Source organism: Pituophis catenifer, unplaced genomic scaffold (assembly GCF_029215685.1).
Source record: "Pituophis catenifer annectens isolate HBS135680 unplaced genomic scaffold, rPitCat1.0.hap2 SCAF_1, whole genome shotgun sequence".
Classification (NCBI taxonomy): domain Eukaryota; kingdom Metazoa; phylum Chordata; class Lepidosauria; order Squamata; family Colubridae; genus Pituophis; species Pituophis catenifer.
Window position 1 is genome coordinate 323,312,113 of NW_027256881.1, and position 66,172 is coordinate 323,378,284.

At 37.7% G+C, this 66,172-nt stretch overlaps 2 protein-coding genes across 3 annotated transcripts; one reads left to right on the forward strand and one right to left on the reverse strand.

Annotated features, from left to right (window-relative positions):
* Positions 1–3,167: 3,167 nt before the first annotated feature.
* Positions 3,168–17,153, reverse strand: SOCS4 (suppressor of cytokine signaling 4). Of its 2 annotated transcripts, XM_070931662.1 has the most exons (3): positions 17,101–17,153; positions 7,272–8,628; positions 3,168–3,243 (listed from the first exon to the last, which is right to left on the reverse strand). In XM_070931662.1, exons 2-3 carry the CDS (start codon positions 8,535–8,537, stop codon positions 3,208–3,210), a joined length of 1,302 nt encoding a protein of 433 aa, XP_070787763.1. In that variant the 5' UTR covers positions 8,538–8,628; positions 17,101–17,153; the 3' UTR covers positions 3,168–3,207. The 2 variants fall into 2 exon arrangements, with proteins under 2 accessions (XP_070787763.1, XP_070787761.1); XM_070931660.1 differs by lacking the exon at positions 3,168–3,243 and having other exon boundaries at positions 6,809–8,628.
* Positions 17,154–18,829: 1,676 nt separating this feature from the next.
* WDHD1 (WD repeat and HMG-box DNA binding protein 1) lies at positions 18,830–48,092 on the forward strand. Its single transcript, XM_070931663.1, has 25 exons — positions 18,830–18,903; positions 20,412–20,523; positions 22,806–22,957; positions 24,976–25,087; positions 26,057–26,107; positions 26,745–26,840; positions 28,696–28,788; positions 30,835–30,941; positions 31,274–31,415; positions 31,584–31,782; positions 32,059–32,243; positions 33,494–33,678; positions 34,020–34,261; positions 35,546–35,683; positions 36,417–36,573; positions 37,786–37,900; positions 39,130–39,261; positions 40,909–41,147; positions 42,217–42,338; positions 42,933–42,974; positions 44,632–44,675; positions 44,773–44,931; positions 46,110–46,240; positions 46,365–46,500; positions 47,889–48,092. The coding sequence occupies exons 1-25, from the start codon at positions 18,830–18,832 to the stop codon at positions 48,090–48,092; spliced, it is 3,369 nt and encodes a 1,122-aa protein (XP_070787764.1).
* Positions 48,093–66,172: the final 18,080 nt, after the last annotated feature.

Sequence of the window (66,172 nt, forward strand, 5' to 3'; positions counted from 1 at the left end):
TGTTGTTCTAGTAACAAACTGTTTAGTGCTCTCTGCAGTTTGGCATTTGGGCATCACCTTTGTCTCACAGAGGTCTTCCTTTTTGGAGAATCCTTCCTCCTTATTCAACAGAGGCATTACAATGGACGGGGTAGAAGGGGCAGTCACTATTGTTACCAACACAATTGCCAGCTGGATGAACTGTTTGTCTGCTGAGATAGTAAAGTATGACATGAGAAATGGTTGGCCTCACCTGCTGTTGTGTAAACAGATATTACAGTAAAATGTCCTGCATAAAAGGAAAAGCAAACCAAACAAAAATATTATAGCAAGTTGGAAGATTATCTCTTTACCTTTCACTATTAACCAAACAATCTGATTTTAATCTGATGACAGAACACTATTGCCATTTTCTTGATAAGTGGCTATTCTTCAATCTTATATTCATCCTGATGAACCAAGCAATGCTGCTGTCTAAGCACTGCATTCCAGCTGCATTATTCTTGAATCTGTCTAATATCTAATATTGAATCTGTCATCTGCACCTCTAGAACTGTCTGGTTTGGTTCTGCAACCCAACAAGATAGACACAGACTTCAGAGGATAATTAGAACTGCAGAAAAAAACAATTGCTACCAACCTGCCTTCCATTGAGGATCTGTATACTACACGAGTCAAAAAGAGGACTGTGAAAATATTTACAGACCCCTCACATCCTGGACATAAACTGTTTCAACTCCTACCCTCAAAACGACGCTATAGAGCACTGCACACAGAACAACTAGACACAAGAACAGTTTTTTCCCAAATGCCATCACTCTGCTAAACAAATAATTCCCTCAACACTGTCAAACTATTTATAGGTTTGCACTTCTATTAATCTTATCATTCCCACCACCCATCTCCTTCCTCTTATGACTGTATGACTGTAACTTTGTTGCTTGTATCCTTACAATTTATAGATATTGTTTCCTGATAGCTTATTTGTACCTTATGACTATCATTAAATTTGTACCTTATGATTCTTGACGAATGTATCTTTTTTTTTTTATGTATACTGAGAGCATATGCACCAAGATTCCTTATGTGTCCAATCACACTTGACAAATTAAAAAAAAAAAACTATTCATCTTCTTAAAGCTTTCCAAGCTGGTATCCATTATTATATTCCATGACAGTGAATTCCATACCTTGCTCACACATTCAGTATTTTTAATTTGCTACTATTTAGATTGATCTTTATAATTGGTAGCTGCAGCCCAAGACCTAGACATATTAATTTATTTTTAGATACCATATTTAGAAACCACCCATCTTCCTCATAGAGCCACTCTGGGAGGTGCATATGAGTCTGAACCTGTTGGGCCTTAGGAAGCAGACAGAGCCATTATGACTATGAGCTCAACCACCTGCTTACTAGATTCATGTCTTTCCTGGCTGCCAAAGGCCTCCTGGGTGATATGTGGCTGGATTATAGCAGTGATAAACTGCTCCTTATGGATTGTTTTTCTGTTTTTTATAGAGGTGTTGATTCACACACACACATTCCTCAAGAGCAGTTAGACCCAACCATACTGGATAATTTTCATTGAAAAGGTGGTATGCAACAGCTTCAGCAGGTCCTGGATGAAGCAATTATCAGAACCCCTTTCAATCATGTTTCAGTCCTGGCTATTTGATGGAAACTGCATTGGTTACCTGTTGTATGATATATAGCAAGAGCACAATGGGGGGGTGGGTAGTACATCCATCCTTGCTCTACTTATCGGTTGCTTTTGATACCATCAACCATAATATCCTTATGGACAAGCTGTACGGGTTGAGGTGGCCTGAACTGTATTTATTGTGCTGGTTTTCTTCCTTCCAGTCAGTGTTCAGAAGTCCCACCCTTGGTCCCTAAATTGAAAGTCTAGTAAATTTTCATAAGGATGTGTTTTATCACCTGTCCATATCAATGTCTCCCATTCAAACCTTTTGACCTTTAAATTATGTCTTCACCATGAATATACTGCATGCATTTCATAGTCTATGTAGCTATATGTATATTGCCTCAACTGATACATCATTCAAGGAAAAAAAATATAGATCTGAGTAACATCAGTAAATACATATTTCAAAATATTCATGTTACATTTTTATTTTTCTGTAGCCGCTTTATAACACAGGATAAATCCTGGTAGAGTTTTTATATAACATCCCTTTGATTTTGTTATTTGTAATTCATGTGTACCTGAACAGAAAGGTGATACTGGTATTAATAACGTTTTCAAGCATTAGTTCTATTTATAGGGCTTTGCAAATTCTTCCAAAGAATTGCTTTGCAACACTGTCTGAAGAATCGCTGTTCAAATAATTAAGGAAGTACAAGACCTAAGAGCAATATGGGGCCCAAACAAAAAAGAAGTAGAATCTGGTTAAGAAATCAAGAATAATTTCAGTTTCTAAATGAAATGAGATTATTGCTAAAATAGAACCCGATATTTGTAGCCTTGAGCTTGTGGAAAAACCATTACTTTTAATCCCAAGGGGACAAAGTGCTGTCCTTGAGAATACGGATAAATTGTATATCTAGTTCAATTTGTACTTTCCCCCCCAAAGAGATTGAGGTCTGAAAGGGGAGGGTAATATAGTTCTAATCTTTATTTTAAGGACACTCTTCTCTCTATTCTTGGTGATTGTGATCATCTGCAATAACAACACTCTCCTGCATGACAGGAGTAACCAAAATATGTGCTTGATAAACACTGGAGTGGCATCATAAGAAAGGAATGGCAACAATTTGAAAAGTAGATAAGTTGTGTGTGCCTGAGTGTGCATAGGAGAGCTGCTTTATTTAGGGATAAGGTAAGGAAAGGAAACAAGCAGACTGCTGCAAGGTATTAAAAAGACGGTGGCCCAGACACATGGACACAAATCTGTATTCAGTAGGTAGCAATTTACATATGGGTATACCAAGTTTAAAAGACAAAGGGTATTCTTTCACCTGCAGTCAATGTTCATTCTTGAACACTATATCAAAAGGGGTTTGGGGAACTATTACCTAAACCACAACTGCAAAAAAGGAAGGTGGATGGTCTCAGTTACAATGGCAACAGATGCTCTGTTGGAAGACCTGGAAGACCTGAAAGACCAGGCTTGGGAGAGATCATCGTAGAAGAATGAGAGAAAATCTATGTGGTTGTTAGGTGTGAACAATATTTTTATGGCACTCCATCCATTGATCCAGGCTCAGCTTCCTGGGTTTATTGTACATCTTCCAAGCATCTTAAAAAAAAAAAAAAAAAAGCTCATGAACTGGTTTTAAAGATGCACAGATTCCAAGGGCAGCTTTTTGGGTATGAGACAGATTTAGAAGAATAATTTTGCCACTTCTTGTTTTCAGAAATTTGGGGAGCAGTTTCAGAAGCATAACAATGTAAGGACACTCATGAGATTCACTCCGAACAACATCTATGTCATGGAAGTGTTATTCTTTTAAAAAAAGTACATTACCTTGGGAAAATCTTTCTAGTCTCACAGTATCTCACTTGATATTGAACTATAAATCTGCTTTTTTCTTTTCGTACAATTTTTGTAACTATAACTGCCATTAAAATAAAGCTCATACTGCACCATCCTCTCCTCCACATCTGCATATATATGTCTATAGAAATTCTCAGTATAGGTAAGGGGGTGAGACAAGGATGTCCTCTCTCTCCTATACTATATATATTAGCATTGGAACCACTGTTGAACGAAATTAGGAATGACAATGAAATAAAAGGATTAAGAACAAAAAACCAGGAGTATAAACTACAAGCATTCGCGGACGATGTAGTATTTATTTTAGAAAGACCAAAACAATCAGGATTGAATTTACTAAGGAAGATAGAACAATATGGTGAAGTGGCAGGATTGAAAATTAATAGACAAAAAACAAAACTACTAACTAAAAATTTGACAAAAACCCAGGAGAAAGAATTGGAGGAGACGCTAGGAATACAAACAGCAACAAAAATAAAATACCTAGGAATTTGGCTTACCAATAAGGTATCATCTCTTAAAGAAGACAATTATAATAAATTGGCCAAACAAATCCAAAAGGACTTAGAGGCATGGAGTAAATTGAGACTATCGCTACTAGGCAAAATTGCTTCAATCAAAATGACAATTTTACCGAAATTATTATACCTATTTAGAACAATACCGATAAATCCAGGGAAATCATATTTCAAAGATCTTGATAAAATGACTTTAAAGTATATATGGCAAGGGAAAAGAGCCAGGATTAAACTGAAGCACCTACAGGACACTAGAGAAAAGGGTGGCCTGGGACTCCCAGATTGGCAAACTTACTACACTGCAACAGCTTTAACTTGGATCAAAGATTGGATGACACTCGAAGATAAATGAACGTTAGCATTAGAAGGATTTGACCTGTCGAAAGGCTGGCACGCATTCTTATGGGAGGAAAAACCCAGGCAACATGAGCACTTCAGGAGACACTATATCAGAGGAGCATTGGCAAAAATTTGGACCGAAATAAGGAGAAAACACTACGATAAAATCCCAAGATGGTTATCAACTACGGAGGCCCAAATTTATCCGAACACAATGGATATAGACAAGATGAAAACCTATGACGAATTGTTGAACACAGAGGGAGAAATGAAAACAAGAGACGAACTGAGACAACAGGGCACGGACATTGACTGGTGGCCGTATTTACAGATAAAATCAAGATATAAAATCGACATAAAAAAATTTGGAATCCAAAAAGAAAGAAATGAATTAGATAAAATCATAATGCAATCAGACAATAAATTAATAACTAAAATATATAATTATCTATTAAAATACAAATTGGAAGAAGAAGTGGTGAAGGAAAATATGATGATTTGGGCTAAAAATTTTGGATATAATATTAACCTAGAAAATTGGGAGAAAATGTGGAAGGTAAATACTAAGCTGACAATGTCCGTGCCCTACAAAGAAAATATATACAAGATGTTTTATAGGTGGCATCTCCCCCCCGCACGCCTGGCAAGGATGTTCCCTAATGCGAATCAGAACTGTTGGAAGTGCAAAACACAGAAGGGGACCTACTACCATATGTGGTGGTCATGCCCAAAGGCCAAAAAATTTTGGAAAACAATTCAAAATCAGCTGGAAGAAATCACCACCCAAAAAGTGCCCCTCAGACCCGAAACATATCTACTAGGAATACTGACAAAGGACTATAAAAAAGAGACACAATACTTGATAATACATATCCTGACCGCAGCCAGAATCACTTTCGCACAAATGTGGAAATTAGAGGACACGCCATCAGAGGAAAAAATAATACAAAAAACAATGGAATGTGCGGAAATGGACAAACTTACCAAAGAGATACAGGGAAAAGAAGCTTCAGAGTATTATTTAATCTGGCAGAAATGGTACAACTGGTTAGATAAAAAGAACACGAAATAAGGGAATACCACCCAATGATACAAAAATAAGGAAATAAAATGAAATATCGTTGTATAAACATTGATACATGATGAAAGATAAATATACATAGATATATAGATATATAATTACCGAAGTAGCTCTATTTTTAAAGTTCAAGCTGTAAGACTTGACTTCTCTGTATAGTTAGTTTATGTATAGTTTGTTTTAATGTCTACGTCTGTATATGTATGTTTGTTTATAAAAAATAAAAAAAATAAAAAGAAATTCTCAGTATAGGTATATATTCTTATATATACTTATACTGAGTATGTAAGTACAGAAGGTGGTTTATAAGAAAAGACTAGAGAGTCATTTGTCCAAAATGGTATAGGGTCTCCTGCTTGAGCAGCGGGTTGGACTAGAACAGGGATCGGCAACCTTAAACACTCAAAGAGCCACAAAGATCCTAATCAGAAGACCCCATTTAATTCTGGAGCCAAGAGGAAGTCCGGTTCCCCCACCACAGAGTCTCCTCTAGTACGGAATCCTTTTTCCTCTGCTGACCGGAAGTCCGGTTCCCCCACACTAGAGTCTCCTCCTAGTGCATCCTTTTTCCTTTACCTGTCCTAACCGAAAGCCCTATCAATTGTGGAGCTGACCAACAACAGGGAGCCGCAGCAGAGGGATGAAAGAGCCACATGTGGCTCCAGAGCCACGGGTTGCCAACCCCTGGACTAGAAGACCTCCAAGGTCCCTTCCAGCTCTATTCTGATTGATTGGTTAGTTGATTGGCTGGTTGCATAGATTCTCTATACTTCTACTGGCCTCTGTGAAATCTTTTTCTTCACTTTAAATGCTGCATGGAGAATTGGATATTCCAAGGTAATATGTTTTAAGTAAAAAGGATCATGGATAGTTAACCATTTCTTCCCTAGCTATAGTTGCCCGTAGAAATTGTCCATGTAATAGTTAAATCCCCAAACAAACAAACCAATAGCACCAAAGGACAGTCAGCAGACTGAGAAAAAGATCCAATGCACCCCGACAGAGAGTGTAGGATAGGGGAGTATGATCTGAGGTAGGTAGATAAACACCTATCAGACTGTTTTCATACATTTCGCTTAACATTTATGGCTATTAGTTTGTGTAACCAGCATCTACTTGTGCTTCAACACACAGTTCTTTTTAAAACATATACTAACTTCGTATCAAAATCTTTTAAGAAGCTCTGCAACAGTTTTAGGATTCTTAATAGATGCCCAGAAAATTAGACATATATATTCAACATTTATTAAAAATGATAAAAACTCCAAAAACTCTTGACAAACAGCATATGGTTGTGACATTTAATCTCAAAATTTAAGCAACCTATATGAAATTTAAAACAACAAGTACCCAGAATGGTAGGAGCATCACAATCTTATTAATTTTACTGTTATAACAAGGACAGAATAATTTTTAAAAAACCCTACAAATTGGCAATTCTGGGAGAACTACTATATTCAGTTTTTCAAGCATGCCTGTAGTGCATCTAAATTAGTTTATAAAAGGCAAGTCAAATTTAACCTTGACTTAGCTTCGTATCTAAAAAGTTAAGCTTGAATGAAAACTTTAAAATAGCTTCCTTGAAATTCCACAAAGCTTTATAGAATATTAGTACCAATTTTGTGTTTTTACAGAAACCTGTTCATTGGGGCAGGAAGTAAAAATCTATTTGAACATAAGACTCAGGCAAAGTTAAATGTGATCTGTAGACATTTTTGCATGAAAATTTTGTTAATAAGAGAGAGAAATAAAAACATCCCAGAATAATTATAAAGAATATCCAGAATGTATTTCTAGGCATGTAGATCTGGTACATCAATCCTGAGGACTCTTACTTTTGATTTATAATGATATTCTTTCAAATACAGCTTTACAGATGGAGGAACAGGAAGGGCATTTATGCCATCGTAAGTTGTAGAGTTACAAATAACTGTCCTGCATAGATGTTGAAGGGAAAAAGGGAAAGTTCTGTGTAAGGGAGTCGAGAGAAGTGGCTCAAAGAACATACAAGAGCTTGGATCTTTATAATGTTCTAAAAGTCCAGTAATGTCACGAGAATGGAAGACGCATGGATCATGAGCATCAAAGCTGAAGTTGTGATTCCATTGTTCAATCCTAGCATGAAGAGAACGACTATAACGCCTGAAACTAACGGAAAATAAGTAATCCTCCTGGGCAGAATCACGTAATAAAAAAGTCCCCTCTGGCTTTCCATCTAAAAGTGCTTCTGCAGCGTATTTATCCATCACTCCCCAGTAACATGGGTTATTATTGATCTGAAGGAGGTCAGGAACCAGACAATGAACATAATCAATCTGGGTGTGATATCTGAGTGGCATCTGCAGCTGCAGCAGGTCATCCTCTATTTCCCACCGTGGTTTGTTTCTCTTCCTGGAGCTAGTGCAGAGTGTCACTACTTCATCATCAGAGTCCATGTCACTTTCCTCTCTGCTGCTCTTTAGCTGCTTACTACCCATGGCGGATTCCTCTTGAGGATCACACGGATAGGAGTCAATAACATTACTTTCCTGCAATACATCGGAGTCTGGTTCATCTGCCCTCTCAATCTCTCTCAGTTCTTCATCTTTCCTTTCACCTTTTGATGCACTCATACTTAGCCAGCTTTCAGATTTTTGTCTTACAGGGGCAGTGTGCTGCTTGATTAAGTGCCACCGAAATGCTAGTTCAGATCGTGGTGGAAAAGGGCATTTGTCCAGCATAAGCTCACTGATATGTATTTTTCTCTTTGGTGAAAGCCCTGAAGAATGCCGAATGCTACAACTCTTTATGGGGAAACATTGTCCCATCGCATCTTGCAATTTCTGTTTAAAAGAACGGCTTAGGAATCTGTGACCACATACATGTTCCAACTCCATCTCAGCTGAGGAACAGCTCTGTTTTCTCTCCTGGTTCCTTAGACTTAACGTAGATATTCCTGAGGCGTTTGCCATTTCGGCATTAGAACTGTTCTCATTCTTTTTTGTCCAGGAAAGCTTCTTTCCACTCCATACATATCCGTCCTTTCTGTCTGCACTCCTACTCCGGCTGGTTTTGGGTCTCACATCTGCATTTTTAGGTTTTCTTTCTTTATTTTCTGCCATGCTTTAATGTTAAATGCTTCATAAAGATTCCGGAACTAATGATGCCCGAATTCTTCACAGAAAGCACTCTTCATATGTTCTGAGGCTATACCTATGGAAATGGGGGAAAAAAAGTATTCAATATATTTATTTCTCACATTTCTATGCAAGTAGAATTTGAAGACTGTTTATAAGAATAAAAATGACATAACAAAGATTAAAAATGCAGTGTGAACTTTTAACTGCTCAGAATAATCTGATCACCTTCTGGAATGAAGTCAGAATTGTCACTGAGCTAATGTTTAGGGAACAGCTATTTCAAAGGGGAAGGGCATCATCAAAAAACCTTATCACCAGGCCACTGGTGAATTTATTTCGTGTGGAATGGGGACCCACAATATTGTGACATGGAATGAGTATATGTCATGGATCAATTTTACCTAGAAGATGGTGTTCTAGGAGCCAACCTATTTAGAGCTTTAAGGGTTAAACCCAACACTCTGAATTACACCCAGAGGCTTACTGGCAACTAGAACAAAGCCTGAAATATTGGTGTAACTTAGCAGTAACAGCTCTCGCTATCAGAATGCAGAATACAGTGCAGAGATTATGAGAAGGCTATGAGAAAAACCAAGTGATGGACCTGCCCTTGTAAGGCAAGTGCTAGCCTACCTAGAGTAACCAATGAAGTAGATAAGAAAACAGATGATCTCTGGACAAACAGTAAGTCCTTCTTGTTTGGATACAGCCTCAATTTCTTTCAGCCTCTCAAAGCCTCCAGCCACTAACAAAGACCTCAACAGCACTTCTGGCTCAGTGATATACATTGGGTATCATAAGCATACTGATAGTACCTCACCACAGACTGATGGATAACTTCTCCACGCACCACATGCCTCACAGAGATGCTAAGTAACAGGAATGAGAGAATCAAAAACCCACAGAACCAACTTTTCTCCTCCACTATCACTGATTGTAATTACTCATTTAGAAGGAGGAAAATCATTGTGAAATAGTGGCACCAATCCTCAAACCACCCAGGCTTGTCAATGACACCAAAGGTTACTGAAAGGATCAAATGCATTCCTGTCACCCAGGTTGTGACAAAGCTTTTCTACTAGAGTGATTAATGTTGTCTCAGTCCAATACCTAGCCTGGCATGTACTTAACCAATTAAAATGGATACCAATAAGCTTCTTCTTCTCAAGCAGTCTACAATTGGAGCCATAACTTCTTTTTCTAGACAATCATCACCCAGTTTTTGGGGTCCAGGGGAGCCCCCTTCAGAAGAGGGCACATAAATGTTTTGTTACAGGCAACTGGGATAACCTCATCCACCAAAGGAGATTCAAACAGGAGTTATGAATCTCCTGTACTGGCTATCTGAAAAAGCCAGGAAGGGCATGGATCTACAGTGGCCGAGCTCATGCTGCAAGCCTTTTATTTGTTTCATCAAGTCTATAAATTAGAATAAATTCCAAGTAATATAAGATGTTGTCCAGTCACCATTTTAAACCTCACTGATGTGGAATCAAGATTCTGGTGAATTTGAGCAACTTTATCAGCAAAACATTGTACAACTTCCTTAAAACAGCCGGACAGTAAATGCTCCTTATTCTAATATTCCTGGGATATTAGTAAGTTTAAATCAGATATCTGGACAACAGTCTGATGATAGAATAAGGGTGGAGAAGTGAGAATGGTTCACCACCCTTATCATCATGGTACAGGATTGAAGATGAACTCAGTTACCTACGCTCAATTAAGTTCATCATTAATCACTTATCAAAATATATATGAGACTGAGCAGGCGGTCCTGCTTCCTACACAGTGATAGGACATTACAAGTATACACATTGCAGCCAGGTTGTAGCTCTTTCCAAGGAATATTCTAGCCCAACATAAGGAAAATCTGGTAGCCTACCCTACCCTAAGCTTCAGTTTACTTCAAAGAAAAGGAAATTTTGGGAGAGATTTTGAAGGACAGCTTCAAAGTGAACAATTACTGTCGCTGCAATGTTGTGTGTGAATCTAGCAGCGTGTGAGTGATTCTGTAGAAAAGGAAAAACTATAGAGTAAAAGTTTAATACAGGTAGTCCTTGATTTATGATCACAGTTGAGCCCAAATTTTCCGTTGCCAAACTGTCATGTCACTTTTTTCAGTGTTGTAACTTTGAACTGTCATTCAACGAATGGTTGTAAGTCGAGAAGTACCAGTAGGACAAATAAGATTGAACTTGGTCAATTAAATTCAAATGTGTACTAAAGATAATTTTCCTTCACCATTATTTGCTTATTCTCCAATTTCATTGATCTCTTACAGTGATAACAGTACTGAAGACAATATATGTGCCAGAGAAAGCAGGCAGCAGTTCAACACTACACAATTTAGACCACCATTTTAATATTGTTTTCCCCAAAGTTATGCCTTTGATTTCAGGATTTTTTTCCTCCAAATTATATTAGCGTTCAGATTAAGATAAAATATTTTAATTTCCCTCAATAATCTATGAATTGAGACTTGCAGTATAGTACTATGCATTTCACATTCAATAATGATTACTCTAGGAAATATGTATACTGTATATGCACAAAGTCTTCGAATGTCAGACTTACTGAACATTCAGCTGTAACATCAGTATTCATCTTTGTTTTGAAGGATTTAAGAACTAGAAACAGGAAGCTCCATTTTTAAATAGATGGGGGAATATACATGCAGAAAAGCTGTCCAAACGGAAATAAAATTTTGCTTATATGGACAGCATACTAATGGTAGATCTTATCTCTATAGAATGGTAAAAATCAGACTTTAAGATTTCTCGTTTGAAGCATTCATATCCACTATTTTAATTCCTTAATAAAACATCAGTAGATCCTTGGAGTCACTCCTCATCTTTTAGGGCTTTCAGATAAATGGATCTGTGAGTGATGATGTTTTGAATCACATCTAATAGAATTCCAATCTAATTAGTATTCCAGAGCTTCCTCCATTATCATGTTAAGACAAACAAACTATAGATTAATTTAACTTCCATTCCTGGGAAAAGACCGTTTCCCCACATTCTTTGCTTGCCTTTGGACAAATGCCACATTCAAGCTCGAAAACCATTCAACAGCAAAAACAAAAACCCAAACAAAAACTCAAATGAGAGATAAAGTAGGTCAACAAATAAAACATAGTCAAAACTTCATGTAACGCTTCTTACAATACTAGTTCACACAAGCAGGATGTTAAAGAGATGCTATTCTGTGCTGACACTTTCAGGTCATTTTAAAAACAGAAACTAATTAAAATGTGTCACCGACCGGGTATTGCTTTTTAAAATGGGTTTTTAGAAGGGTATCCCCAAGGCATTTGAAGCACCTAGGCTTGATGTCCTGAAAAGGATTATAAAAATAACTTGTTTTACTAAAAGCAATTTTATAAAACCCTGACATATGGAAATGCTTTTAAGGAACCACAGAGGGAAGAAATGACATTACATAAAATAAGACGCCCTCAAGGTCTAATTCATGCATAGTGCATGGTTTTCTTTGCGTTATTTTTTTGTGTATTTGTTTTCAGAAGAGAATTTAGGGACACAATATTTTTGAAGTGCATCATAATAGCATCTGGATCAGCTAGGCCACTTTATGAAGAGTGTAGTTTTGAAAAGCATCTTTAAATGTAAGTTTATTATGACATTACTATGACATTACTAAATGCACAGGAAGAAAGCCACAACAGAAGAAGCTACACTCTTGCCTGAAAATCAGAATATTCCTCAGAGTTTGCAAGATATGGAAACTCTATAGATCAGAGGTTCCCAACTGGGGGTGCGAGATGATATTCCAGGGGGTATGTAAACTTGGGTTTAGAAGTTTCAAAATTATAGTGTATATGCATAATTATATGCATATAATCATTTATTTTTGTAAGGGGTGTGAGAATATATCAGAAGTGCTCTAGGGTTGCGGGGTATAGAAAAGGCTGGGAACCCCTGCTATAGATGGAATATATGTAAAGAAAAAGTGTATAAAAACCCAAAGTCAAGTAAACTAGACATGTATCCTTGTCCTGAGTTCTTTTCAAATCCATTTGAGGGTCATCCCAACCCCTTGAAGCACATTTGAAGCTGCAGGGGCACCAAGTAGAATACATATGAACCAAGGAATTTGAATGGGTTCTGCATGTTGATCAGTAGTGTAATTTAGCATAGGAGCAGTTTCATTTGTGCCCGATGTCTTCTTACAAATCTTTGATGAAAATATAATGCATTTGTGATAACAACAACATAGATGTAGCCGTTAAGGCACCAGGATAAAATCTGGGAGACCGGAAGTTCTATTTCCACCTTAGGCATGAAGCCATGAAGGTGGCGTTAGGCCAGTCACTCTCTCTCAGCTCTAAGAAGGCAATTGCAAACCATTTTCAAAATCTTGCCAAGAAAATTGCAAGAATTAATCTAAGCATTAATTTGGGTTTGGCTTCTCCTAGAAATATATGTAAGTTTCAGGCATTTCTGCTCATGAGGTATATTGTAGTAAAGCTATAGATTTTTTTTTTGAAAAAAGTTTTTTATTTTTATTTTTCATCAACATGTTTAAATGTACAGTCTTTTATCCATCATTATATATTGTTCGTTCATCTTCTTAACTCCCATTAGGTATTTAATTAATTAATTATTCGGGTCCGCTCTTTTACCATTTCCTTCTTTTGTTTTACTACCACCTTTCCTTTTTCCCTTCCCTTTCCTTCTTTCCCCTCCTTTCTTTCTTCTTTCCTCATTCCTCCTCTCCTTTCCTTTCCTACTTCCTTTCCTTTTTCCACTCTCCTCTCTTCTTCCTCCCCTTCTTACCCTCTCTCCTGCTCTTCTTTCCCCTTCCTTCTTCCTCTCCTTTTCCCATTCTCTAGTAAAGCTATAGATCTTGGAGTGTCTGTAAAATGTATGTTAGTGACGTACAAGTTTGATAAATTTTAAAAGCTGTAAGATTATGTCATGGTTTTATTTAATATATTAACATTTAATTATTAAGAGTAACTGGTATGTTTATTTCTCATCTGGCCCTAACCACAATGAAATCATTAGCTTTATTTGGGGGGGGGGAATCACACAAATTCATTCATTATTTAAAGGAGCTGCAGTATTTCAGAGTTTGAGAATACCTCTTTTGGTTTTTAGAAGGATTTTAAAAATTCTTTACATAATTGAAATCACAGATTTTTTTTTTTTTCCTAGAGTAAGAAATAAACTTATCGATGTTTTAGAAAAAGAGTGTCTTTTGAACCCACTGTTTTTCTAAAATATTGACAAGCTTATTTTCTTACTCTGGGAAGAAAAAAATTGGTGATTCCAATTATACAGAGAATTTTCCTTTCTACATTCCACTCTCTCTCAGCCCTAGTAATCTTCTTTTAATAAACTAATTGAGATGATAAAAGAACAAAGCTCTTACTCCTACCCTCTGTTTAATTAATCTATTCTCATCATTTTATGTCTTTACCAATCATAATATTGCCACCCAGAGATATTCCTCTTCCCTGATTTATCCCTTTAGGGTTTATACATTATCACTCTGTCAGTGATTGAGCAAGACAAAAGGACTTTTGATTAAATGTTATATTAACAAGCACCATGCTAAATTTAATGATAGATTTAAAGCAATACCTAAGTCTACAATACAGTTTTAAAAATCTTATGCAAATACAAAATACTATTAACACAAATTGGGTCTATAACTTTATCAACATAAAGGCCAATTACAAAAAACAAACACAAATCCAATTCAAAAGAAGCATTCACATAAATTGTATTCATATAGATTTACTGAAGTCCATATTTTATTCTTGTTCTCCTTCTCATCAGTGTCACCCTCTCCGCTTCATAACATATAGACATTTAAACTAAATACACATCGCTTCATATCAGCTAATTTATTTATTATTTATTTTATAAAAATGTCAAAAAAACAAATTAAAGTAAATGGCAGTCTAGTTATTAAGTATATTTTCAGCCGGAGGGCAGTATTAATGGAGTGAGCCATTTGGTAAGTCAAGTTACGGCATCTGCTTTATTTTAACAGAAAATTAGCAGAGGTGATACAGACAGGTCATCTCAGTAAAAAGAAGGTTTGTGTCTTCCATTTGTAACTGCACTTGAAAAACATTTAAATGTGAAGCTAGCTCTCACAGAAACAATAGAGCAAAGAATTCCTTTGAGTCATATGATTTTGGGCTACAACAAAAGTCATCATAGCATGAAAATCCCTGAAGAGTTTTAGCCATTGTTTCTTGACACATGATTGCCCCTCTGACTATAATGTCATATCTTATCTGAAAGAGAGCATGGAAATTGATGCATTCACTTCACTTAAAGCTTGATATAGATTTTATCTTGAAGAGAGAACACACAAGATATTTGACTGATCTTTTCCTACATCAAATCAGGAAGACAGAATATTGCTAGAAGCCATGTCCTAATTCTTTTCAAGTGCACATCATCTCTTTTATGATACCAAATTTTGACTAGAACAGAAGTTGCATAATGGCTTTTCGCATAATGGCTTTTTGCATATTATCCGGACCACATAAGGCATTTGTGCATCATTTTACAAATATATTGACTGAAAATGAAAGGATATTATTATTCACTTGGAAAATATTACTGTTAGCCTTTCTGCAGTGAACTTTACATAAGAAAAGGAGGATATTATATCACTTCAGAGTTTACTCCCCCTCATAATTTATTAACACATATTATATTACCAAATGTTTTTTCAGTAAAATAAAAGCTGCCCAACTGATCTTTCTTGAACATTTGTGTATGTTAGGTATAAGGAATAATATATTGAACTGGACTTGCCAAATACATTTTTCAGAGAAGAAAAATCCAAAGCAGCTTGTTGATATGGAACACAATTAATTCCTTCTGAATGTCTCATATCTCAACTTTTCCTAAATGAATGAGAGCTGGGTAAGATCATTTACAGTATGTAGCAGAAGTTTTTATGAGGAGAACTTCCCAATAACGTTGGGATCAGTTTAGCTCCAGTGGGGGCTAAAATCAATAAATTATCTTGAAGTTTGGTCCTGAAAATCCACAATGCAACTGAGACGAGAGAAGAGACAGTTGTGTCAAGCTAAAGGAGTTGCAAAATCAAACAACAGAACAGTGTCCAAAAAAGAAAAGAAAAAAAAAAACTCCAATAAGAGTGGAATGCATAAAGGCTGACAGGAAATTGTCTACTTTAACTCCTCTCAGGCCTCCTAGATGGTTCCACTTACAAAAATATTCTGTTTCATTCAAAAAGAATTAAGATCCTCAAAAGTCATTTCTCACAATTCTTTTAAAATCCCAGATATTCTAAATATACACTAAATGGCAGTGAAAATGCAAAGTGCATTAAGAATATTTTCTAAAATAAAGCAAGAGTTAATTATGTTCAGATATTTTGGTATAATGTCATGTTTTAATGCATGTAGGACATGACATTGTACCAAAATATTTGATTAGATATTTTATTATTAAATGATTAGAACAATATTCTAATTAAAACCAGTTAAAATATAGTATAATAGTTTTTCTAGAAAGAAAATAGGCCCTTTTAAAAAAATAAATTTCTCTATGTATCCCCAAAACGATCTGTCTGATTAACAAAGCACAACATGAGACCAAAAATATTTCCCTATGTAGTGTAAACATGGCCAAATAAGCCATCCAAAACTATTTATATATTTTGTCAGCTAAGAGTCAGTAACAGCCAAACTCACTTCATAATATAAGTGGGCTGGAACAAGAATTCACATGCCATATGATTTCTCCAACTTTTAGTTTTTATTCTAAAAGAAGCAGCCTGAGGATGAAAACATGAACAAATGGCTTTTGGAATATTGACAACAAATGTCCCACAGACGTCTATTTCAATTAGTCTAAGTGACATTTCCATGTAACTTTAAAAACATATTGAGAAAGAACTGTCAGATGATGAAGAGAAATAAATTTCTAACTTTTTAGAACTACAAGTAGGCAATTCAACGCTCTTTAAAACAAAACAGGTGCTTGTTCTAAAGATGATATCTTCTAACCTTAAGACCTACCATTCCTTGGTTAAACTTAGAAGGTGGATGCGATCATCATGATGCAAATGCCGAACTAAACACAGTAAAATATTTTCCATGAAATCTTGCATTTCAAACTATCAGCAATGTAGCTATTTGCCACAGTTTATGAACATTTTATAATATGCACCTCCAGAATTTTAAAAGAAACTTTTAAAACAATAACTTTATTCTAGCATAAAATCTCATTTTTTAAAGGAAAAAAAAACCTGTTTCCTTTAACTGTTTTTTAAAAGTTATGTTGCTGAAATGATGGCTGTGGCTATGAAATTAACACTGAAACTAATTTTCTGTTTGCTCCTTTTCCTCCAACCACGGCTATCTATCTCAAAAGTCAGTTTTTCTCCCCAGGATTTAAAGAAACATTTCACCAACATCGTTGGTCGCTAATAAAAGTTGAGTATCTTTACTGGAGAGGGATAACTTTGTCAGAATGAACAGATGCCAGTTCTTTCCATCTCCCCCACTCTCCTTCCCCATGCTCACCTGCTGCTCACCCGAAGAAACATTTTGAAGGGATGCCAAAAAGCAGGGAAGGAAGAGAAACCTCGTCCAAATACCGTGGCACTGACAGGCACCAGTGCTCCCCATCAGACACAAAGGATGACGGAGCAACTGCACAGCTGGAGGAGGAGGAAGGATCCGGGCTGAGGGGGGTCCGAGGATGAGAAAGGAGGAGAGAAAGGAAGATGTCGGAACTGAAGGGGAGGATCTTTAAACCTTCTCTGTGTTGTGTGTGTGCCAAAGAGAGAAAGAGAGAGAAAGAGAAAGAGAGAGGGAAGGGAGGGAGGGAAAGAAAGGAGATTGGAGGATGAGGATTGACAAAATAAAGAAATGGGGGGAAATCGAAAGGCAAAGTATGCTAGGAAAAAGTGGCTGAAGGTGGATGGAAGTTAAGAAGGAGAAGCAATAGCTGCAATTCGAAAACCATTCCTTTAGGAGGAAATCCCTTTGCGATACATGGGAAGGTTATTTCTGGTTACATATGGTTGCAATTAAGCTGCAAAGGAGAGAAGGCTGGGGTGGGGGGAGAAGATCTGGAAAAGCTCCAAAAGTCTCGATATATGGAGAGAGGGAGGGTTTGGGGGGACAGTAAAAAGGAAAAGGGACGTTTTTTCTTCCCCCCCCCACCTCCTAAAATCTGTGTCCCAAAAGAAGCGTTAAATAGTGGGGAAGAAGAGTTGCAGGACGGGGAAGGAGAAAGAAGGGCGGCAAAGGGAACGGAGCAATCCCTACGATTTAGAGGGGAGGGGGGAGAAGGGGGGGCTAAGAAGGACGCGGAGGCAAAGAAGCCCAGCGGCTTGACCGCCCTCCTTCTACCCCACCCTTCCCGCCCTCAGTCCGTCCCTCAGCCGCGCTGCCCACAAGCGCCGCTTTTCCCTCTCCGCCTTCCAGGCGGTTATGAAGGCGCAGGCGCAGCACAGCCCGCCCCCGCGGGTCTCCCAGACAGGATTCAGCCGGCTTTCCGGGGTGGGGGTGGAGGCGGGACCGAGCGTGGGACGGAAAGCGCAACGGCCCAATGAGAGGGCCAAGAAAAGCACGGCCCGGCCTCTGGCGCTGATGATGTCACTCGGAAGCGAAGCGCGGGAAAGCTCGAAGGACGGCGGGTGAGTTAGTGAGGGCGGCGGGACGGCGTAGTTTTGCCGGTGAGGGGCTGTGAGTCGCTCTTTGGGGAACCAGCATCCCACCCACCCCACCCCCGGTAGCTATTCCCACGCACGTCCTCAGGACCCGGAGGGGGAAGGTCCTGCCGCCGTTTCTCGGGCGACCTCAACGGGGAAGGGAATAAGGCGTGTTATATTACCTGAGCCATTGGCAGCCTTTCCCTCTCTTGGTGTATTGGACGACATGTCCCATCATCCTAATCCAGCGTGGCTTGAGGGAGGTCATGCAGCGCACTTGGAAGGGCACCTGGTTGAGAAAATTTGAAATAAAATATAACCTTTAGGGTTGCTGTCCCTGTCCCTGATCCTGATATTGCAGCCCTAATGATCGTATAATTGATAAAATTCTGGATTGCGTGATCAGCATCAGTTAAAAAAAAGGGATCCTATGTATGTTTCTTCACAAGGAGAGGCCGTATTTTGCAGTTGTTGTATTTCAACATTTGCATTCTATTTCTGCTAGACTCAAGGTTTTTCATTGAAGGATGTAAAAATGCTGCTTTTGTCATGGATTAAGGCTGAAGCCTTTTATAATTAAATAGGCAAAGAAAATGTCCTCACAAAAACCAATGAGATATGGACATACAGAAGGCCAGACAGATGTCTGTTTCAGTGATACTGGAAGGTGAGTGATTGAAGCTTATCTTTGCTTATCTAGTGATTTACTTCAGAAATATATAAATATTTTTGGGGTGCTTAGTTGCATGAAATTAGGCAACCAAAACATAGAAATCTATTATTGGTGGGCAGATGTCCCCAAATGCTTGTCCAAAATGAAATATTTGCATCTCTTTTTACACAAATGATTTTATGCTTTGTGGAATAGCCAAGATAAAGCTCAAATGTTGCTCTGTGTCTAACTACTGTTGAATTATGAGGCACTCCTTCATAATTATGAAATACTGAATGTTTTTGTAAAAGCTTCCTTTACCTAATCACAATGTTCTTTAAATTAGTTGTTGAGGTCTTCCGTACCTTTTATAATCTCATTGATTATTTCCATTATATTATTATCTGCTTATTTTGTATGCAATTTTCTGCTTTATAGAAAATCTTTATGTTATATTATCTGTAGTCACACTGTGCAGAAAGACAGAGTATAGGTAGTAAAATATTTGCACATTTCAATTGCAGTTCAGCACAGATATATATATATATATAAACATATATCTGGTCCTTGTGAGTGGAAAGTATGTTTCATCGTCATCTGTGCCTGACCGAATAATAAGCAGCAAAGGAATTAAGAGAAACTAGTGTTGGATTCATGACAGCACATTAAAAAGTTTATCAGTCTCTTTTCAAAGTGACTAGGTTTGAACACCCCTTCCACCGCACCATGTAAGCCATGCCAAAGTTATTTCCCAATATAATTAAAATAAATAACCAAAATAATTCAATGTATATAGCTTGTTAGCAATGGCACTTGGGATCCTAATTGCTATCACTAAGCAATATGGTCATAAAGTGTGGCATCATGTGATTACGCTGCTTAGTGATGCGATTCCAGTACTCCCAGTTGTCATTCTTAAGTGAATCATTGTGGGTTTGCATATATATAATTAGCTGGGTTTGTACATTGTAGTAAGTCATAAACTGGTTTAGAAATCAGACTGATCAGATTCACTTAAGATAGGAAGGCAAAAGTAAAGAAAACACACTAGGAGTTTAATATGTATATGTATATCTGAGATTAATTAACCTGGGGAACTACTTTATATTGACTGTTTCCCTTTGACTATCATTAAGTGTTGTACCTTATGATTCTTGATGAATGAATCTTTTCTGTTATGTACACCGAGAGTATATGCACCAAGACAAATTCCTTGTGTGTCCACACTTGGCCAATAAAGAAATTCTATTCTATTCTATTCTATTCTATTCTATTCTATTCTATTCTATTCTATTCTATTCTATTCTATTTAGGAAACATCAGTCCTATAAATGCCATTCCTTGAGACCAGCATCTTTGCTTGTATCATTATTTATTATTCTTTAAAGGTTATTTAAAGAAAAAAATACAGTTGGATAATGTATCTTTTGTTACAATATATTTTAATGAGATCTGAATGTGTGTGTATGAAATAGTTATGCATATTGTTACTATATCCCTGTATTTTGATTTTGTTTCTTTAGTTGTATTGTAACTTGTGGCAGTGATGGAGATGTAAGAATTTGGGAAAGCCTGGATGATGATGATCCAAAGTCCATTAATGTAGGCGAAAAAGCCTACTCGTTTGCTCTCAAGGTACTCCTGAAACTGATATAAATGATAGTGTGTTTTCTTTCACTATTTGCATAATTGTTATTTGTGATAGAACATCAACTAGATTCCTTTATTATGCTTAGTTTGCTAAAACATGATTAGCGAACTGTACTACAATTGGCTGGATTCATACATCATTCTAAATTACATAAACCACAGTGTACAAACTGCAGTACTTGGAATCACATAACATTACAAAACAAAATCCAAACAAAACACATAAGTTTATATTAAGTGTGAACCAAGCCATTGAATAGACTTGTATATAATGGTGAACTAATCCTATTTTTCATGTAAAAAGTTGCTTTATTTTAGAGGGATTTTGCATTCCGAATATAGCATTTCTAATTCAGTAGGGTTATTTTGAAACCGAAATACTTCCAAAATGATCAAAACAGTAAATATCACCTGTCTCAGATTCAAAACCATTGCATCCAAAACTTGGTAGGTAAATATTTAGTGTTAATTTTCAATTTCTCATATGTATGTGATTATGGCCTTGAGTTCATAAAAACATGTTATTAAATTGGGTTTGAAAACAAGTCAAGCTGTTCATCTAAGAAGGACAGAATTATGATCACATTCACAAATTTTTGTAAACTCTTGTAAAATGAAATAAATTATCCTTTTTCATCCATCCCTTTCTATTTTTCTGATCACCTGTACCTCAAATGATTAATTTTGGGGATTGGGGTAGCAAAATGTGATAACTTTTTCTGCAAATTACAACACTTCAGTTCCATAGAATAGATATATTTATTTATTCATTGAATGGAATTTAATTTCTTTATTTGTGTTACCACCTACATTTTATTGTGAAGTGATAATAGAAATGTGCATTTTAAAAAAATTATTAAGCTTCTTGCTCAGATGCAAAAAGTCAAATGTATACAAATTACAGTTTTTCCCTGAATTACTATGTATTTCTAAACTTTTAAGTTTGGCTTTTTGTTGGTGCCTAGATCAAAATTCCTAAGAGAATTTCATTACATTATTCAGTATTGGATGAAGTCTGCCCCCTGGTGAATATGGCATGTCAAAGCAAATCTAGTGCTTTCTTTAAGACATCCAAGTTTTATATCACAAGTGGAAACTGCACTTCCTTTTTTATCCTGTTGATCTGGATTGAATGTTTTGACCATCTGTTAGATTTAGGAAAATTTAACAGATGTTGCATCAGCTTTAAGCCTCTGCAAAACCTAAACCTTCTATTTCCCCCCTTAAAATAGACCCCCAAATTAAAATGTATTAACCCCACATCCCTTGGAAGACTCAGTCCCAAAGAGGAGACTGGAAGGCCAAATTTAAAGTCTGGTTATTTTTGTATGTTTATGTATGATTAATGTGCTATGTATTTATCTAATTGCTTTTAATATTATGAATGCAATCAGTCTTCTATTTTTTCCTTCACCAGAGTTTTGCAGTTTTTTCCTAAAGCTTTGTTCACTATTGATCTTGTTCAGTAGTTAGTTTCCTAGTCTTTCAAATATGAGTATGTAGTCAGTTCTTTCTTGCCCTTCATCTATATATTTTCAGAATACCCTATTTTCATGTTTCTTCCTTAACTTTATATTTGCATACACATACATGAATCATTATAATTTGTAAAGTAAACCATCAATCTAGGTCATCATGTTTTTTTTAAAAAAAGATCAATTAAAAGAGGATATTTAAAAACAAGAAATTGAATTAAACAACCAAAATTTCTGAAATATTCTAAAATAGGCAAAATATCTGACTTTTGACACTTTTTTGATTGGGCAAATCATACATATCTGCAATGCAAAGTGGTGGCTGACTCTTGTTTTAAAGCATAATCTTAAGTAAATATATCAGCCTTAATAACATCTACTGATTCTGCACCTTGAATATTGTCTTATAGTTTTCAGCTTTGGAGCTGTGAATAGAAAATAATTGTCTAAACTTAAGAATAGCATCATTTGTAGGTAAAAATAATAGATTAAGGCAGTAGTTAAATGCAAGGTTTAGCTTGGCAGTAATCTCTCCAGTCTCTGCATGAATAGTCTGAGACAGAAATGAGGTTGGATTTCTGATTTTTATCTCAATACATGTACAATAAGTCCACCTACAGTTGCTTGGTGTAATCAGTATCTTTAATAATTGAAAAAGCAGTTGGAGAGAAATCACTGGTTGTTTTTTTTCAGAATTTACCTTTTGTATCTGTCAAATTACATGAAATATTATTCTGTTCAAGGCAATGAAGGATGGACTAGTCTATAATCCTAATACTGCTTTATTTGTAGAATGGGAGATTGATTACTGCAGTATCTAACAACACTGTCCAAATCCATACATTCCCAGAAGGTCTTCCAGATGGTATCTTGACCCGTTTTACCACAAATGCAAACCATGTTGTTTTCAGTGCTGATGGGAGCAAAGTAGCTGTTGGATCTAGGTAAATATATTTGGGAGTTGAAAAGAAAAGTACCCAAACTGTTTCAGCTATGGATTATTTTTCCTGAATTTGCTGGGAAAGAAGTATTCTTTTAACTAAGACATAAGCATTCTGTGCAAACAACTTTGTATGTTCTGCTCATTGATCTGAGACAAGAATTTAACTCATCCTTCTTCTATCTGCTGTCCTCCAGATGGGTGTTTTTACATTTTCCACTTTATAAGTCAAGAAGCCAGTGAGTGGCAGACCAGAATAATGGAATTTGCAGCCCAACAATATCTGGAAGCTTTAGGATAGAGAGGTTGCATCAGACTGTTAACATTTTATAGAGACATAGCAGCAGTTTACAATAGTCATCCATTTTGTGGGATATGGAAAGCTGTCTTCCTCATAAGTAATTATTTCTGCACTCTTACTGTGATTTGTAGTTATCTAAATACGTAAAACGGAATTTTGATGTTGAGTGTTTCACATAAGCAAGACAATAGTATTTGCTATGGGAGATTAATAAGTTTCAGAAAGTTGGTTTTAAACTGCCACAGCCATTCCCTTTAGTTCTTGCTGTTATAAATAGGTTGTATGGTTTTATTTATGGAAATTGTTTTAGGATTAGTTCAGATTTTTTAATTGATTTGTTATTAATAAAGTGTGCTTGTGGTAGAATTTTCTTCAAATAACTGTTTATTTTAATCAATAATTAACATGATTTGATTTTAAAATTAGAACCAGGTTGATGTAATGGTTAAGGCTAGAAACCGGGAGACTGAATTTTGGTTCCACTTTAGGCATGAAGCCACCTTGGTGATCCTTAGGCTCATCACTTTCTCTCAGCCCTGGAAAACAGACAATGGCAAACCACATCTGAAAAACTGTCAGAGTTTCTTGCAAAAATCAGATCCAGAAGCACACAGAGATAACTGATTCAGCTGGATTCATTAACTTCTTTATATACATAATAACAGATGAAGTATTTATAATACCAATATAGATTCTTCTTCAATGTAGTAGCAGTTACAACACAAGGCAGGAGAGAACAGTTAGTTTCCTTTCAGCAGAGCAGATAAGTTCACACTCGCTGGTTTCAGTTTCTCTGCACAGATTCAGAAGCTGCAGACTAAGACATGCCCTGGCTCCAATCTGTCTCAGCTCTCAATTGGCTGACTTAGTTGCTATGCCTATTCATTGTCTGATCTATTCCAGTTTATGAATATTCATACTTTGACAAAAACTTTGCCAAGAAATCTGCAGGATCTAGTCAGCCAGTTACCAGAAGTTAAAAATGACTCAAAGACAGACACCAAAAAGTTTAGAATAAATAATGTGAATTAATCTATTACTTGGAGAGATTTTACTTCTACAATTTTCTTTCTTCTTTTACTTCTACAATTTGAAAAATGTACCGTATTTTTCAGAGTATAAGATGCGCCTTTTTCCCCAAAAAAAGAGGGTGAAAATCTGGGTGCGTCTTATACTCTGAATGTAGCTTTGCCCAGCTTCTCAAACGGAGGTTTCAGAGGCTGAAAAAAGCATCAGAAAAGAAGCCCCCAAACAGAGCTTCAGAAAAGAAGCCCCCAAGCAGAGCTTCAGAGGCTTTTTTTCTGAAGTTGTTTCGGAGGCTTTCAGAGGCAGAAAAGAAAGTTTTTTCTGAAACAGAGTTTCAGAAGTTTCAGAGGCAGGAAAAAAAAAAAAAAGCAAGGCACAGAGCTCACAATCAAGGAACCTGTTGCTAAAATTCACCTCTGGGAACAGCTGATTGGGGGTATTCCGGGAGGCCGATCCACCTGCCAATCAGTTTTTTTCTTATTTTCCTTCCCCAAAATTAAGGTGCGTCTTATACTCCGGTGCGTTTTATACTCCGGTGCGTCTTATACTCCGAAAAATACAGTATATGTACGTGTGTGTCCATAGGTGTGCCCAAGAATGACTCCAAAAAGGTAGTTAAAATACTGTTCAGAATGGTGGTTCAGTGCCTGTTTATTCAATTTAAAAATACTCTTGTTTTTTTTAAATCTCTCTAGTGATTTTCTGGTGAAAATAGTGGATGTAACTGACAGCAGCCAACAGAAGACATTTCGAGGACATGATGCACCTGTTCTGAGTGTGTCATTGGATCCAGCTGATACCTTTCTGGTATGTCCTATAGACTTTCTTTTCATTGCTTTTTAATAACATATTCTATAATTCTATGATTTTGCATTGTTGTATTTCCCCAATGCAGCATTTCTTTATTTTTTTCACACCTATAGACAAAACCTTGCCAGACTGAGGACTGCTATTTGCATCTAAAGCAGAATTTTCCAACCTTTCTAGCTTGGCAGACTGATGGGGGAGGGGGTGACCGGTGAGGGGATGGTTCCGCGCGAGTGGCAGGCAAACACACATGTGCAGCTCCATTTGCAGGAGCAACAGACACACGTTCCTGCCACTCGCGCAAATGTGTGTGTGTGTGTGGGGGGGGGCACCCTCGCCCACCACTTCCATGGCCCAGTTCCGAATGATTCAAGGCCTGGTAGTGGGCCACCACCAAGGGGTTGGAGATCCCTGATCTACAGTATACTCTGTGAACTATTAGGGACGGCTGTTTTAGGACTGAGTTGCCACTTGCTTCTCTGGAATGCACCCCCACCCTCTTGGGGATTCACTTTTTAAAATATATTTCATCACAAATACATAGATAGCATAAATAGGTGAAAAGGTATATTTGTTGGACTGCATGATGGTTTAAAAGTACCCAGTTTTTAGAGTTTTTACTACCAGCTTTTACAATATATTGTATTTACTTACTGTATTTCTTTTCTAGAATAGGATAATAAAGGTTCTTAAATACCTGTTTCAGATTTCACCCAGCTGGTTCCTACAGGCAAGGAAATCCCAGTCAGGTGAACGAATTAATAAATAGTAATTTGTGTATTAAAATTACATCCTGCCTTTCAGCTTAAAAAAGCATTCTCCTCCAGAGTGGTATATTTCAGGAAAAGTATGTCAGCAAAGATGTGGTTTCATACAGTGTCATAATACTGAATTCTGCCATTTTAAATGTAAATACTAAGCAGTAAGTAATGCCAGGTGCTATTATCTTTAAAAATATTCCTTTCTCAGGCATCGGCTAGCTGTGATGGATCTATCAGAGTGTGGAAAATTTCAGAACAGGTAAATAATATTTTCTGTTTCCCATTTTAAATCTTGATTTAAATCCTAATGCAAGTTTGGAGTGTCAGTATGAAACTAAACTTGCAGACTATAATTCTTTTAGCAATTTGGAATAAACCTTTTTGAATTCAATAAGGCTTGGAACACAAACCTTAACATATATAGTGTCAAGTATTTGCAAGCCAACATATAGTGAGTTATAAATACTACATTTAGGAATGTTTTGTCTTGAAAATTAATTGTGATAGTCTAGCTCTTTTTATGGAAAATGCATGTTGTTACGTGGCTTGTCAGTGGGGAACTCTTAATAATTCAAGAAACCCCAGGATTTAGTAAGAAAAACATAAGGTGAGAAGCATTAATTAATTTTTATTTACATTGGAAATAAAGCAGTTGACTGAAAAACAGGGCTGTCTCATATGAATTAGATTGATAAAACTTGTTAAAACTATCTAGGGAGTTTTGGGTCTGGATGACCCTAAACCTCTAACGTTCCAGGAATGGCAGTGTAAGTATTCCATGTTAAAAAAATCAGTATGGCTGCTGACACCTACTTCTTCCAACTTGCAAAATATTTTATATTTCAGAAAGGTTTATATTAAGCTAGTTAACGACCATTATCTTATTTTACTTCCAGAATTGTGAGATAAGCTGGCTGCTGCTGCAAAAATGTAATGATGTGATAAATGCAAAATCCCTATGTAGACTGGCTTGGCAACCGAAAATAGGAAAGGTAATAAGTTGCCCTATCTATTTTTGTTTTAGTGTATGTGTGCGTGTGTGCATATGCATGTGTGCACATAGGCATGCGCTATGAAGGTTGCAAGAAACAGTCCTGATGAGACATGTCATCATTTGGATGTCACTCCTGTTTTATATGGATGCTTCTGGGGGTAAATGCATGTGTGCACACACATGCTGATTTACGTAGGTGGGTAGATGGCAACACCAAAGGTTCATTCTTGGTTTCCTTGCTTGTGAAAGCTATCTGCAAAGTAGCAAAAAAGTGAAAAGACACTGGAAGTCCAGGTTACCCATTGCCCCAATTCCTCTTTGCTGTTTTTCAAGAATCAAGGAAAATAATGGGAGAAACTATGGGGAGGAAAGATGCCTTTCCTGTTCTTTATGCCAAGAAGTCACAGGATCCTGAAAGTTGCAGGCTTTCTTGAATGACTCATCATTCCTTTTGCCCATTTTCTGAGAACTTTGTTCACTTGCAAGAAGCGTTTTAGTGAGAAGAGAGAAAAGCTAGCAGCAGTAGAGGGAGGAGTTGGAAGAAAAATTCAATTCATTTTTGAAAAGCATCAGAAAAGTCATAAAGAACTGGAGAACAAGAAATATCCACCTGGACAAAGCAAGTGGAAGCAAAAAATATATCAGAGGAGATGAGAGTTATCTAATAAAGAATACCTCGTGAATGGTACTATAAAGCTAATAGCAGCATTTCTCTGCAAAACCCATTATATTTAGGCTGCATTCAGAAAAGTGTTTCAGCAGTCAGTTCTGGGAAAGAAGTGAGCATGCAGAGGAGCAAAAGTGTCTGCATATCATGCTTGCCGTGGATTGTGAGGATTGAGTGAAAGAGAAGTCTTAATGATTTTGGTGAAAAATCCCATTTCTCATCTAGGCTAACTCTAGTCATATCGGTGGTTGAACTAGAATGGGCTAGAGGATTCTCATTAAAGTAGGCTTGATAAATTAAGTTGCTGATGCTTGGCATGTTACATCATGCAGTTGTTTGATTGAAATAGGACATTTATTAGAACTTTATTGCCCTTGAGGACTCACAAAGGGATTTTAAAATCCTGCCCTATTCTAACTCAGCGTAACATCTGTGATTGCTTGACATTTATTACCTCTTGACATTTGGTTCAATACTTTATGAAAAGCTTTTCACAATCCATATGACTCCGAAAAAGAATGCAGAGAAGAGAAAAATTATTTGGGGGCTGGAGGCTAAAGCGTATGACAGGAATTACAGGAATTGGGTATGTGTACTCTAATGAAAAGAAGGACTAGGGGGGATATGATAGCACTGTTCCAATATTTGAGGGGCTCCTGCAAAACTAAGGAGAAATTTCGTAACAGTGAGAGCAATCCATCAATGGAACAGCTTGCCTTCAGAAGTTGTGGGTGCTCCATCACTGAAGCCTTTCAAAATGGACAACCATTTGTCTGAAATGGTGTAGGGTCTCTTGCTTGAGCCGGGGTTTGGACTAGAAGACCTCCAATGTCCCTTCCAACTCTATTCTATGTGATTCAAATGTATTCCACAGTTCCTTGAGTTGAAACCAAGATATTTAACTATTTATTTATTTATAAAATTTTGAACTAAATCCTTCTCGTGAACTGGAGGTTTGGGCTTTCTGACTTCTCCTAACCCATATGGGGCACTGGATCTATGGACTATGGACTCAAGGCCTATGTTCATAAATCACACTAAACTAAAAACCTGCCCCATTATAGCTCACCCAGATATGTCTTTGGTTTGTGTAAGTTTGCTTGTAAACAAAACCAGGATAGAACTTATTTAAAATAGCATTTAAAAATCAGGTCCATCTTATTAACATTTTTTTCTCCCTAAATAGCTACTAGCCATTCCAGTAGAAAAAACAATCAAACTATATAGAAGAGAAACATGGGATCATGAACTGGATCTATCAGATAATTTTATCACACAGGTTGGTATTCTTTTAGGTGCTTTTTAACCTGCTCTTGTTCTAAATAATGTTTGCTTGGTATCAGGGAAGAGAAAACCATATTTTCTTAAGCTGATTGATTGTTAGTGAGTCAGTCTGTTTGCAAAAGAGTTTAGTGCTATATGGGAAGTCTGATATTTGGCATATGTATGTATGTATGTATGTATGTATGTATGTATGTATGTATGTATGTCAGAGTAAAAGCAGAGACCTATGACCAATAGTAATCAGAGGTTAAGGTTCCTTGTTTTATGAGCTGTGTAAAATCTTGCAAAAGCAACAGTTGTTCTGCCTGTTACAGAAGTGTGCTTTCCTCCTAACATTGACTGTGTACATTTGTAAATAGATGATTATTAGGGACCTACAGATCTAAGATCCAAAGCCCAATTGGGCAGATCACTAAGAAGCTTGTATGCCTGCCCTTGATCATACAGATCTCAGTTATACATGCCAGGTCTGCATGCTCATCAGCAGGTTGTGAATGAGCACAATCTTATGATACATGATTTGAAGATTTACCAACAGCAGGATAAACCCAAGGTCACCAACAATCCAATGATTAGAAACCAGGATTAATGTCAGGGTTCCAAGTAACACTAAGCCAGAAGTGGAGATTGACTCCATATTACCATGTTTCCCCGAAAATAAGACCCTGTTTTATTTTTATTTTTTTTGAACCCTGAAATAAGCGCTTGGCCTTATTGCCATGTGCTCAAAAGCCCAATTGGGCTTATTATCAGCGGATGTCTTATTTTGGGGAAAACAGGGTATTTATTTCCTTTCATCTAGAACAGCCCACATGGCACCCATTAGCATATCTGTCCTGGCCTGTTACAACCAGCATTGTGCTTGCTTTCATTTCCTGCTAGTGCCCACACCCTGCTGCTTACAATCACCCATATTTCACAATCATACCACCATCTATACTAAAACTCAATATTGTTAAAACTTAAGAATTCGAGTTCTTCCCCTAGCACTTGCTAACTTCCTTCATTAGAACATCCACCCCCTCACTTACTTCAGATTATCACTTGCACATCTTTACAGCTGCCAACTTTGTTTTTGGTAAAGACCATCCAGAGGCTGGCAAACTACTTCAACACACCTATCCTTACCAAAAAGCAATGCAAAAAAACTGTTCTCTTTTATTCAGTCTTGGCAGTCCTTTATTAAGCTCTGTCCTGATTGAATGGAAAAAAGAACTCCCTGCTTGCCTACTCAGCCCTAGAGGGGCATCCAATTCTAATTTCAAAGTTTCTACCTTTCATATGGATGGTGATAGTAAAAAAAAAAAAGCAAATATCTTGCCCACGATTTGAATCCGTCCACAGATCCAAATAGAACTTACCTTTTGACATGGCTGAAACCAGAGAATTCAGCTCATGTTTTACTATGGTTAAATGGTAGGCTTCCAAGCTGGCCTCCACTGTTCAGGCTGCTGAGGCTCCTAACTCACCACCATTAGTAGTCCCAGGAGTGGGCAGTCCAGGCTATAAAATGGACTCTGTGGCTTCCAGTTTGAATTCTGCAGCTGTTTCTTGGCCTTCAGACTCCTCTAGTGTCCAACATTCCTAAACTAATTTCTTCTTGTTCCAGGAGATAAGACTCCAGGCTGCCACAGCTGGTTACTTCTTGCTTCTGCACACTCCTGTGACTAACTTGTGTTGGGCGGGCAAACTCTCATCATAGTGTATCCCACTAAGTATGTATACACATAGTGTATACCCACTATGATACACTGCCACAATGAATTTCTGGGATGTGGGCACCAACACAACTCTACCATTGCCACAGGTTTTCTATCCAGATATAAGTTGCTGCCTTGACTTTCTCAATCCCTTCTCTTCATCTCTGTCTTCTTCCAAAACAGCACTGCAACATGATACTAACAAATTAATAACAACAAAAAATCCCTAAAACATATTTAACTCTCTGCTCAAGGGATGGGTACATCAAACACAATCTTAGCCAAAGCCACAGAATTTATAATATCAAGGACTTATTTTCTTTTTCTTTTTTTCATGTTAGCCCCTAAATGTTGTGGCCTGGTCTCCATGTGGACAATATTTGGCAGCTGGAAGTATCGGTGGCTATATAGTCATTTGGAAAGTGGAAACCCAAGAATGCCTGGAAAGGTACCAGTTGGTTTCAGTATCTCTTACAAAAGATGGGCTTTTGCAAAGACAAAATAAACTTATGGGAGCCACTAACTTATGACCTCAAAGGTTTGGTTAACCTATCCTATAAAATCAAAACTGGCAAATTTTGAGACTTTCTGCTTTCACATGGCTTGATCAAATAACATGAAGTTAATTGTTTGGTTTTGGTTTAACACGCTGTATAAAATCATAAGGCCTGAGCAGCTGCTTAGCAAAAGTCTTCCTGTCAGAATGATTTCAGATGCATCTATTATTATTATTATTATTATTATTATTATTATTATTATTATTATTATTGCCTTTTTTAGGGTGAAACATGAAAAAGGTTACACCGTTTGTGGTCTGGCATGGCATCCCAAAGGTGGCCAGCTTGCTTATACAGATACAGAAGGCAATCTTGGACTACTTGAGAATGTCTGTGATGTAGAAAAGAAGAAATCAATCCCTAAGGTAATATAAACTGGAAGTTTCCTTTTTTTTTTTTTTTAATTAACCCTGTGATTATGAACCTAATCATATGAATCTGACATTTATTGACTGGAAGGTAATTTCCCTTTTAAAAAAATGTTTGCTCATTTGATATACATATATTTATTAACTGTTAAATCCTGACTTCAGGCACCCAATTCTTCTATCAAAAGCTACAATGATCTTTTTGATGAGGATGACAAAGAGGACTTTCTGAATAGGGATTTCAGTGAGGATGACTGGGGCTCTAAGGCAGCAAGAAATGATGAAGATGAAGATGACTTTAAGATGGCGTCGGGACGTCCCAGAAACCGAGGCGCAATAATAGAAGATGATGAGAACTCTCTAGGTTAGAATTTCCCAAAATAGGAGGTTCGGAACAGAGGGAGAGGCTGAATGTTGGAGCAACTATAAATCTAGAATCGTTAAAAAAGAAAAACAATAATGCATTATAAACATATTATCCCCTCTAGTTGAATACTGATTAATATATTGCTACAATGTTAGTTCCCACCCCTTGCGAACCATGATTATAAATCTATAATCGTGTAATGCTGTCAGTTTGGCTGCCAGCATTCTGGAAATGCTATAAAATGTCTTGATATGATCTATCTACCTTTTGTAGATACTGGATTGCTGAAAGCTAATTCTGCCCTTGATAAGGAGGAAGAAGAGGATGATTTGGACAATTTTCCAGTTCAGCCACTGCCATCTGACCAGAGGCCGCTCTACAGTGGGCCATTGCCAACTCCTCGGCAAAAGCCATTCCAATCTGGTTCTACCCCAACACACCTCACTCACCGCTTCATGGTTAATTTCAGGTTTAAATTGCTTCAATAGCCGATTTTTTAAACAATAAGGTTATTAATATTTTAAGTAATTTGTAAGAACAGCTCAGAACTGATAGGAGTAAGGCAGCATATAAATTTAAATAACAGTAGTTGTAATAATAATGAAGCTTCTAAATAGTCTACATAAGCAGTTTCACTTAGTACAAAACTGAATGGCTTTTAACATATGTGTGGGTGGTGTTTGGATCATCTTCAGACTGTTAAGCTTTATCAGCCTAAATGGATAAAAGGCTGCAATTCTCACAAAAAAGAGCAAGTTCATTTCATAAGTAACTACTATAACTACTGTGTTTCCCCAAAAATAAGATCCTGTCTTATAGTTTTTTTGAACCCTGAAATAAGTGCTTGACCTTATTTTCGGAGAGGTCTTACTATTTTGGGGTGCATGGAGCAAGATGGGGATCCTCTTGCCTTCCAGCTCTGCGTTTAAATATTTTCAGGGGGAGACTTATTTTAGTGCATACGCTCAAAAGCCCGATTGGGCTTATTATCAGGGGATGTCTTATTTTTGGAGAAACAGGGTATTACTGATAGTAGCTAACTACTATAACTATAGCTATTGGCTATAAACTTGCTCCTATAAAAGCAGGATAAGTATCATCAGTTGGTCCCCTTAACATTACTGACTGCACTTTTTGTGCAGTCTTTTCTTTTTAAAGCTTTGAATATTTATAGTAAAGTGAGTTGCAAAAATAACCCCTTTCAAAAATAGAGGTAGGTGTCTTTGAATTTCTGACTATGATTAAAGTAATAGAGATTTCTTCATAAATAGGAGGAAAAGAGAAATGTATTTAAGTATATTTAGGTAAGGTTAGAGTTAGAATCTATTGCTGCTGCTTCTAGGGAGAATGGAAATGTGTATCAGAAGTTAGGAATTTTAATTTATTTCTCAGATGTTGATCCTGTGTTTTGCTACTTGCCTATTTTCAATGGCAAATGCATGTTGCAACTTATATAATGTACGTATCTATCTTGGTATATAGTCCTCCACTGATGGTGCTGTCATCCCTCATTCCCTCCATCTCAAACTTCACCTGCTGATTAAACATACCCAGAGATTATGAATGAGCTGTGTGTTATATGGCGTGTTTGTGTATAAACATACACATACATACATACAGTATGTACATATATACATATGGCACATCTAAAGTCAACCTTGTAGAAATATTTCTATCTTCTTAACAAGCCTTACCATCCTTCTTATAGGTATGGAACTCTGTGGGTATTATTCGCTGCTATAATGATGAACAAGACAATGCTATTGATGTCGAATTCCATGATACCGCAATACATCATGCAATGCATTTGCCAAATAATTTGAATCACACAATGGCAGATCTTTCCAGTGAAGCTATTTTATTGGCCTGTGAGAGCACAGAGGAACTAGCAAGGTAAAAAAAGACAAAGTACTTATTTGCAAATTGTAGCCAATAAAACTAACCTTTGTATTTCATGAATTTACAAGGGAGCGAGCTGCACTTCAGAGCTGCTGTCCTGTTCTATTTGCTTCAAATTTTCCTTTTAAAAAAATCACATGGAAAATGAGGAAAAAGTGAAACCGATAACTGCAGATCTCCAAATTGGAACTACTTAATATTAATTCAAAAGCAGTGTCAGTGTAATCAACAAGCATTTTAGTTTATAATGCTCAAAAATGCAAGGCTAGAGGCATGTATCTGGACTTCCCTGTATTCTTGTTTTACTTACAGTCATTTCCCTTTTTCATCTTTAGCAAGCTATATTGCATTCATTTCAACTCCTGGAATTCTAACAAGGACTGGACTGTTGATATGCTGCAAGATGAAGACATTGAAGCTGTTTGTTTGGGACAGGGCTGGGCTGCATGCGCCACCAGTTCTCTTCTGCTTCGTGTCTTCACCATTGGCGGAGTTCAGAAAGAGATTTTCAGTTTCCCTGGACCTGTGGTGTCGATGGCAGGACATGGAGAGCAGCTGCTGGTGGTCTTTCACAAAGGTGCTTTCTGTATTCTTTTATTTGTTGTTTATTTGTTTAAAATGTTGATTATTCAAATCTCTTTCAGGTGTCCTTGTATGATTAGGGAAGGAATGCGGCTGATGGATGCCCAGTGTTTTGAAAGACCAGGAATTTCCAAAAAATTTGACCTTAGAAAAAGTTTGATACTCAAATGAGCCCTTCTGCATCCTGCACCTAGGGCAAATTTAAATCAAAATTTGGTCATTCTATATAACTTCTTCTTTAATTTTTTAAAGACTATGCCATTATGGCTTTGAATTTATTAATTATTTATTAATTTATTTATCAAGGTTGACTCAGCCTTCCATCCTTCCAAGGTAGGTAAAATGAGGACCCGGTTTGTGGGGGCAACAAGCTGACTTTGTATAAAAAAGAACACCGCTGGGGGGGGGGAGGCGAAAGCCCTACTAAGCAGGTATATACAAAAGTATGAAGGCTATTGCTTAACACATTGTAAGCCGCCCTGAGTCTCCGGAAAAGGGCGGCATATAAATCGAACCAATAAATAAGTCACCCCATTTCCAAATAGAATTGAAATTTTAATCACATGACTAAGCTGTCTTGAAGTGTCTTAAGAACTGCATTCATCATTTCTATTACTTTTATCCAAAACTAGAATTTGCCACTTTGTTCTAGTGCTTGCATTTAGGAAAACTTGGTTTAGGAAAGCTTTTTATTAAGTAATATCAGCTGTTAACTAGTTTGGTGCTGTCAAATCTTCCTATAGCAGTAATGTAAAACCAGGAGACTTTCCTTCTTTCTGGATGGCGATATTGAACATGTAATTTTCTACATGTTAAATCTGTTCTGTCATTCAACTGTGATTCATTCTGGCTTTCTATTGTTTTGTCCTTATTTTTTTAAAAGATGCAATATTAGTAAAGATAGAAGTTAAGGATTCAAAAGACAGCAAACATTATTCTACATTTCACAGTGATTTCTGTAAAAGTAGAATAATGGTAATTACTGCTATTGTTATTCTTATTGTTATTTCATTTGAACAAATATTTTAGACCTGACTTCATGAATATAATTTTATATTCCTAAAATAATTTAAGTCCCAAATTATAGTCATATTGACAATGTTTAAAATTACTCAGTGAATAGAAATCCATCACAATCATTCAGTAGCATAAAGAAGAATTTGCATCTGCACAGCTAAGTTCCCTCCTTTTCTTTACACTTTTTCCAACTTTTCAATGTACCTTACTTTGGTCAGAATTAACACTGTACCTCTCCCACCACCACCACCCTTATTTGTAGGCACTGGATTTGAAGGGGATCAGTGTCTTGGAATTCAGCTTCTAGAACTTGGGAAAAAGAAAAGACAAATTTTACATGGTGAATCTCTTCCTCTTTCCAGAAAATCCTATTTAACATGGGTAGGATTTTCAGCAGAAGGTAAGATGGTTCATTTACGACATAGTTAAATCCTAATTTAACTATGTCTTTATGTATTTAATCCTAATAACGTGTTTTCCCCGAAAATAAGACCCTGTCTTATATTTTTTTGAACCCTGAAATAAGCGCTTGGCCTTATTTTCGGGGAGGTCTTACTATTTTGGGACGCATGGAGCAAGACAGGGCTCCTCTTGCCGTCTTACTTGATTTTCATCTCTCTCCCCCTAACCCTAACCAGAGGAAATGGCAGGGACCGGCTGCACATGCGTTTAAATATTTTTGGGGAGGGCTTATTTTTGGGGGAGGGCTTGAGAGAAATGAGGTAGTGAAATAATAGTGAGGGAAAGTGAATGTGATCAAATCTTTGTACATTTGTAGTCCTCAACCCAGACATCAGGAATGGAAGACATCACATGCTTAGTTGACTAAAAATTATGCATCTGTTATCAATGTTAAAACAATGCTATTAATATCTAAGAGGAAAGGGAAAAAAGGACATGGGCGGATTACACTGAATGTCCATGGATTTTTATTCTGGGTTACCAGAAGAGGGAGTTATTGCCAAAGTTAGCTACGAGTCTGTTGATTTTCTTCAAAATGTTTTGTTCTTTTTAATATAAGTAATGATGATGAGAGATGTAGCATTTAACGTCATGTTCATTCATGAATCTATACAGCTGTTTCAAAGAGAATTGTCGAAACAAAACTATGTGCTTTTCTAATGAATGACTAGGTACTCCTTGTTATGTGGATTCTGAGGGTATTGCACGAATGCTGAACCGAAAGCATGGTAATATTTGGACCCCAGTCTGTAATACAAGGGAGCACTGTAAAGGGAAGTCAAACCATTACTGGATTGTTGGCGTTCATGAAAACCCTCAGCAGCTCAGGTACAAAAATAATTTAAAATTCCCCCTGTTGTTCTTTAGAACAGTGCTCAATACAGAAATATTCAAACATCTGTTGAAAGATCATTTTCTCAATCATCCTCTCTTGTCAGTTTCCCACTGCCTTATTTCGTTTAAACTAGGGCCTTCCAAGGAGTTTTTTTTTTTTTTTTTTTTACTAGAAAGAGGCCTGTGGAACTAGCATGCTATATGCACAAAATATAGTGTTCTTCCATTTCCCCTTTTAAGTAACTCTTTTCTAGGAAATTCATTAAAACCTCAGAACATGTCAGCCTGGGAAGATGAGTATGAATGAAAGTCATTGTGGCTTTTTTTCCCTCTCGCTCATCCAAGATAAATGAGGACAGAAAACTCATCATTTAAACACAGTTAAAAAACGATGTCTATGAAAGTGTTACCTTGATTGAAGGCTTGGTTTTAAAAGAGTGGCTGATTGGGTTAGATGTTTCCAGCTAATATTTTTAATTGATTGATTGAATAAGAATGATGCATTTACTTTATAATATTTCTTAGGCTTCATTCCTTTAATACCTAATGTAATATATTTAAAAACATAATAGACAATGAAATATAATTAATAGAATGGCAGTAGTAGACTTGTGGATATAAGAGATGGAATTTGAAACACTGCCTCTAACCGCATTTATGCTCACAAGCTTCTAGTCTCATTTGATGTACTTTAGCAAATTTGGCATCTTGATAAAGCAAAGTTTTATCTTGGCTCAGCCTTGCAAAGAAGCTGATTTAAGTTTCTCACTGGTTTGCCTAAAATGGCAGCATATTATTAGGCCAGGCCATAGTTAAGATGACTGTGACATTATGCGCTCTGTGTGAGCAATCTTTTCGTGTTTTTGACTTTACTAAAAGCTCTGCTAAGTAATTATAAAACAACATGGCTTCTTATATTAAATGAATTAAAGTGACAAAGGAATAATTCTGCTATTTTTAGAGAAATCTCATTTGGATGCTAAATAAAGTATTTGGATATTCAAAGCTTAGAGAAAACTCCAGGGTTTTTTTCGCCCCTCAAATGTGTTAATTTTTAGCCTGATATTTTTTAAAAAATTGAGAAAAATGTAAGCTTCCTCTTCTTGACATGTATACTGCTGAATGTGTAAACAACTTGTTTATGCCATGGTGAGTCTGGGAAGAAGAAAAGGGTTGCACTTTTGATTCTGTATTTTTCTTGAATAGATGCATTCTTTGTAAAGGAGCTCGTTTTCCAGCTACGCTTCCCCGTCCTGCGGTATCAGTGCTGCCATTTAAGCTCCCTTTTTGTCAAACTACAACAGATAAAGGTCAAATGGAGGTAGGTAATCAGAATTTATAATTTAGTTTTTAGATCCATTCTGAAAAACTTAATAAGGAGTTGCAAGTTCTGCCCTGCTCTAAAAGGTCAGTTTTGCTTGCTTTTCACTTTGTCCTTATTGTATGGAAATAGCGTCTCTAGTAATTTTATCTTTCATTCCCATTAAGTATGCACTGAATATCATGCATGCAGATAATCTCCATAAAATGGTTGTCACCTATTAAGTTAAAATCACTTGTACAATTTAGTTGCAGTTCTGTATAATACAGATAATCCTTGACTTACAAAAGTTTGTTTAGTGACAGTTTGAAGTTAAAAAGCACTAAAAAAAGTGACTTATGACCATTGTAGCATCCCCATGGTCACATGATTTACATTCAGATGCTTGACAGCTGACTCACATGACGGTTGCAGTGTCCCAGAGTTATGTGATCCCCTTTGCAACCTTCTAACAAGAAAAGTCAATGGGGAAACCAGATTCAGTTAACAGCCATGTTACTAATTTAATAACTGCAGTGATTCACTTAACAAATGTGGCAAGAAAAGTCATAAAATGGGGCAAAACTCACTTAACAAATTTCTTACTTAACAACATAAATTTTGGGCTTAATTGTGATCGTAAGTTGAGGACTACCTGTACACACACACACACACACACACACACACACACACACACACCATATAGAAACAGTAGCCCTACTTGCATATGTATGTCTCTATTTTAGGAAGATAGTATGCATTCTGTGGTATTATTTATACAAGATGTATAGTGTACAGTATGTATCAATTTCTCAGCTCCCCCCCCAAAAAAGCAAGCTAATGGGTTTCTAAACCTTAAAATTGTAAAGTTACACTTGGAAGCATATGGATGCCACCTGCTGTAATCTTGAAAGCAAGTGGAGATGAAAATGAATAATCTCTCAAATAGTTAAGAGCAAAGCTTTTGACGCTATATATCCAAGTGTACGCATCCTTGAAAGGATGCTTTGCTCAACATTATTTTGATTTTGTAAAGTTTCCTTTACATTTTCAAATTAATTCAAATTCCAGTTAATGTGGTCTATTTTGTTTGCCTATTTCCAGTCTTTTGGAATTTTAATTATCACAGTTTCACAGTAATTTATAAACATGTCCTTGTTCAGTACTAAATTTTATATTATATATCTTGCAGCCGTGATAAAATAGCTGTTATGAACTATGTTTTTCTTTTCTTTCTCTGCATGTCATAGGAGCAATTCTGGCGCTCAGTCTTGTTCCACAATTATTTAGACTATTTATCCCAAAATGGATATGAATATGATGAAAGTGTGAAAGGCCAGGCAATCCAAGAACAACAGAATCTCCTGATGAAAATGTTTGCAGTAAGTGGGTAACGTTATAAATCTGTCTTCTTCAATCTAATGCCTTTCATTTGTACTAGATATCAGCTTCTATTAAGCCTCAGCTCACCAAGCTGATACAGGAGTTAAAGAGAAACATTAAAAGGGCACATATTGGAGACAATTATTTCAAATTTACCTGAGTAAAATTTCTTAGATGCTTGATTATTATATTGCTTAAATAAAAAATCTCACTCAATTATTTCTTTTTCTTTGTAATTTTTTAACATTGTCTGTTCCACACAGTGATTTATTCCATGTGACTAGTTGTTATATTTTATTAACCCTGAAATGGACAAGGAATGTTTAAAGCACAAAACTAGGCAAAATGTAACTTGTTAATACACATACTGTAATGTTCAGCGTAAGTTAAATAGTCATTGCCCCAAAGGTGCTCTTTCAAGAGGCAACTGGACTTTCTTGCCAGTCAACAGAAAAAAATATTGCAAGTGTCCATAGCAAACTGAGATAACATCAAAAAGGTGAAATGTGCATCTTTTTGTGAGTTTTGTGTCATGATGCTGCTTCATTGCATGCCTTCCTCCCATGGTCCTAGATAATTTGACTGTGGACAGAGCTGCTGTAAGAGAGAGGAACCAAAGCACTGGAATAAAGCTGGCAGCAAGTCGCAGATAAGGAGAGGATCTAAGGCAGAAGAAATTTGAACTAGAGGAGATGAATGTGCCTAAGCATTTGTGTCAGGAGTAGCAAGAGCTTTGGGAAGCAAAAGGCCAGATCCAGAGATAAAGGAAAACCAGGCTCAGGAAATGAGTTGCCTTGACCAGCAATTTGTGTTCAAAGCTCAGGCTCTTAGTACCAACCTAGAAATAAAATTAATTAATTGTGTGACTGTCCTACCATGTTTTATAAATAGCCTCAGGAAGCCCGAGTATTCTTGTAACTATAGGGTGAAGACTGAGAGTTTAACACTTATCTGTACTTGCCAGGATCCTAATAAAAATGGCCTATCCTGGCCAAACCCATTTGTTTTTCAAGATAAGCCTGCTTCAACTTCCTTGAAATATAAAGGAGAGACCATTTTCGGAGAGGAACCTGTGAAAGAGAAAGACCATTAAGAGAATTTTCCTCAGCCCATATTTCTATTTACTCAGGCTTCCTAGTGGCTTTCATGTGCTGTGCAGGTTAATTATTAGACAGGTGAAGAGTTTAGTCTTTACCCACACAATTATAGCTAACTGGAAACAAGGCTCATCATGAAACAGATGTTTGAAAAGCAGAAAGAGAGATGGATCTCTTGAATCCACTATTTTTTTTTTTAATTCAAAAAACTACTATACAATAATGGATTATAGTTTGTAAGTATAGTTTTTCTTCAGTGGACGTTTCACATGCAGTTTTCCTGAGGTTGCTCACTTTAACTACTGCATCATAATTGGAGTTATTTTCATAGCTACAAACCGGCTTTATAAGAAAATAGCTGGGACTCATTCTGTTCTGTTCATGGATGTATTAGGATTCCTTGAATTTCTGTCTAGTAAAGAATGAATGGGAACTGAATGTTCTATTCGCTTAAAGAACAAACATTTTTCATCCTCTCTTCCCCACCCCCCAAACAAATATTTCTCTGATAAATGTTAAAACTTTTTTTCCTCCTTGCTTTAAAAATAGTTATCTTGCACACTGGAACGTGAATTTCGCTGTATGGAGCTTGCTGAACTCATGACACAAAATGCCACGACCTTAGCTATCAAATATGCTTCTCGCTCGCGGAAGCTAATTCTTGCCCAGAAACTCAGTGAACTTGCCGCTGAGAAGGTCTCAGAGCTGGCTTCTGCTGAAGAGTATGCTGAGCAAGAAGAGGAAGAAGAGAAGCAGCAGCCGGATTTTAGAAATCACCTGAATGCTGGGTAAAAGTGAACTCTGAAAGGGGACACAAACACATAGCAAATTGTTATAATTTCATTTGTGTTTGAAGTTAGGCAGGTGCTTTCTAAGTCACGGTGGAGAAAAATCTTTTAACTGTCCCATCAGGTCAGATTTACTGTACAAAGGCTCTCAACTGCAGGTAGTGCTTAATTTTTAACCATTCACTTAGCGACTGTAGTTACAATAGCGCTGGAAAAAGTGACTTATAACTAGGTGGTCCTTGCACTTACTTAGCATCCCCATGGTCATGGGATCAAAATTTGGGAACTTGGCAACAGGCGTGTATTTACAATGGTTGCAGAATCCCAGGGTCACATGGTCACCATCTGAAACCTTCCCAAGAAGCTTCCAAGAAGCAAAATCAGTGGGGGAAGCAGCATTTGCTTAACAGCTGCCTGATTCACTTAGCAATTGCAATGATTTTCTTAACAACTGTGGCAAAAAAAAAGTCATAAAATTGGGTGCAACTCAATTGCTTAGCAACAGAAAGCCTCTTCCCAATTGTCGTAAGTTGAGAACTACCTGTATAATATCAAAAACCCAAGGCCTGGATTCAGTAGCGTACTTTGACACCCAAGACAATACCCTAGTGCAACTGATCTGGTGACAGGACGGGAAAAATCAGCAATCCAGCCCTTTTAAAGGCTTCTAGGTAAATGGAAAGAGGAAACTTTGAAGCAGAATGGAAGAAAGGGACACATGCAGTTAAGAAAGGAGAGAAAGGCTCTGGACAAATCCACTGGTGGCTATTGCCACTGAAGGAAACGAAGTATAGTAGCCTGTAAAGAAGTGAATCTTCTGGGCAGTAGCTCAGATTATCACATTTTCGGTTTTTGGAAAACTGAAAAAGTACTATTATTTTAATGGGAATGACTCAGTAATTGATTCCATGAGGACCAGGATAGCCTGTATAATGGAAAGGAAAGGAGTTATTTTATCATTCTTGTTAAACCTGGCTTTTCTTGTGGGGGTGCGTGGCAGTTGCCCTTTTCTTGACACTTTAAGCAAAGGAATAGAAGTCATTGGCTGACTTAGTTTCTCTCTATGCAGGTACAGTAACAGCCCCACAGAATGGAGTTGTGCTCAAGAAAGAAACATTCAATGCCAGCAAAATATGGAGACCCACGAAGAGGATGAGGAGAAAGTGAATGCCCTTCATGAGGCAAAATCTAGTAAGCTCAGCAAGCATCCATGAATATTAAAGCAGAAGGCTATATGGTTATAAATTCAGACTCTGAAGGCTGGGTAGTCCTTTCAGAGAAGGATCACCCCATGGAACAGAGATGGGCAATTTGTGAGGAGTTGGGAGTCCTCACAAATTGTCCTTAGGCAGGCCTGAAGAGGGCCTGTCAGAGATCCTCTGGTGGCACAGTGATGGCATTGGAAGAGCTCTGAACATTTTTATGAGTAGTTATGAGGAAAGGGTAAACCCCCACATGGAAGGCTGAAGTAAGATACAATAAATGCAGACATGAAAAATGCCTGGTTAGACTTGGATGCTATGTTTGGTCACACAAGATGGTTCTTGTTGATCCAAAAAGCAGACTGCACCTGCGAGAAAAATGCGAGGAGGAAGAGGAGGAGGAAGAGTAGTTAAGAGTAGGGGTGAGAAGTTCAAAAGTGCTAGTCTAGTGCATTTGTAGCCCTATTGTACATCCTTTCTGTTTCAATATTTATCACATATAATCATACTCAATTAAACTGGGAAATGTTTTAAATATTTCCTCTGGAATATTAATGTTTCCTCTACTTTAATTCTTCTGAAGGCTCTCCCACGCTGCATGGAAATACATCTGCTTCGAAGTCTGGTAAGTAACTGAATTTATTTTAGGCAAGGAAAAACCCCTTAATTGTTAAACATTTTGTCCAAATATTAGATTTCAGCTATGCAACCATACTCCTACACAATTTGTTAAATGCTTTTCTTCTCATGAACATCTTTTAAACTGATGAAATAAATTGGAAACATTTATACATCATTCAAATTTTTCTTCAATAGTTCCTCCATTGAAATCTTGCTGCCTGATTAATAGAGAGCTCTATTACTTCCAATGTTGCTGTTGTATAGTTTACTGTTGGACTGTGATCTATCAGTTCAGTTTCACAAATGAAGGGCTGCACTGTCCCAGGGACTTTTTATCCAGAAACAGTGTCATGCAAAAGAATGCTAGGTTTTTAGCATAATCTTGTGCCCCTCATTAGAACCAAGTTTCTCCTTGCAACATTGTAATAAGGTTCTGTAAATTGCTGAGAGACCATAGTATTTAGTGACAAAAAGTAAAGTAAATTGTGCAAATATTGCAAATCAGATGTATAAAAAGGAAAAAGTTGAAAAATTAATAGTTCTTTTTTTAAAAGTTCTTTGTTCATTTTTTCCCCTTTTATTGTGGGTTCTCTCTCTCTCTCCCCCTCCCTCCCTCTCTCTCTCCCCCCCCCCTTCTCTCTCTCTCACACACCCCAGGACAACAGAGATCTTGATTTTAAGTAACTCAGGTTAAGACCAAAATCTTTATAGTAGTCCTCGACTTATGACCAAAATTGAGCCCAACATTTCCATTGCAAAGCAAAGCAGTTATTAACCAAATTGCACCTCATTTTACCACCTTTTTGCCACAGGTTATTAAGCAAATCATTACAGTTGTTAAGTGAATCACGTCGTTAAACAACTCTGGCTTTCCCTACTGACTTTGCTTATCAGAAGCCAGCTGGGAAGGTTGCAAGTGGTGGTCATATGACCCAGGGACAATACAACTGTCATGAATACTTGCCAGTTGCAAAGCACTCAAATTTTGATCATGTGACCATGGGGATGCTGTAATAGTCATTGATGTGAAAAACAGTCATAACTCATTTTCTTCAGTGCCATAACTTCGAATGAATGGTCGTAAATTGAGTACTACCACTAACAAATACCTTAATGCAAGTCACAGTGTATTCATTTTTTTATTTTAGCTTATATTTATATAATATCTACTTTTTCTCTTTAGTTCCAATTTTCAAGTTATCTAATTAATAGAATGTTTAAAAAAATTGTAATTATATCAAATTTTATATGAAATAACGTATCAAGATTCACAACACAATTAAAAAGGTGGGGGAAATAAAATAAAATAAACAGTAATAAAGCATGAATGTTAATGCCTGGTCATAACTCAAACATCTATCAATTGCTTAAAGCATTGTAAGCCGCCCTGAGTCTCCGGAGAAGGGCGGCATATAAATCAAATTAAAAAAATAAAAAAATAAAAAAAAATCTAGAGACAAGTTTCTGTTCATGTCTTAAAGATTAGAGGCAGGGCTATATCAAAAGTCCTGCTTAATTCTTGTAAATAAAAATCATTTAGTATAATTTCTTAATACACAGGCAGTATATTAAGTGTTTGGTAAATTTGCACTGATATTCTTTTTCTCTTGCTTCCCCTCCCCCCCCCCTTTTTTTTTTTTTTTTTTTTTGGTTAATGAAAGCTGTCACTGCATCTAACAACTCAATACGAGTAAATCCTTTTAAGGTGAGAACTGATGGCTTTAATTTACTTTACTTTTAAGTAAGATATTGTTGAGGTCCTGCAAGGGAAAAATGTGTTCTTAAATCTCTTGCTGCTGTAGGTATCCAGTAGCCAAAAAGAGGCATTTGTTCACTCGCCCAATATTCTGGATAACCTGACAAGGCTGCCTAAGAAAAATCCCACAATGAATGGTCAAGGAGTTCCAAACAAGAAGAGTCCAATCATCAAACCGTTGATGCCCAAGCCCAAGTCAAAGCAGGTGATGGATTGGACCTTTATCTTATTTTGTGGCAACAGATCTTGGCAAAGTTATTGTTATTGGGTGTAGCAAGTTTTAGGAATGTAATGAAAGCACAAGGATTATCCAAAGACTGATTGGCAGGAAAAAAGATTGGAAAAGGTAGGGCAGGATACTGGTATCAAATGGATTCCTATTTTTTGTTTCCCTATCAAGTTTGAAAATAGATGGTCTTAGTATTAATTGAGTAGTAAAAGGAAATTTTACACTCAGGAAATGTTTCTTTCCTTGCCATGCAGTGGCTGAATAAGAAAGGTAGGCAAGGAAGTGAAACAGACGGTTTGTATAATACAGTTGAAAGTGGGCCAGACATGATGTTTAAACATTTTAATTTTGTTTAGAGCACATAAAAGAATATTAGTGGAATAAATACTTAGATTTAAGTATATACAAATACTCTTAATAGCAAACATTTTTTGCTTTTCAATTACTGCTTATATACTGTTTATATTTACTAGAGCCAGTTTGGTCTAATGGGCACCAGGCTAGAAAGTGAGAGACTGTGAATTCTAGTCCCATCTTAGTTATGAAAGCCAGCTGGGTGACTTTGGGCCAGTCATTCTCTCTCAGCCCGATCCATCTCACAGGGTGGTTGTTGTGTGGACAATAGGAAGAGGAAGGTTTGTTGGATGTCTTTGCCACCTTGAGTTATATGTAAAAATAATAAAGGTAGGATACAAACAAATAAAACTACAACATTTCTCATTTGAAAGCTATTGAGAAATAAACCTCATGTAATTTTTTTTCTAGTCCTAGAGATTTTATAGAAGCTGCACTCTAAACAGTCAGCAATCAAGAAAATGGGTGGGCCCAAAGCAAAAATTAAATTTGCTTTATTTTAAATTAAATTAGAGTACAGTTAACATGCTTACTTTCCATTTAAATCATAGTTTGCTGCACTGCTTAAACCTTTATGTACTGTATTTATTTATCTCACCATCTCCTTCCATTGTAATTAATATTACTGCTTCCAAAACTATTGAGTAAAAAATTACTGCAAAAATATTTTCCCTTAGGAGTTAAATGGATGCTTATCAAAATTAGAGCTTCTTGCTCTGAGAAGCTAAAGAGTATGAAATGTGATATATAAAGCAGCCATTTACGATGAATTACTGAAGTATATATATTTCATTGCTCAGCCTGCAGCAACTGCATTTTTCCAACCCCGAGCACTTACTACTGAAAAGAAAGTCAGAGAAGATAGAGAGGACAAAAATGACACTGTACAATCTGAACTTCAAACTGTGACTGAGAACAAAGATAATAAAAGGTCAGTGTGCCAAAGAGTCTCACATTCCTGTTGTGAGATGACTCTGCCTTTTGGGAATAAAAATGTTCACAGGTAGCATAAAGGTTTTATTTCAATATCTTTTTCTCATCTGTACTGTATTTAGGCCAAAGACTGGGTTCCAGATGTGGCTAGAAGAGAACAGAAGCAGTATTTTATCAGATAATCCTCATTTTGAAGAAACAGAAATAATAAAAGAAGGCATGGTTCGATACCGAGGTTTATCTGCTGAGGAAAGGATGGTAATGGAATCTTCTTTTGGCAGATTATGCCTTTGCTTACCATGTAAAAATGTACAGGGAGTCCTCAATTTACAACCATTCATTTAACAACTGTTCAAAGTCACAATGCCACTGGACTGCTCCTCACACTTAACAACTGTTGTAGCATCCCCACAGACACGTGATCAGAATTCAGGCGTTGGCAACTACATGTATTTATGACAGTGGCAGGATCCCAGGGTCACAAGATTGCTCTTTGCAACTTTCCCAACCAGCTTCCAACAAGCAAAGTCAATTAGGAAGTCAGATTCATTTAATGATTACATGCTTCATTTGAAAACTACAATTATTTGCTTAACAATTATGGCAAAAAAAAAAAATGTAAAACCAGGCACGTCTTACTAATTGCCTTGCTTATCAACATAAATTCTGGTCCCTATTTGATTGTAAGTTGAAGACTGCATGAATTCTTTTTTTCACTTTTCTTGAAGTCACACAATTTTACAAGTAAAAAGCAGGAAGTAGAATGTAGTCCTTTTTTCCCCCCAGAGATAATGTGTGGAGTTCCTCCTCTGGATGCATGTTTGACTAATAATCCATTTCATACATTATCTTGCCTCTTCTCCAATAAGTTTTTTCTTCTTGCCCGTTGCAACAATGTAATGATCCTATGTAGAAATTCAGCAAAGAGAGTGATTGGTCAAAATAATTCATTGAAATTTATGGCTGAATGATTGAACCTGATTATCTGTAATACTACTTCAGTACTAACTTTGAAACCACACTCAGCTGAAGTACCTGGAAACGTTGCAATGAAAATATACAAGGCCATTTCATACCACTGCTTCAGTGCCAGATCATTCAGCCACCTGGTCTTATTCTTTCTATACCTGATTTCTGGGAAATTAAGAATAATTTTGTCACGCTTGTAAAGGTTCAAAATTGACAAATTCCAGTATGGTTCCATTGCTAATGTCTTCAATATTATTATTTGTTGTTCAGTCATTAAGTCATGTCTGACTCTTTGCGATCCTATGGACTGTAGCACACCAGGCTGTCCTATCTTCCACTAGCCTACTGATAATGTCCATGGGGTTTTCTTGGCAATAGGTTGCCATTTCCTTCTCCAGTGAACCACATTTTGTCAGACCTCTCTGCTATGACTTGTCTCCGCTATGACTTTAGGTGGCCCAATGCATGGCTTAGCTCATAGCTTCTTTGAGCTGAACAAGCCCCTTTGCCATAACAAGGCAGTGTTCCATGAAGGACCTTCAAAATTATAGTCTCCATTACGCACATACATAGGAGCTTAATATTTATGGGGAAGTTACATTAATTAATGACAATATTATAATTTAATAGCAATTGTAGAAGTTTTACTGTTCTGTTTTTGTTTCCCTTAATGTAAGGTTTGGACGGAGAAAGCCAAAGGTAGAGAAACCAGTGATCCATCTGAAGGGAAAAAGCGAAAGCGCCCAGAGGATGTTAACAATAAAGAGGAAGAAGGCCAAGAACAAAACTCAGAAGAGGATGTGGGCTCTGTTAAAAAATCCAAAGGATTCAACCAGTCTACCTTTGCAAAACTCTCAACATTTGCATATAAGCGGAGTTAAAAGAAATATTTTACTTGTCGATATTAGCCTGTAGTATTTAAAACTTTCCCAACAGATGGATGAAGACTGTTCCCCTAAGGAAATGTGCTTCTGTTTTGAACATTCAAGAAAAGGAAGTTTGTGGAATCATGGCCATGAAGATATGCAGAATACATGGATTTAGGAATGGAGGTTCATATTCTGGAGCAAGGTGACCTATTCTGAAGCTCTGTGAAACCACCTGTTCCTGTGCAAGCACATCCTTGATGGCTGTATGGCTGAAGTTATAGCTTATCTACGTTGTGTTGGATAGTTAGTAATCTAATTAGCCTTTATAGATCTCAAGGTGTTACCGTTGTGACTGTAGAATGGGTTCCAACTGATGTATGTTTGTGACCTAAAGCCAGGTATTCTCTAAATTGCTCCTTCAGATACCACGTGTGGGTAGTGCTTTATAGGACACTAAAGCAAGAGAGGGCAGAATGGAGCACGTGGAGGAGGAGACATGTGACTCAGGAGATGAACTGTGTGCTAACTTGATACCAAGTTCCAGTTTGTTTTCTCCATTTCCTCCAGGCCCAGCATATAACAAGGATTGTTATTTTATCTGCCTCGTCAGCTGAACGTAATAATGGAGCCAGCTCATTATTTCCTTGCCATTCAAGTTAAACCCTCCAATGGTTTGTGTCATTCAACTTCCATTCTAAAAAAATCCATAAAGAATGGATTTTAGTTACCTTGATTCAGACTCCCACCAGACTGATATCTGCCATATAAGTCATATTCCACTCCCAGGTAGCATTGTATTCTAGAAGTTAAATCAAAGCCCAATTTATGGGAGGATCCTAGCCCCTGGCATTAAACTGTGTCCTTTAGTTCTGTGTAGTAAACTGAAAAATCCCAGGCTCAGACTATTGTGCCATTGTTCTCCACATCTTATAATGTTTTATTTTTATGTTACTGGTGATTTTAAATAAAGCAAGAACCTTTTTTATTTTGGCTGTTGAATACTTTATTTCCATTTTCCACATCTTTCACTGGTAGTCCTCACTTAGTGACTAGAATTGAAACGGGCAACTCCACTGCTAAATGTTGCGGAGAGAAAATCACTTTCCAATAAGTGCAGTGGCTGCAATGGACTTAGAATATCACTTTCCATTTGATTGTTAGGTAGGTCAGCGCAGTCATTAAGAAAAACATCACACGACAAGTTATGATTTTACTTCTATATTCTTCATTAGCTCTGCTTGTCACAAGTCAGTTGGAAAGAACAAAAATGGCAGTCACATGACTGGGACACTGCCAGTTGTAAATGTGTGCCAATTGTGATGTGTTCAAGTGCAACAGGGGTACTCTTTTAACAGTCATAAATGTGAGGGATTGGTCACAATTTCTTTTATACTGTTCCAATTTTAAATGGTCACTAAACAAGTTGGTAAACAAGGACTACTAAAACTTTGAAATTCCCAAATTCCTCCAAAATCTCTTAAACCAGCCATATAATTGTCTTTACTTCTAGCCACCTGAGAAAGCTGAGACTACATGGCATGGCATGGGCCCGGGGTACTTGCAGGATCACCTCCTACCGGCCTCCCACCGCCCAGTGCATTCACAAAGTATTGCCCTCCTCCGGGTGCCATTGGCCAGACAATGTCGGCTGGTGGCGCCCAGGAGGAGGGCATTCTCTGTGGCCGCACCGACCCTCTGGAATGAATTACCCACTGAGCTCCGGACGGCCCCCCGACCTTCGCTCTTTCCACGGTGGCCTGAAGACATGGCTTTTTCAGCAAATCTGATCATCTGGGAGATTTTAGTTCTAACTGTTGGGGGATTTTAATTGGATTATTTTAACATTAATTTATTGTTTTGTTGTTTTATTGTTGTGAGCCGCCCTGAGTCCTTTGGGAGAAGGGCGGCATATAAGTATGAATAAAATAAATAATGCCAGATGTTCCCTCCACCTGACCCAAAGAATAGTGTAAAAACACAGTTCAGTGAGTGGGCTGGGGCAAGATTTCAGTACTTACTACTTACACACATAGCAACCCTCATACTAGGAAAATTTAAAAAAGGAAGTATGAATAGGTATAGAAACCGACCAGAAGGGTTAACGTGATTTAATGACAAGTTTGTGACTCTGTCAGAGTTGCTTAAGATTTGGGCCATCTAAATCTGGTTTTAGTCAATTTTTTAAATTTTATATTATTTATACATATCAATGTGTGAATGGTGTGATACCTGGGTATCATACATTTCAATACAAATAAACAATATTGTTACTCATAATTATTACATTTCATTTTCATTATTTCATATTATTTACACATGCCCTTAACTTGCTTTAATGCATTGTAAGCCGCCCTGAGTCTCTGGAGAAGGGCGGCATATAAATCGAACCAATAAATAAATAAATAAAACTACCACCCTTCAGTTCCTAAACCACCTTCTTTAATATATCTTAATATGTTAATATATACTGTATATACTATTATTCCCCTCTTATTTCTATCTCTTTTTTAACTTTTTCCCCAATATCACTATAATATTCAAAGGCTTTTTTTTCTATTTCACATCTTTCATCTGTTTTATTATTCATATTTCCCTTATTTAGCTCTTCACATCTATTTATATTAAAGTTTCATCCTTCATTCTTTCATTATTCAATGTCTCAATGTGCACTTCTAATATCAATCATTTAAACATTTAAAGTACATCTATTCATGTTTTTCCAATCTGTGTAATTCATGTTTACATTAAAAAATATTCTTAATTTTTTTATAATTCCCCTATTTTATTCTTCACATCTATTTTTATTAAAGTGTTTATCCTGATATCTGTTGCACTACATACAAAATAATTATCCATCCTATATAGTTAAATATTAATACTCATTATTGAAATATATTCATAGAAAATCTTTTACTCTTTTTTCCCACCTTATCCATCATCTCTTGCCCATGTCGAAATTTTTAGTCTTATTTTTTTCTTGGTTTGCCTCCCATATACCTCTCTTAAATCTTTTACTCCATCTACTTCTAAATCTATTTTCTGACTATACGATCTAACTTTTTCTCCCCTCTCTACCCTTTCCCACTGTCTAGTTTTAAAGCTGTCTGTTCTAGCCCCTATCTTTTCCCCCCAAACATCGTCCTGTTCCTCCCATTTCCTTTTTAAATCTTTTAAAGTGATTTTCCCGTTTTAATTCCTTAATCATTATTGATTTTGGTGATATCTCCTCCTTGTCTTCTTTTTGCTGGTTTCTCAATTCTGCTTTCCCCTCCATTCCTTCTGATGGCTCCATTCTTTCCTCATTGTCCTGGTCTTTGTTCATTGTCCCTTGTATAATATTTTCCAGTTTTTGGTCTATGCAATCAAATATTTCCACCATCTCCTTATGTTGTTCCTGTATAAGGTCCTTAATACTTTGAAACATTAACTCCATCCGTTTGGATCTCCACTCACTTTCGCCTTGCGTTGCTCCTTTGTTTTAGAGGTCTCTTTAGTCAATTGTCCAGGAATTGTTGATTCAAAAGCAGAGCTTCCAGGTCACAATTTTAATGTCTCATCAGTGTGAGTCAAATCAATTTTAATACACCAGGAGATTATCCACGCCTCCTTTAGTCACTTTTATACGTTCAATAATATTCAGGGGACTCTTAGCTAAAATTCTTGTTTGATATTCAAATCTTCAGTGGTAGATCAAATCTTAGAGTAGATACATGTAATTCAATAAATGTTTTCAGTCCTTTCAATGGTTATTCCCAAGTTGCATAGTTCCTCTTTCATCAGCAGATGGAACTCTCTGCAACCTGCTTCAGCCTCTGCTTTGTTATTGACAAGTCCAATTTAATTATTTTCAATTAAAAATCCAGTAAATGGACAGTATTAATAAGAAAAAATTTGAAACCATAATTTTAATATGTCTTCTCGGTACCACGCCTTTTTGCTTTGAGAGTTCAATTTTCTATTTATTTTTTTAACAAATTTTCTCTTCTTAAATTCTCCAGTATTTTTTCAAAGTGTTTGCACGTCTCTATGACAAATAGTTCTAAATATATATTCCCCTTAGATTTCATGGGGTCCAATTTCAACAAAATAATTCTCTCATCCAGTTCGCAAACCATTCACTGTCTCTTCGTTCCTGCACTGTCTAGGTATTCAGACTATCCCCAGTTTCATGGCAGCCATGTTTGCTGCTGCTTTTCCCCGTCTTCAGAGGAGGGGGCTTTCCGAGTCAGGAAAGAGAGATGTGGCTTTCCTCGACCTGCAAGGTGGTCCCCCTTTACTTCATGACCCTCCAGGGTGGCTATGTCTCCAATTGGAGCCCTCTGCCAGGAAGAGTTCAGAATGGGGCTGTGGAGCTCGCGGTCCTTGCTTCCGATAGCGTTGGGAGTACAGCCGGAAGTCTGGGCCATCTAAATCTTTTAAATAAGTAAGATTGTGAAATATACAAGTTCAAGCAACAGAAGGCAGTGAGGCAAGAAAGTTTATCAATGGGGAAATAGTCTGTCACCAAGCCTGTAGAGTAAAGCATCCATTTTGCAATTTCATCTAATGCTAGAACTGACTGGAAAAAACATCAGATGGGCTACACAGAGTGGAAAACATGGGAATTCAGCAGTCCGTGTGCTCAATAGAGTGAAAATGTCACACATGAATGTGTTCTTGCAATGTTCTCAAAGCAATAGTTCCATGTAAACCACAATTATGGCACAGGGTTTTTGTTTATTTTCATCTTTTATTCTTCTTTCATTTATTGGTTGTTGTAAACTTCCAGAGTTACTTAAGATTAGAAGGGCATATAAATCTTAAATAAATAAAGCTAAATGGGAAGCCTTGAATTTAATAAAATAAAAATATAGAGCAAATAGCCTGCAGTAAGAGTTCAGCAACATATCTTCATGTATGAGAAAAGCATTTTTGGATTTTTCAAGCAGGAACTGGAAAGATTCCCTTAAAGTTTTGGAGAGCCACAAACAAGTCATGGGGGAGTACATGTATTAATCAGTGCTTCAACTCAACAGAAGGCAGTTTTCAACTGACACACGAACCGTAACCAATACAGCTTTATAAATTCCTTTTAAGAAGCAGTTTGGGAATATTCTGTTTATTCTTTTTTGCATCATTAAAACAGGAGATGCATATTTGGGCAAATGAATAATGAGCAGTAAACATGTAAAAAGATTTATTTATTATTAGATTATCCTGCCTTTTGTTACTTTATAAGTAACTCCTTGAGGTCCCGTCGGCCAAAGAGTGTCGACTGGTGACTCCCAAGGAGCGGGCCTTCTCTGTGGCGCACCTACTCTGTGGAATCAGCTCCCCCTGGAGCTCCGGGTGGCTCCTGACCTTCACTCCTTCCGCCGTGATCTTAAAACATGGTTATTTGGCCTGCCCGGATTGGATTGAAGGGGTTTTAAATGTGATTTTAACAGGTTCTTATATTTATTATATTTTATAATTGAATTTTGTATTTATTGTTGTGAGCCGCCCTGAGTCCTTTGGAGAGACGACGGCATACAAGCCCAAATAATAAATAATAAATAATAATAACTCAAGGTCATTAATATATATATAATTCTCCTTCCTCTTTTTCCCCACAACAACTCTGTGAGGTGGCTTGGGCTGAGAAGAGAGTGACTGGCCCAGATGGCTTTTATGTCTGAGGGAGGACTAGAACTCAAAATTTCCTGGTGATTGTCCCAATATTACCCAGCCAGTTTTCGTGCCTAAGGAGGAACTAGAATTGGCAGTCTGCTGGTCTGCCTGAGCCTTAACTGGTAGTTCTGCCAACCTAGATAGGCTTTAAATGTACAATGGAAATCAAAACCTCTTTTTTTTCCTGAGTTAGCACCTTAGTCTAGTATTTTTTAATGCTGAAAGGCTCCAATCTTGTGGAGCATCGCATTTACCTAATCGATAATATCTAACAGCAATTTTTGCTGGATTGAAGTAACCTAGACATTTGTTATAAACAGTGTATTGAAGTATAAATCACTTCATCAATACCAAAATAATATGTCCAAATATAAACAAATAAGGAAATGCATGAACACAGCTATGTTGATCCATAAATTTAAAAGCAGGCCTTTCTTTTTTTATATATTTCTTTTCTTTTTTTTTCTTTATTCAGAGGAATTTTCAGAAGATGGTTGTTTTAAAAAAGCAGGAGTCCTTTGACAGTTTAGCAAAACTGAATAGGTTCTACGCCAGAAATGTTAAATTCCAATTTCACTGTATTGTAAATTACTTGCTTAAGGCCACTATTGTGCTTGCTGCAAGTTCTCAGTATAAAATATCTCACCTTACTGTGGTAATATAACACACTGGGATGATTACAGATGAATACTTTCTGTTCAAGTGATATACAAGTATAAACATTTTTGTAGCCAACTGAAATATTCAGTTGGGAGTGGAATTCTGGTGTTACATTTGGGAGTGGAATTCTGGTCTTAATTAAAACTATATAAATATTCATGATCCTATTTATTTATTTATTTTGCATCTGTTGGTATGCAAGCATTATTTTTCCAGATGAATACAAGGAGAAGGGAGTTCCAGAAGACAGGGGCTACCACAGAAAAGGCATCCTTCCTAAGCCCTGGCAGCATTTAAGGGAAGAGACTTAAGAATATCTGTCAGGGATACTTTAATTTGGATTTGGTTACTGGCGTTCTATTTTTAAAACTGGCCGTATTTAACCAATAGATATTAGTAATTCAACAGCCCTCTGAATAGCATTTGATCATCAGGAATTTTCTTTCCTTGAAGCAATAAGATACATTGGACTAGAAACAAAAGTCTTTAACATTAGATAATGACCTTTGCCTTAGATAAACATTATAGAAGAAATCTGGCCATGGAGACAGGTATTATTGACCAATGCTGGCTGAGAACGCTAGAAGCAGTTGTAACACTTACGATTCCCGGAATGGGGAGGACAGGACACTAGGGACAGGGAAACTTCAGAATAAAGCAAAGCTTAATGTTTGGAGAAGTTCAATATTTGGGGACTGGAGCCTTCTGTTTATTGTTTAAACAAGGTTCAGTTATATTTGACCTTAAAGCAGCCACTACTCAGAACCCAAGGTCAAAAATCTGTTACATCACAATATGCCAAGTTTCCCATAAGTCACTAAAGAAATGTATAATGCAGTCAAACTCACAATTTGAACTGACATAGTTCAAATTGTGAGTTCAACTGACACTGATTTGATGTGGTGGTTAAGGTGCTGGCCTAGAAACCAGGAGACTGTGATTTCCAGAGGCATGAAAGTCTGCTGGGTGATTGAGGCCACTCTCCAGCCCAACCCAACCCATCTCACAGGTTTGTTATTGTGAAAACAAATAAGTGTTTAAGTATGTTTGCTGCCTTGACTTACGGTACTGTAGGAAGTTAGCACCCACCCCTTTCCTGGAAGAGTGAAATATTTTAGGAAATATGAAAAAGGCAGAATATTATATTTCCCTGTATGAGAAATATGAGAAGCATATTTTAAAGACAAAGCAGCTCCCACCTTCCTGCCCCCCGCCCTTTGTCAATGGGCCATTAAGGCCTGGGCCAGTCTATTCTACATAACAAAGATCTACCTCCTTCAGGCAGAGCCATAGTAGGAATTGTCAAAGATAGGATTAGCCCTCAACACAATAGCAACAGAAACTAACACAATGGGACCCATCTAGACAGAGGCTCACCACATGGCACCTGGGAAGATTGCATCAGCCAGCAAGACCCCCACCCCCTGGGAGTCTGACAACCAATCAGGATACTCTTTCGGGGCCCCAAGAAATGCAGAGCCAGAGAGAGCATAAAAACCCAAGGATTTGCTGTATCTGCCCCTTTTCTGTTCAGGAACTCAAGCCATGTGATCCTGTCCACCATTAAACCATCTTTCCAAGCAGTCTCCATGTTTCCAGTGTCTGTTTTCCCCACTTGGAGCAGAACCTAGAAGGATGTTTCTTCCAACAATTGGCGACCCAGATGGGACTCCAAGCTAACCTAACCAATGGACCAGGCCCAGGTAAGCCTCCCTTGCTAGCAGCAGACCCATTGAGTCTGTGGGTATGTTTTCCTGGACCTTGGCCATTTGGAACTAGGTTTTAAAGGGGTTTTGAGTTTGAGCTCAAAGGCTGCTTGGAAAGAAGGTGAGTACCTCTAAATTTTAATTTTAAAGTATGGAAAAGCATGGGAAATTTGTGTATGCCTGCATGTGTGTGAGTGAAGGCCCTTCTCCCAATCACAGTTGGATCTTGCTTCCTCTGTGCATTTCCTAGCCGCAGAAAGACTAACAGTCTGGAGAGCATGGGGGTTTTGCCAGAGCACAGGACCTTCTGTTAGGGAAGGAGGATGTGTGTGTGTGGGATTCCACCTGGAAAACAGTCTGATTTCACCTCTTTGAGCGACCTCTAGCCGCACCTCTGCCTACTGCTAGCTCCACTGAGCCATGACCGGTAGGATAGAGAAAGCAAGGGGGGGTTGCCAAATGTGGAACTTTGTGTTTAAAAGGAATGGAAGCCGAGCGAAAGCCAAGCGTGTGAAGGGGGGAAATAAATTGTGAAAGGGAAACCCGGTTTTGTCCAGCCCAGACACGGGGCGAGCGTGTGTGTGTGTAAGAGGAGGTGCCCACACCTGGCTGCAGGGGTCAGCAGGTCCTCGCGGATCCCCTTTTTGGATCCGAAAAGTTGTGGTGATTCCCTAGAGGAAGGGGCCCATACTTCGCAAGGGAATCGAAGTCCTTCCCAGAGCTTTTTCCTCTGAAAACTGAGAGCGTGCCACCCGGCTAAGTCGAAGTGATCCTTCTGGAGAAAAGGAAAGGGTCATGGGTAGCGATAGTTCGCGGGTGGCGGGGACCCCAGTAGATGAAGTGCTCGCGGCCTGGGACGCCAGGCGGGTGCCCATATTGAGGGGCATGGATAAAAGGAAATTAGGAAAATTGTGTCGAAAATGGGCTTTGCTAAGAGATAACACCGGGAGACAAATTTGGCTAAATAAAGGTACTTAAAAGAAAAGGGAGATATATAAATAGGAATGTTGGGGGTTTTGTTTGTTTTGTTTGTTTGTTGGGTTTGTTTTGTTTGTTTGTCCCTCTGTCTTCTATGCAACCACATGGTATGTTTCTTAAGATTTGTGCCTTCCCTAATTTAACTGAGATTTACATGGGAATGATCAGTATGTGTGAAATCTCAGAGTTCTGCTTTCTTCTCTTTGTCCTTCTTCTCTTTATGTGTGTGTGTCTAAGTCTTTGTGCGCCCTCGAGGTAATTGTAACTGTAAAATGTATTTGATCTCTAGAGACAAGAATTTTAAATTGTTAGAAAAGAAAAGAAAAAAAGGTTGAAACAATGAAAAATGGGAGAGAGAGAAAAAAGAAAGAAAGAGCCTTTGCCCTGTATTTGTCTGGCCAACAAATACAGATTGAAGAGAGCATTTCATTTCATTTCTATTTTTTTTCTCCTTCCCTCCCTATATCTTAAAGTAACAACTCAAGTGTATGAGGAAACGTTTTAAGTTTGTTTACAAGAAAAAAAATCAGTCTTGCATTTACTGTATGTGTTTAAATGGGTTTACCTGTTCATCTCTTTCCTGAAGCATGTGAATCCAGTTTTTTCTTATCTGTTGTGTCTCCATTTTGTTGAAACTGTATCATCTGTTTAGTAACTGCAATACTGTTGTGTTCTTTCTTTTCAAACTCTGCAAGCTATCTAACCCCCCCCCCCCCCAATCTGTAATCCTGTTACAGTGCCTTTCCTGGGAAGATTACCCACAAAAAGGGGGAGGGGACCCTGTTCTAATGTCTTTCAGCCCTGCACAAAGGACTCTGCAACCTGTGGAAGCAGAGCACATGGATCCAGATGCTGCCTCCAAAGGAGACCTTCCATCAGTTTGAACCAGAAATTGGGTTTGAATCCATCCTCCACTGAAAGTCATCACAGCAACCAGAGTGGAGCAGATCTTCCCAAACCTGACTGACCAGCCCTACCACCAAGCATGCTATCCAGCAGACATGAAAGAAAAGACCCTGAGATGTACAACACCAAAAGACTCTTTTCAATCCTCAGAAGACAGCTGGAAAGACTATGGGGAGGGTGGAAATTCATTGTAAGGTTTTCTTTCTTGTCTCATTTATATTGTAATCAGTTTATTGTAAGAATTGTATTTGGGAGTGATTGCCACAGCAAGTTATGTACACTCTAGATTTCTGTCTGGTGGAGAGGAGAAATATGTCCAAAATGTTTGTATTGTCTGTATTGTAAAAGTAGCTGCATACACATGCACACACAGAGAGACACACTATTCAGAATTAGATTGAGACTATTTCCTTCACTTATCTCCACACGAAGCTTCTCCTAGGTTGATTTTTGCTCTGTAGCACTAAAAGCCCAAGAAGTCATATCTCCCTGCTAATTCCATGGGGAAGGAAGCAATACCCCTCAGGCAATTCCCTCACTTGAAGAGATAGCAGAAAAGTGATCTCCAAAACCCAAGCCCTGACTGTGACTCACAAATGATGCTGCCCAGTTGCCCAGTAAAGGAAGATATATTGCACTGGTGGTCTCATGAGCAGAAATCCCAGGGCTCATTATGTGTAACACCAAAAAAAAAAAAAGAATGGATATTGTACACTGGCTAACCTCAATTTGGACTCACAAATCCTGGATGCACTAAACTAAGAGCTAGGACAGGTTCAGTAACCAACCCTTGGAAATGGGCAGCCTGCAATTTAAAGGAAAATCATGGCTGTGAAAAATTTTGGGACATGTGTTTGCTTGAAACCTGACTGGAAGCTCACAGAAAGTAATATTTGAAGTCTGAAATTAATTGGCATGGAAAATTGGATACTGTAAAATTCTTACCAGAAATTTTTTCCTGGCTGCTAGACCTTCATGGTTGAAAGCTTTTGGAAGCCACTGAAGGAATCCTTTTCTGTTGCCTCTATCAATGCCTCCCCTTTGCATTAGAAAATTAAAAGCACCCATTAAGCCTCCCTGATGTGATCAATTTTAATCTTTTGCCAAGAACTTGTTTCAAAACTCACGTTTTGAAAAAAAAAAAAGAGTAGGGATTGTAGGAAGTTAGCACCCACCCCTTTCCTGGAAGAGTGAAATATTTTAGGAAATATGAAAAAGGCAGAATATTATATTTCCCTGTATGAGAAATATGAGAAGCATATTTTAAAGACAAAGCAGCTCCCACCTTCCTGCCCCCCGCCCTTTGTCAATGGGCCATTAAGGCCTGGGCCAGTCTATTCTACATAACAAAGATCTACCTCCTTCAGGCAGAGCCATAGTAGGAATTGTCAAAGATAGGATTAGCCCTCAACACAATAGCAACAGAAACTAACACAATGGGACCCATCTAGACAGAGGCTCACCACATGGCACCTGGGAAGATTGCATCAGCCAGCAAGACCCCCACCCCCTGGGAGTCTGACAACCAATCAGGATACTCTTTCGGGGCCCCAAGAAATGCAGAGCCAGAGAGAGCATAAAAACCCAAGGATTTGCTGTATCTGCCCCTTTTCTGTTCAGGAACTCAAGCCATGTGATCCTGTCCACCATTAAACCATCTTTCCAAGCAGTCTCCATGTTTCCAGTGTCTGTTTTCCCCACTTGGAGCAGAACCTAGAAGGATGTTTCTTCCAACAGTACTTATGAAACAATAAATGTAGGATAAAAATCTAATAAACAAATGAATTAAATAAATAAATACATATCTAGGATTGATATCAAAATTCTTAGCAAACACATACCTCAGTAAATGACCCGGAAATAATAAATGCTGCAGCTTTACTGAATTAGTCATTGAGGTAGTGATATTTGGGTGGAAGATGTACTAAGGCCCCTACCAAATGTTTGTTTCTAAATTTGTAGCGAGTATACTACTAAGGTCTCACTGTGACTACCAAAAACACAATTATGAAAAGAGGAAAGCAGCTGAAAGAAGTCAATTTTGATTTGGGGAAGATGAAAATAAAAAGGGTAAAAGTAATCAAACACCTTTTAACTTCTAAGAACAGGTTGGATTTTGCTACTGTATGTTATGACTAACAAGAATCATGGGCGAGGACAATATTAATTATTTCTATAACAGTTCCTGCTGTAGAACATTCTTTCTCTGCATTGTGAGAGAAGGACAGAGAGAGAACATGCTTAATTTTAAAAATGAGATAAATAAGAATCCTATATATACTTCTCAGAAGAAATCTAGTTATAATTCTGATTACAGAATTCTGTCCCATTATTGGGCAACTGTTCGCAAGGTTAGAAGCAAAGGACCAGAGAACAGACCAATCCCTTACAATAACAATGCCCAAGTGACAATCTATTCTCCCATTGACAAATGAACCTGTCATTCTGTCATGACAGGAAGGCAGAAGAAAGTAATGCAAAATTTTAACTTGGGGACTGCTCTATGCAGGCCTTGAATCCCAGAATTCAGAGTGGCTGCTTTTCTTCATGATTAAGGACTTCCCTAACATCTGTATTAGAAGTAGCTTATCAGAGATGTGCTTTTGAATATCTGGCTGAGAGCTTTCTAGTTCACTTATTGATGTGGAAGAAGCCTGACATTCTTCTGTTAGTAGAAAACTACTGGTATGAAATTTGTTGTCCCCATTGACAATCCATAACTTGTTTCTATTGCCTCCTATTTCTAGTCATTTCCAGTCACTTGACTTCTCTAGATGACAAAGCTTACCAGTCTTGAAGCTATTCTAGTATAGTGTGAGATTAAGGAGAAGAAGCAGCACTTTAATACCAATACAGCTGAAGGGGATTTCAGCCTGTCTCATTCATGCACCCGAGAATAAGATAGGCAATATCATGATTGATTGGTTATGTTGCAGTGTCCCGGGATCATGTGATCACCTTTTGCGAACTTCTGACCAGCAAAGTCAATGGGGAAGTCAGATTCACTTAACAACTGTGTTACTAACTTAACAACTGTTGTGCTTCACAACCTGTGGCAAGAAAGGTCATCGAAGGGGGCAAAAATCACTTAAGTATCTTGCCATCTAGAACATGACATCTAGAATATCTTCTAGAACATGACATCTATGGGGTTTTTTTAAGTCCACTTTGCTTTTTTTTTCCCCCTAGGAAAAATATGATAGCAGTAGTGCTGAGTTTTAAATGGAGAGTTTGGGATGGGGTATGGAGGGCAGTCAGCAGTGTTTCCCTCTGACTTAGAGCATTGGCAGTAATGAGTAGGACATCAAATAGCTTGTTACTGCAGTCATTGTTATCATTACTGTTGTTTCTTCCCTGCCGAAATAATTTAGCCAGCCATTGGTATTCTGTTATCTTGACTATGTACAATCTGATTCTTAGCTCTATGTACAATTTGATTCTTAGCTCTTATTATTTTATTCGTTTTTCTTTCTTAGCTGTTATTCCTTTGCAGCACCATTTTCAGCTGCAGAATGATTGCAAACTTTCCTGAATCTCAAGCTGGCCAGTTGCTATTTTTTTTTCTTTTTTAATTCTATTAGTGACTCATTTCCTCACCAGCCTTGGGCACTCATATGCATTTGTGACATTTCATTGACTCTGCCTTTTTGACAACCTACAATTTTAGCTCTTCCATGTGGCAGCCCATAATGCTGACCATGACTGATGGGCAGGAGCTATAGAAGGAAGGATTCTCTACTGCTGTTTTTAAAGGTGTTGTGATTTCTTTTAAGTTTGTTATGATGCTTCTGTAGAAAAAAACCCAGTTGCGCCTCAAAATAAAGATTCAGTTGTAATGTTCTGATATATGTAACACTGAAAAAATATTTCAAAATTAAGTAGTAAGAAAGTATATTTATTTTATTTTTTTTATAGTGGCATTTGTAGGGGAAATTTAAAAAAAAGGCAAGATAGTGATTGTGGGAGTGTGACTGAAGTTCAGTCTTTTTGTAGGTGCATGTTCAAAAGTGGTGGGAGTTTGATCTTCTAGCCATAAGCACTAACTCAATTTTTTTGAAACTTCCCATCCACCATCCACCCCTCCCCCAATGCCACAGAAAGTGTTCTAAATTGGATTGAACTATTATCCACAGATGATCCAATGACTCCTATTTGCTACAATGGCCAATTAGACATTTATGGCAAGCCCACAAATAGGATATGAGCCCAATTGTGTCGAGTTGTTCTTGTTCCTTTGATCATTAGTATCTTTTTGAATATTTCCCACTCACTGTCTTATGCTCTCTATGAATTTTTGTTCTTTCTAAATTGGTGATTATCATTTCTGATGGATATGAGGATTATAATTCTGATCATGTGATCAGATACAATGGACAAAGAGAAGAACTTGAGGTGACATGATATGTGACATATTTGAGAGGCTGTCACAAAAAGGGGGACAAAACACCTGAGGTCAAGACAAGAAGTAACAGATTGAAAATTATCAAAGAGAAATCCAACAAAGAATTAAGAAAAATTTCCTTGTCAGTGAGAACAATTAATCGGTGGAATGGCCTGCCTTCAGAAGTTGTGGGTGCTCAAACACTGGAGGATTTTAAGAAGAAATTAGACAGTCATTTGTCCGGAATAATATAGGATCTCCAGCAGGGGCTTGCAGTAGATCTCCAAGGTCACTTCCAACTCAGTTATTCTGTATGCAAAAAACCAAGCCATCACAGAAGCAGAAGAAATAAAGGCCTTTAAATTTCATCAAATTTGAAATGACCAATGGAGAACTAACTTGAGTTCCAAGAATATCAACAGGTTGTAAACATTATTAGATTTCACTCAGCTGAAGCTAACATACTTCTAATGCAAATTGATGATGATGATGATTTGCAAGAATGGTATTTTCCAATGGTCCTCACAGGACATAGGATATGTACATTAGTGTTCCTCAACATCAGCAATTTTAAGATGTGTAGATTTCAATTCTCAGGATTCCTCAGTTAGTATCTTAAAGTTGCTAAGATTGAGAACTAATCATTCTCTAAGATTAGGATTTATTAGGATTTGCTTGGTTTATAACTTACTATATTAATGAATTTTAGTGTGAGATAGTTAATAAGTCATCACATTTCCATTCAGGCTAAGTGTCTAGTCAAGATATATACAGATCGTATTTGATTTATGACCATATTTGAGCCCACAATTTTGGTCATAAGTCATGACAGTTGTAAAGCGGGTTCCAGGTGACCACACTGATTTTGTGACTTTTTTTGCAGCAATCATTAAGCAAATGAAACCGGAATTAAATGCTGGTTTCCAGTAAAAATGTTACACAGTGCAGTCACACTGCACAAGGCCGTAAAGGTAGGTCGAACGCTGAGCACCCAAAATGCAGTCATGTGATCACGGAGGGGAGAAAGGATATTGGAACATTGAATCCAGGTTGTAAGTCCATTTTGGGGAGTCTGTTGTAATTTCAAATGGACTTACCTGCATTCTCACAGAATGAAATTTGGGTGCACATTTCAGGCCTGAAACATCAGGAAAGAGTATGTGATAAAAGTAGAATAGCAATTGACATACTATCCTCATCTGAGAGAATTTTATTTTCAAAAAAATAAATACGTATTTATGTATTTACCTGGAGTCATGTTACAAATAAAAGAATTTTTAAAAGTATTTGTTATTCTAATATAGGTAAATAACTATATCTCAGGTACACATTACACATATTGTTCTGCCCCAGCTCTGGATTCCCAAGGATTGTGACACACACCAATGATCCTTATCAAAGTTATAATGTACCAAGAATAAACAAAGTCCAGCAAAGTTTGGCAACCAGCCCAGAAAACAAGATACGATAAGACACTCCCTATCCAAACTGCTCTTTAATAATTACATGTTGTTTCCAGCAAGAAATTATAACTGTGTGCAACTTAAATAGGCTAAGGGAGTGGCCAATTATCCTCAAACCTTACTCTCGAGGAGACCTCCTCCTCCTGAGTAGCCACTCCTGCCTTTTGGCAGCCCTGCGTGTTCAAGCATTGAGGAGAGGCTCCTCCACTTCGCTCTCTCCACTTGAAGGAGCCTCTGGAGGTTCTGAAGGCCCTGGCTGAGTCTCTGCCTCTGACACCACATCCTCTTCAGCCTCCTCGCTGTCTGACGCGAGCACCAGCTGTGCCGGATGCTGGCGCGACCCTACACCAGCCTCCTTGTCGTCGGGATCAGCCACGATCCGCGCAGGCCACAACACATATATTTCTTTCTATCTGTAACCAGGCTGGAAGAACACCTGAACAGAAAATGTAAATGCAACTTCTTACAAGGAAATTATAATTAAGTGGCAATTGCCAGGTTAAGCTTTGGCTAAGGCACTTTTTTAAAAAAATGTTGGGTCCCTCCCTGCCAGCCTCTATGATGCTTGCTTGCTTTCGGCTGCCATAGTAATGGGGTGGGGGATGTATAGGTATTTGGGAGGGAGAAGCAAGCTGGTGGAGATATCTCCTGATGTGATTGAAAGGGAGGAAAATTCTCATCGTCTTCGGCGCAGCTGAATGGACTTGTTGATAGCCAGTCAAGATCAACTGATCTGGCATACCAGATGGATGGGACCATCTGAAGATGCACCTCACATGATGCCTTGGGGAGCTGGGGATTGGACATTCAGCCAAGGTCCTTGAGGGGAGGGATTTGGGAATACTTTCAATATGTAATTTTTGCACCTATTGCCTCAGATCTTGCTTTCTTTTCATTGCATTTAGTTCATGCTCAGTAAAAGTACCTTTCTCTACAAACATGGAGTTGGGGTTTTCCTTTCTTGAGTTTTGAATGGAGGCACACCTGACACTCCCATTCAATCTTGACTCCTGATAACTGCTTGGCCCTGGACAAATCCCTGCAGTTTTCTTGGTAAGATTTTGGAAGTTGTTTCAATCAATCAATCATTATTACCATCACAGACCACATTGGAAGTAGTTTACCATTGCTTTCTTCTTCCTAAGGGGGGAGGGGGAAGAAACTGCTCAAGGTCAATCAGCTGTTTTTATGCCTACCGCAGGTTTAGAATTCATAATCTTGTGATTTCTAATGCTTTAACCAATACCACAAAGTGATCATCCTTGGCTAAGCTGCTGCTTAATGCCTATTTTATGAATGTGTAAGTCAGTTCTATAATTGCCACTGAAACATTTTCAAGCTTTCAGTATAATATTGTACAAAATCAAGCTAAATAGTTATGACATTATGTTTCTCAATGACTCTTTGTCAACTGGGAGAACAATTGAGGGTCCTATCAAGTTCTTTTCTATTGTAACTTATTTAAAAATTATATATACAGTGGGATGCTCATTCAATCTGCAGTTGGCTCCAAACTTGAGAAGAGAGAAGCTAAGACGTTAAGAACAAGATTAATGGTCAGAAGGGCCCAAAATCAATAAATAGAATGATACCAGTATATATATGTAGTGTTTTGCAATATACATTATAGGTGTACAAAGGGTGACATCTGAATTTACAGCCGCATAGGAGAAAAATGATAGATAGGATGAAGGAATCCTCAACCATCCTGTGGCAGCAACCTGAAGAGCAAAGACAAAATTATGCCAGTGTATGAGGAGGCATAACTAATGCTTGATTTACCCTCCCGCTAAACCACAAACACAATTACAGATTAACAGAGTTGGAAGGGACCTTGTAGGTCATCTAGTCCAACCCCCACCCACCCACCCAAGCAGGAGACTCTACACCCATGATGGTGAACCTATGGCACGCATGCTACAGGTGGCATGCAGAGCCATATCGGTGGGCACACGAGCTCAGTTTGTAGACTTCCAGAAGACAGGAAATTAGCTGTTTCCGGTCTCTGTAGGGCCTCCCGGGGGGTGGGGAAGGCAATTTTCACCCTCCCCAGGCTCCTAGAAAGGCTCTGGAGCATGGGGAAAGTGAAAAACAGGCCTTCCGGTCCCACCGGAAGTTGGCAAATGGGCTGCTTCCGGCCTCCGGAGGACCTCCAGGGGTTTGGAGGAGGCTGTTGTCACCATCCCCAGGCTCCTAGAGAGCCTCTGGAGCCTGGGGAAGGTGAAAAACGGGCCCACCATGCCATTGCATGCCAAAAGTGGGGGGCACGCGTGCATGAGCAGGGGCACATAGAATTATGGGTGTGGGCATGCACGCAACCCCCCCACGCTCCCCACGCTTTTGGCACGC

Coding starts and splice junctions, on each gene's coding strand:
- SOCS4 (XM_070931660.1), bottom strand. CDS start 8,537: ATGGCAGAAAATAAAGAAAGAAAACCTAAAAATGCAGATGTGAGACCC.
- WDHD1 (XM_070931663.1), top strand. CDS start 18,830: ATGTCCTCACAAAAACCAATGAGATATGGACATACAGAAGGCCAGACA. Junction 39,262..40,908: donor TCCTGATGAAAATGTTTGCA/GTAAGTGGGTAA, acceptor CTTTAAAAATAG/TTATCTTGCACACTGGAACG. Junction 44,676..44,772: donor TACGAGTAAATCCTTTTAAG/GTGAGAACTGAT, acceptor TTGCTGCTGTAG/GTATCCAGTAGCCAAAAAGA.